The sequence below is a fragment of the Dermacentor silvarum genome, chromosome 9, assembly GCF_013339745.2.
Source record: "Dermacentor silvarum isolate Dsil-2018 chromosome 9, BIME_Dsil_1.4, whole genome shotgun sequence".
Taxonomy (NCBI): Eukaryota; Metazoa; Arthropoda; class Arachnida; order Ixodida; family Ixodidae; genus Dermacentor; species Dermacentor silvarum.
In genome coordinates this window covers 156,372,647-156,444,735 of record NC_051162.1, presented here as the reverse complement: position 1 = coordinate 156,444,735, position 72,089 = coordinate 156,372,647, and the positions used below count along the sequence as shown (strand labels likewise).

General features: G+C 46.2%; 2 long non-coding RNA genes and 1 pseudogene across 2 annotated transcripts; 2 read left to right on the top strand and 1 right to left on the bottom strand.

Moving 5' to 3' along the window:
* Positions 1–18,690: 18,690 nt before the first annotated feature.
* LOC125940151 (uncharacterized) lies at positions 18,691–63,341 on the top strand. The gene is made up of 3 exons (XR_007463387.1): positions 18,691–18,773; positions 52,894–53,064; positions 63,223–63,341. It is a non-coding gene; the product is annotated as an uncharacterized LOC125940151 (long non-coding RNA).
* On the top strand, positions 18,861–29,512 carry LOC119465063 (uncharacterized). Its single transcript, XR_005194713.2, has 3 exons — positions 18,861–18,944; positions 22,416–22,588; positions 29,435–29,512. It is a non-coding gene; the product is annotated as an uncharacterized LOC119465063 (long non-coding RNA).
* On the bottom strand, positions 43,156–43,330 carry LOC119465476 (U2 spliceosomal RNA; annotated as a pseudogene).
* Positions 63,342–72,089: the final 8,748 nt, after the last annotated feature.

Here is a 72,089-nt window from a genome sequence, read left to right as displayed (position 1 = left end):
AAAGATACGTCAGACGTACCTTCGTATAAAAATTAAAACAACAACAACAACACGGCCGGATCCCATCTAACATATAGTCCCACCCAGTCATAACAAGGCCGGTTATAAAAATATGTCAGGTGTAAGAGTAACAGTCGCGGCACCATCACCTTTCGTAGGTGTTCCATGTAAAACAACCCGCTTTCTAAAATGTTCCGAGGTCGCATTATTGGTTATAAGAGAGAGAGAAACTAGGATGGAAAGGCTGGGAATTGGTTATAAGAATGGACGTGGCTGCTATGAGCTGGTTTAGAGAGTAAAAAGCGGCTCGGGAAGCCAGCGAAAGCGCGAGCCTCAGCAATGGTAACTCTGAAGACGACACGCTATAGTGCCGCCTGCCCAGGTTTTGTCTTTGTAGGATGCCAAAGATTAAGTCTCTACGGAGCTTTGTCTTAGTGAAGGACCTGTCACTTAATTGTGTGGATCACTTGTATGCTTTAGAAAAAACCCTGTCAGCAGGCTTCGTGTGAAGCAAGCAGATTATGGCTGCAGTATTGAAAGTGACGCGCTTTCCTTTGGATTAAAATGTTTAGTCCTTCTCTTGCCTCTTTTTTTTTTTCGCGGAGCGCGCCTAGAAGTATCATTGGTTATAAGAGTCTATTCTGTTTGGCAGTGGAATATTCTTATAAGTAGGTCGCACTGTACCTGTAAAAAATTTGAAGTGATATGTCCTATGTACCTTCAGCCACAACCTATAACAAATCCTTCCCGCACAATATGGGCTAAACCTACGCGGAACGCCAATGCATTTCGTAAGGAGATTTGAGGGTGGGGTTGTAGAAGGAAATTCTACAAGATTAATATATCAAAACTGCGCGGTGTCGTCTCACGTTTGCTCACGTGTAAAAGAAATTGAAGAATGATGTCACACGGGGTAAAAATGGGGAACCTTTGATCGGCCATAAGTTTGGGAACAATTAGTGCGAAATAAAATTCAATAAAATCAGATGTACTTCTAAATGAACATTTTAATGTTTTGCCATACGCGTAATTATAATATACAAAAAATCGGCTCATGTTATCACACGGAGAGCCTGCAAGAAGCAGCTTCTCTCAGACCCTTCGATCATGTATACTTTATGCAGGTTGCGTAGGTCGATCGTAGAGAGGTAGTCGCTACACAATTTAGGAGTGCTCTTAAGAAGATGAAATCATCTGTAGTCTATTCTAGTCGTTGTAGCTTTTCTTAGCCTTCGTCACGCCGCAAACAGCTTGGTCACTGTATTCCAGCCGTGTAATTAGATATAAATTGGAAAGTTCCATGTCTTGCGTCGAGAAAGATTTAAGTAATGAGAAGCTGACTCATGCGTAGTGTCTTTAAAAACAAACAGGCAAGTTGGATGTCTTGGATGAAATAATGTAGGTGACATTTTGGCTTTCATTTCACGGAACTACTCTTGTGACATGAAAGTGAAACGTGTACTTGTTTATATTTCTCGGGTGACCGCGTTTCACCGTCTAACAAATGTTATCGCTCAGCGCAGAACGTGCCTGCATGTATCGGAACTTTCTCGAATGTTATCGACGGTTCTATCCGCTGTCTGTTGTCATCAAACCTTGTGTAATCTCATTGCATGTATGCGCGACGCCAATTGTCTAGTACTTTCTGCAAGACACGCGGGCACCAGGGATTACTCTGGAACCTTCGATGACTCATGTATAGCAGCGTGACCCGCTCATCAGATTTCGACGATCGCCGACTGTTTTCGCCGCTATCATTGTGCGTCGAGTGCAAATTGCTTTTGTGGGCACAGGTTCGCCGAATAAATAGTCCGTTTCGTCATTCACAGTTTTGCGACTGTTTTCTTCACTGTCACTACTACGTGACAACATTTAATTGCATGACATTTTTAAAAGGACTGTTATGCCGTCTGAACCAGGAATAATTTTAAACGTATGATCGATGTATAAATGAAGTTGACTCTTTACTTCGCAATAAAAATGCAATATGTTTCCAAAATACTTATATACACAAACAATTTCGCATTTATACATATATACACACATGCAGATACCTACCATATGCACAATCAATGCACACAGATCTATATACACGTATGTACAGGTGTGCTAACACGCACTCATGACTGTAATATGTGAACAAAACTTTTATGAGATACTAGTCTATTTCGCATAACTGACAGAATAGTCTTATTTCATTATTGCAGTTGCATACCGGATCAAAGTCTTCCTGTGCGAGTAGATTAAGTAGAATGGGTACTGTATGTGCTAATGATTGTTTATCGTAATTGGTCCGAGGTGTGCGGACGTGCCATTCCTCTTTATGTCTAGTATCACGAAAGCTACGGTTTGCTTTTGAATCGGCCAGAGAAAACACAATAGATTTATTAGACTTCAAATATGTCCTGTAGCTCAAAATTAAACGATAGTTGTATAAGGAGAATACAGGCAAGATTTTAAACTTTGAGAACAGATTTGTCGTAGAAAATAAACGAGGGTCATTGGCAATGTATCGCACTGCTCTTTTCTGGAGCAAATGAAATTTCGTAAGATTTACCTTGCTAGTTGTGCCCAAAACGAGGTTAAAGTATTGCAGAATTGACAATACTAAAGTATTATAAAGTAAAATTTTAATTTTAATAGGAACAAAGGATTTCAATCTACCTATTATCCCTACAGCAGATGATAGCTTTTCACTTACATGTTCCATGTGATCATTCCAACTTAAGTCTTTAGTGAATGTTACGCCTAAGACAGAGACTGTTTTAGCAATTTCTAATTGATCCCTATCTATTTTCATGTTTATTGAACGTCGTAATTTTTCGCCTCTTTGCATATAGACAACAACTTTTGTCTTGCTGGCATTTATTCGCAAACAGTTTGCATCAGGCAATCTTTAAATTCTCTTAACGCTCTGTTCCCCTGAAGCTGTAGTTCAGTTTCTGACGTAGCAGTAATACACATTGCTGTATCATCAGCATAAGAAATAAATTTTGCTCGGGCTGAAGTTGCTGGCATATCGTTTACAAACATTATGAACAGGAGTGGTCCAAGGATGCTTCCCTGCGGCACCCCAACTTTTACAGCCCGAAGACTGGACTTTCCCTTTCCAACTCTACATATTGTGCTCGATGCAATAAATAAGATTCAAAGAGCTCCAAGGCGATACCACGGATACCATAAGGTAGCAGCTCAGCGAGTAAAATTTTATGATTTACAAGATCGAATGCTTTGGAAAATCTATATATATTCCCATAAGTAATATTTTGTTGTTGAACGCTTGTAGAATGGTTTATTTATGAATTAAAAGAGCTGTTTTGGTGGAGCGATGCTTCCTAAAATCATGTTGAAAATCGCCTAATAAATTATTTTTGTCAAGATATGATACTATTCTAGCGTTAACTATTTATTCAATGCCTTTCGAAAATACTTGTAGGATCGAAATTGGACGATAATTGTCTAGCAAGTTTTTGTCACTTTTCTAAACACAGGCTGCACTCGAGCAATTTGCATGTCTTTCGAAAATTAGCCAGACGATAGAATCAAGTTGTAAATTTGAGTAAGGACAGGACAAATAATTTCAAGGACATGCTTTACAGGTCCAATTTGAATATACCATCTGTGTCCTGCGATTTACTACTTTTAACAGAGCTTATAAAAGAAAAAACCTCAGCACAATTAGTAGGAGTGAAAAAAAAATGACTTCGCATTCATGTTTCCAATGGACAAAGCATCATAATGACTACTCTGTAAATCACTACAGGGATTAACTTGTATACCCACTCCCACGGATAGACGACGCATTGGATCGGCTCTGGAACGCTAAATTCTTCTCGTAGGTGGATCTAAAGACTGGCTACTGGCAAATAGAAGTCGACGAGATAGATCCAGAAAAGACCGCCTTTATCACGCCAGACGGCCTCTACGAGTTCAAGGTCATGCCATTCGGACTGTACGGTGAAACTTAGCGAAAGCGCCAGTGCGACTCGGACGTTCGAGACGGACTTCGTAAACAATCCATTTGGATATGTGTGCGACGTGTGTGTAAGACTGCGGCACATGAAAGACTTGACGCCGGTAAGTAGTGCCATGCCTGAAACGTTGAGTTTAGCGGCGCCGCCTGAGTGGGGTGAAACCGTGGCGCGGGTTTGTACAACGTGCAACAACTTTCTCGTTAAGCAGAAAATTCCACTCTTTAGCGTTATCAATGGGTATCGTTACGTGCCCATGCCACCAGGTCTACCGGCTGTGAACGATGTGGCTGAGAGAGAGAGAGAGAGAGAGCAAGCGAGAGAGGAAAGGCAGGGAGGTTAACCAGAAGTCAGTTTCCGGTTTGCTACCCTACACTGGGGTGGGGGATAAAGGGGTTGGAGAGAGTGCAAAGAGAGGCAGAGATCGAGTGAGAGAGCGAAAAAAAAGAAGAAAAAACACAGGCATAGGTAACAAAGGAGGCGTTCCAATCACAGACGTTCACACAGGCCAGTGGACTTCAGGAACCGCAGGAGTAATTGCACGGCCTTCTGATGCGATGTTCAGTCGGGTCGATGTTGCAGAATTGTTTCTTCCGATAACGGCTGGTCATTCAACTGGTTCAGCACGACGGAGAGCGATTGTCTCTGCACACTGTATTGTGGGCACTGACAAAGAACATGGCGAATCGTTTCCGCGTCTCCACAATTGTCACATGCTGCACTGTCGGCCATCCCTATGCGGAACGCGTAGGCATTGGTGAACGCGACGCCCAACCATAGCCTACACAGAAGGGTCGCATCTCTTCGGGGAAGTCTTGTTGGAAGTCTAAGGCTTAAGGTTGGATCCAAGGTGTATAATCGGGCGTGCATAAAATGTGGTTTATTCCAGTCTAATGAAGTGCATTGGCGTGCAAGTAGGCGGAGCATCCTTGCAGCATCTGTCCTAGACAGCGGGATCGATAGGCGGTTGTCTTGTTCATGAGCTGAACGAGCAGCTTGATCGGCACGTTCATTGCCAATAACTTAGCTCACGCTACGTGTATCCTGGAATAGCCGAGCTAAGCCACAGCTAATTTTTATTGCAATTAGAATTATTAAGGTACTTCGCGAACTTTTCGCGTCTGTCTGTCTGTCGGTGTCTCTCACCATTGTCACGCTAACTTAAGTCACTGGGTAAGACAGTCCATTGTCTAATAGGGGTTCATGGGTGCTCTTTTTCTGTGCCACTAACACTCAGATAAACAAACTTGGCGATGGCAGCGCCACTGCGTCACCACAGTTAAACGCTTTCTTCGACGACCAATACGCAGAGGACTGCGTCCGTAAATTTCCGTCTTTTGTTTTCACATTTTAGTGCAAATATGCCATGATAAACAACTCTGTTGTCACATCTCGAACGCGTTCAAGGTAGCTGCTTTGTACGTGTTTTTACAGGTGGCGCCACTTGGTTGTACTCAACCAAAGCACGAAAGATCCATCGCTAAACCATAGAGTTTCATACAATAATCACTAGAGGGAACTCTGGCCCCAGTGTCTACGAGAGCTGCAAGCGGCGCGGATCAGCCATCATAAGAACGATGGGTAGTACATGGATTTGCATAAACTTCGTCATTCTGGTTTCAGACGGCTTCGTAATTGTATAAATTCGTCATTTTCGACAAAGTACTGTATAATAAATAATTGAACAAACACGATAAAAGTTGTCCGACGGCAGCATTCGAACGCAGGGCCTCGGTAGGACAAAAGCCCGATGTTGACGTCATTACGCCACGGACGCTCGCTTCGACAAGCGGCATAGAACGCCGTTATGAATTTTTCGCGGTCAAGCCGGCGCATTGATGCTTGGCGCTATTACACAATTGTCTACCTCGACAGGCGGAATTACCCCTTCAATTTGTAGCGATTGTGCGTTCGCAGAGTCTTGTGCACTTCAAAAAGTATAGATTGCTCTGAAATTTAGGACAACGAATGCAGATAAAGCGTGGTAAACAAATCCACAAGAACGTCTCAATCCACAAGCGCTCAGATCAAACAAATCCATATGCTACCCATCATACCCATGATGGCTGAACGATGCAGTTTCAGAGTTCCCTCTAGTAATCATTGTAGGAAACTCTATGAACTAGGCGATTTCTCAACACATGCAGCGGAATATTTCTATTCGTTCAGAAGAAATAGAACAGCTTCAGTAGCTCCTATGTGCAAACTTGTAATAGAGTGGTCCTCAATAGCCTCAGATAAAGCAGGTAGACTATAAAGTTTATGCAGGTAGAGCGCGCCAACTGCTTATGAAGCCCTGTTCCTCCTCTCCTGCCACGCACCGCGCTCTGATCGGGTGCTGGTAAATGCTGGACTAGCGCTGGAGTGAGGAGGAATCGAGCGCTTGTGGGCTGGTGGCGCCCTCTCTCGAGCTGTGCTGGTACCAGACTCCACGATCATTGATCACGACGGGCTTGGCTCCTACGAAAGTGACGTGTGGCTTTTTCTCAAAACCTTGGTTCGTTTTGCGCGCAAGATAGTGCACGTATGAGCAACTGCGCTACCGCAAGGAGCTCATAGCGTAACTGTACACCAACGTTCATGGGTACTTTCTTTAGTTTCACAACTGCGCTTCTCGATCCGCGCGCAACCGGTTCATAGGGGACTGTGAGGGCGCTGCAATCGAGCGTTGCGCCAAATGAGGGACTGCTGCTCTGCTGACACGTGCACGCTGGCTGCGGTTGTTTGCGATGCGTCTTGTGCTGATAACCGATTTTATTTTCTCACTGTGTGGGCCTCGTCCCTGTCCGCGCGCACGTAGCCGGCTGCCGAGGCCTTTTGCGTCCGGTCTATAAGTTCTGCGCTCACGGATACACGAGTACTTGCGACGTGCGGGTCACAGTGTTGAAATCGCGCGCTCGCTTTGGTCTCTAGGCCCACTTTTCTTCGCCTCCTGAGAGATAACACTTACTCCTAGTGCGATATTCTACGTCACGTTATAGTACTTCTCGACAGCGTGCCGGCTTTCCTCATGTCTGATTCCACCAGCACGCACAGGAAAGCTGCTGCAAACGACACATAATCCCCCCGCTGTCAGACCCGCGATGTTACTTTAGAACAGGCAAAAAAGTCATTTCCTTCGCGGAGAAAAGTTTGGAGGAAATCATGCAATGTTTTCGATGTGCAGTTCCAGGAAAGTGACCTAATCAAGTCACATGTCACAAGTCATAGCGGCGAGGTTGTCAAAAGTGAGCGCGGTGCACAGGCATGCACAGATAAGTTTGGCACAATTCCTTACTTGTTTCAAAACCTGCCAGTTTGCTATGGCGCCCACCGAAAAACTCGAAGGTTGTCAAGATAAAGGGAGCTTGCGCATGAGCAAGCAGTAGAACCAAGTTGCTGCCTGCCCGAAACATATCCGCAAGAGTCACCCCCTTCCATCGGACGCACGCCTTGAGCTTAAACAAAATAAAACAAAAAGCCGGCAGATCCCACGCCTCGTGGGAATCGATGTTATGCGAAGCGGTGTGCGGGGGACCCTACCAAGTTAACGAAGCGACCATGAGAGCGCCAAGACGTAGGCGGCTGTCTCATGACCTACATGACACGCATGTCATGACCTTCATGTCATGACCAATGATTCTTTTAAACTTTGACGCTATGTACCAACGTTCAAATTAAATGTCAACTCCAACAAGCTTCAACAGCTGCCTTTGCACACAGCTGTTGTGCAAGCTGATGTGTCTTTTCACAGTATAGCGAGACAGAAAATTTCAACCTTAAACGGAGGCTTTACCTCGACCCCTATACTCCAATTTCCCCATTCAAATACTTGTAAAACGCACAAATGTTCTCTTTAGTCAACAGCTCAACCAGTCGGAATGACATTTGTTGCATTTAAGAGAAAAAGCTGCATTCTAGCGACTGTACGAAGCAGATTATTATTGAAGGTCTCGTAGTGCTTTAAAAACGTGAACAAATATTGGCAAACTTCAAAAGGAAAATTCAAGCACGAAGTTTAGAATTTTGTAAACCTCCCCTATAAAGAAGTATCGCAGTTTTTTTCAATTTGCATCAGCTAGAGAATCTGAAGCGTACAAATCCTTTATGTAAGTTTACAGCTTACGTAGAGTTCTTGCAATGTTTGCATGGATATTGCAAGAGTCCAACTCACAAATTAGTGGTAGAATATTTTGTGTTGACATAGGTGTGGTTTTCAACAATTTAGGTAAAAAAAGTGATGGTCTCAATTGGATAAATGATCCCTAGACTGGATTCATTTCAACTTTTTTTTTTCTTTATAAATGCAACAAACCTTGTCTAATCGGGTGTAGTGAGTGCCGAGCATAACAATTTCACCGTTCTCGTATAGCATTCCAATTTTCCCATAGTACCTCTAAGGAAAAATTTCATCTTAATGTTCGTTTCAGTAGTGATGCCAAGTTCAAAAAAATGTTAGCAGGAAGGCAAGAACAAAGATTATTAGTCTATAATATAGAGCGCATTTTGGGACAAACCGAAGTGGTACATAACGTGCAACAAAATTGATATTTTTTGTGCCCTCCCAGCATTTGTAACTTGGATTTACCTCGCACTATCAAAATAATTTTGGGCAGCCACATAGGAGATACATTTATCTCTGCAATGAACAAAAGCTAACGAGATCTGAAGTAATTACTCAGAGTGTAATTATGAAATAACAAAAATATATACTCTTCGGATTGAGCCATATCAAAAGTGGCGCACAATTTTATTTTTGGATGCTCATTGCACAGCCAACTGTTTAAGAAATATGTGTGCAAAGTATCAGTATGAAATTATTATTATAAAAGTAGTTATGCTGCACGGGCGTATGAAAGAAGCTCGAACAAGTGGGTAGTGATAAAATTAACCAAAAAAATTGGAATGCCTGTAGCCCTCCCGAAAGAACATCCAGGAGAGCTAAAATTTGCCAAATTCGTAACTTCTCCTCTTGTGTAATTTTGCCGATGGGGCACCAAATGTTTATTTTTCTAGCTTATTTTCAAGCGTCAGCCCTGTTGCGCGAGGCCTTCACATTGAATGTCCGGTGACTTGTAAGACGAGCTCATACTGTGTAAAGCGTATGTTCTATTTTAACTTAGCTCAACACATGTCAAACGTCTCTTTTCTGACATTAATGAAGTGACAGTAAGCGCCAGATACAGCGAACTTGAGAATCAACAAGTTCAAAGAGATTGCTTTCGTGTTCCTTTGCCAACTCATAGAATTGAAGCCCTTGTTCAAGATAAGAAAACGTGTCACAAAGTGCCAAGATCTATAATTGTTCCCTTCCATTGCGTAGCTTTATTCCGGAATACTGCAGCCACTTTCCGCATTAATTACCATGTTTCCATGCACTTCCCGAAGCGCTTCTGACACCCAGTCCTTCACGCACTGCGACTTTCCTGTCCAGATTTCCGACAAAATTTCATTTCAGTAACCTTCGCACTCTGATCTTTGCCATATTGAAGCTCCTAGTATAAATGAGAAAACGACAGTGTATAAGCACAACAAAGAAAAGACAATCTGTTATTTACGCAAAAAGGCAAGATAGTGTAAAGAAATTGTTTTGGGCGTATAGTGCGTCTCCTCTCAGAGACCTTATGTTTATCACAAATGGAAACATGTTGTAGCTCCTTTTGAACCCCTATCACTGTTTTGAACATAATAACGTTAAAAAAGAAAGAAAATACTAAACATTTCGCGCGTTTTTTATGTTACACATCAGTTTAAGTTTCGCAGAAAGTTGGTGGGGCGAAGTTTCACTATACAGCAGACTCTCGTTAAACAGAACCTCAAGGAACCGGTTAAATATTGCCACAGACGAATTAGAAAGCAGACGAAGACGCTTGTGCATGTCCACGCGCCGACACCTGTTTTAACGGGCTCCATATAATGCACAGACGAAATCCCTTTAATCCACGCACCGGCGCTTGGGTTTTTAATCCGTAAGCATTCTTTGGCGAATACCCCAGCAAGATTTCTGTCACGCGAAAAGTGTAATGCCTTCTGTCGGTACAAAAATGCGTAATTTGCAAAGTTACGACATTTAATCATTATTACAGTGTAAATGTAGATGATTGGTAGCGTTATAAGTGATATGAGACAGTCGTAACAAAAAAATTGCTTCTTTTTGCTTAATGACTTTTTTTAAACAAAAAAAAGAACCATTCCCATCAGTCCGCTTCGAAAGCTAACTTTCCCGCATTACGGGTGCATGCACACATGCAGAAAAGCCTGCTGTGGGACTGCCGAGTCTAATAATAAGAATAACTGATTGGTACAAGCGATAATAGTAGAATAATAATACTAATAAATGATCATTCGTGGGTTTAAAAGAACTGGTGACGTCGCCGTCGACGCGTCAATGTAGCAAACAAAAAAGGAAAAAGGGAAAGTAAAATAAAAAAAATCAGTGGCCCCTCCCCTATCGAGGAAAGGGGGGTAAGCGAAGCTTGTCGTGTGTTTCTTCGGTGTTCTTCGGAACGAATTGCACTGACGAGTACCCCTTTGTGCTCGAACCACAACCGGTCACACGCACTGCAACTGGCTCCAAAGTTCCGGCTGCGAAACTCGCGTTGAAACCTACCCGTCGCACCGGGGAAGTTGGCGCTAGCGTTGCCGAGTTCCTGGAGGGAAAGACGGCGCTTACGTTTGGCCTCAACATCGCGCTCCCGCAACTCGGGGTCCGCCGCTCTTCGCTGATATTTCACTTGGGCTTCGGAAGCCCTTACCCTAGAATCGACACGTCGACGACGAGCCCTTTCCAGAGCACGTTTGCGGTGGTGCTGCCCAAACGCAGCCTGCTCCTTGGCGGAACGCACCGCGCGGGTCCTTCCCATCCGTTCGCTGAAACGGATGTGATGCGAGGGAAGTCCGGCGAAGCGCGCGCCAACCCCCTTTCCTTCCCTTTGCCTCCCCGCGACAAACAAAATGACCTTGATTGGTTGCGGGCGTCACATGATCCGGCGCCAGCGCAGCTTTTCCCGCACCTGCTTTTTATTCCTTCCTTTCTTTCTTTCTTTCCCTCCTTCTTTCTTTCCTCTTTGTCCCTGGTTTATACCCGCATATCCCTGGCTCATACGCGCATATGCAATGTGGGTATGTGCCACACGTGAGTTTTTGCATGGCTACAACGCCACCGAAACTTGTGAGCCAATACAAGCTTCACTTGAAAAAGGCAAAATACAGCTGTGCTGCAACCAGTTGTGACTGCGTTCCGTCTCAGTTGGTACGATCACTTTGAAGGGGCCATGTAGCTTCCTGGCAACCCATCTCCACAACGTTCAGTACACGGATTTCATTCCTTTGGCACCGGCAAAGCGATAGAAAGACATGGATAAGCTAGGAAAAGCAAGTAAGCAAAAGCGAAGTAACAGCCGAACCAATGAATGCTTGTGCCTTACTAGACAATTCTCAGAATTTCTGTAGAAACGTTTTTTCTTGTGTGCTCGGCTCGCGGTTGGAGACTCAGACTCAACGCTTCAACTAATCGTCGGCTGTTTACTAAAAATGTGGCCTTTCTCGGGGAGGTGCCGGGCATCCTCGACGGTCAACCTATGCAACAGACCCCTCCGAGCAGCAGGAACATCAGCCCCATACCGGAGCTTACACCGGTGCACAGCGCCAGCAGAATTCAGGGGCTAGCCCCTGAGACTTTACCATCACCTGAGAAGACAATGACCACTGCGGGAGGTATAAAGACTGCAGTACCGACTCACTACACGCTGCAGAAACCGCGAGTGCCAAGTTCCTTCCACGGCGACCTTTTATTGCGATAGCAATTATACGGACACTCAAAAGCAGATTTCTGCCGTCGCCGTCGCCGTCGCTGTGAGGTTCCGTATGACGTCAATGGAGATGAAATCGTCGCCGCGCGCCGCCGAACGCTGTATATGCGAGTGAAAGGGCGCGAGGGACGCGCGCTTTCACGGGGAGTGAACGCACGACGGAGAACAAGCGCGCGTTCTGCGCTGTGCTCCCTTAAGGGCTGCAGAAGTAGGCGTCTCTTTCCTCCTTTACAATCACCATATATGTAGAGTAAACGTACCTTCTTCCGACGCGCGAAAGGCCGTGGGGGAGGGGGGAGGGGGAGGGAAGGGAGGCGACGTTTAGCTGCGGCACCAAGTGCCTATTTATATTAGAGGCTCTGGCAACAGTCACCAACGCAGCACGCATTTTGAGCGAACGCGGGCAAAACGCCGACGGCGTCGACAACAGTTCTGCGTGTTGCCGGTGCTGCTGCATGTCCAAGTTTATACAGCTGATAAAGCTAATATCATTACTCCGTATAGCTCTCTACAAATTTGCTATCGCAATTGATGCTTCACCTTTCAGGTGAAACTGCGACAACTTTTTATTGCGATAGCAATTATATGGACACTCAGAAGCAGATTTCTGCCGTCGGCGTCGCCGTCGCCGTGAGGTTCCGTATGACGTCAATGGGGATGAAATCGTGGCCGCGCGCCGCCGAACGCTGTATATGCGAGTGAAAGGGCGCGAGGGACGCGCTCTTTCACGGGGAGTGAGCCGTGCTCCCTCAAGGGCTGCAGAAGATAGCGCCAACCTTTCCCTTTCCCTCAAGAACCACTTATCATCATCATCATATCATCAACGGGGAGTGAACGCACGGCGGAGAACAAACGCGCGTTCTGCGCCGTGCTTCCTTAAGGGCTGCAGAAGTAGCCGTCTCTTTCCTCCTTTACAATCACCATATATGTAGAGCAAACGCGCCTTCTTCCGATGCGCGAGAGGCCGTGGGGGAGGGGGGGAAGGGGGAGGGAAGGGAGGCGACGTTTAGCTGCGGCACCAAGTGCCTATTTATATCAGAGGCTCCGGCAACAGTCACCAACGCCGCACGCATTTTGAGCGAACGCGGGCAAAACGCCGACGGCGTTGACAACAGTTCTGCGCGTTGCCGGTGCTGCTGCATGTCCAAGTTTATACAGCTGATAAAGCTAATATCATTACTCCGTATAGCTCTCTACAAATTTGCTATCGCAATTGATGCTTCACCTTTCAGGTGAAACTGCGACAACTTTTTTGAATACGTGGAAGACTGGCTAGGTGACTTTAAGCGAGTAGCAGCTTTCAACGAGTGCGACGATAAAGCGAAACTAAGGAGCGTGTATTTCAGCATCGAGGACGGCGTTCGAACCTGATTCCAGAACCGCAAAGACGTCCTTACGTCATGGCGTGAGTTACGTCGGTGACTCTTGGAGACCAACTCGAGCCCCGATCGCTGAGAGCGAGCAGAACGTGCCCTCTAATCGCGCGTTCAGAAGCCTAATGAAAGTGGGACTATGTACGGGGAAGACATGGTACGTCCCTTCAAGCAAGTAGGTCCCAGCAAGTCGCAAGACAAGAAGCTCCGCCATTGGATGCGACGAGTCAAAGAGCAGTTTTCGGTGGGCTTGTTCGTAGTTCGACGAGGACGGTTACCGAATTCCTCACAGAAGCCGTCGTCATGGAGACGGCGCTGCAACAGCGATCGAACCAGTACGACCGGCAAGTAAGTGCTGCCTCTACCACCTTCGGTCTGGAAATCTTTCGCGACTGACATTAAAGTACTCCGCGAGATTACAAGTTTGGTAGTCCGCGACGAGATGCAACAGCTGCACCGGGCGCAGCAGCCGACGGTCAACTACATCGCCGGCATCGTGCATGACGAAGTGCAGCCTCGCCCCGAAAAAGCACCCTAAGCGAGTAAGCGCGCAACTTACGCTGACGCATTCGGGTACATGATACATCAGTAACACCACCTGCGGTAAGCGATTTCCAACGTGTGACTTATGCAGACACATTGAGGTGCTCTATCCCTGCATTAGCACAGCTAGCTCCCGTCACGCCCCATGTTGCGGTGCAGTCTGCACAGGCGGTTCCTTATTATTGCGATAGCAATTATATGGACACTCAAAAGCAGATTTCTGCCGTCGGCGTCGCCGTCGCCGTCGCCGTCGCTGTCGCCGTCGCCGTCGCCGTGAGGTTCCGTATGACGTCATTTGGAGAAGAAATCGTCGCCGCGCGCCAAACGCTGTATGTGCGAGTGAAAGGGCGCGAGGGGCGCGTCTTTCACGGGGAGTGAACGCACGGCAGAGAACAAACGCGCGTTCTGCGCCGTGCTCGCTTAAGGGCTGCAGAAGTAGGCGTGTCTGTTCTCCTTCACAATCACCATGTATGTAGAGCAAACGCGCCTTCTTCCAACGAGCGAGAGGCCGTGGGGGAGGGAAGGGAGGCGACGTTTAGCTGCGGCACGCAGTGCCTATTTATATCAGAGGCTCCGGCAACAGTCACCAACGCCGCACGCATTTTGAGCGAACGCGGGCAAAACGCCGATGGCGTCGACAACAGTTCTGCGTGTTGTTGCTACCAAAGCCGCTCACCTTACTTCCTATGACATTGCTGTGTTGCTATCGCATTCATTGCTTCGCCCTTATTGCGAAACTGTGACATTTTTTTTTCAAGACACTCGCCCTGTTACACGTAAATTGGACGTTTGGCGCATGCCCGACCGACGACCGCTTTGTTATCAATGTGGTGAGGCGGCTCACGTATACCGACAGTCCGAGAGTGCCACTACCGCCTACTCGGACTGGAGGGTTTTGCTGCCAATTCATCTCGACCCCGATTCGGACAGAGGCCGCCCGAAATTGAAAAGTTTAGCTTCGCGCGCCACCGTCACCAAGACGCCAGTCACGATAGCCATCACCGCGGCTATCCTATCCAAGTAATGCAGGTACATCGAGGATGACGCAGGGACGGTCTCCGAGCCCTCGCCAGGAAAGGTGGCGTCAGTAACCTTAAGAGGTGAGGGCGCTGATACTCGCCGTGCTGAAGACCTCCATCGACGAGACCTGCATCCGACGGAGACTCGACGACGCCTGTACTCAGAGATTTGACGACGCCTTTACCTCGGCCTGGAGACAAGTTCTCAATGAACATACCTGGGCTCGTCGATGGTAGAAATGTCAGTGCGCTAGTAGATACTGGTGCTGGTTACTCGATTATTAGCAGAACGTTGACGAGCCTTCTCAAGAAAGTTATTATGCCTTGGACTGGAACGCAAGTTCGTACAGCTGGCGTACACGTCGCGCCGCTTGGCGTGAGCACTGCTAGGATGCGAATCCGAAACTACACGTTTCTCGCTAGCTGTACATTTCTGCGTGAGTGTTCCCGTGATTTAATATTTGCAATGAATTTTCTCCGGGAACATGGTGCCATTATGCACCTCAGGAAGCGTTGCCTCACTTTCTCTACGAGGAAAGCTACGACACAAGATGATGCCTGTCGCCATAGAGCCGGACTTCGCGTTTCTGACGACAGCCTCACGATACCACCCCCATTCCAGGGTTATGGTTCAGGTGATATCTGAAGGGACGCGCAACGATGAAGGTTCTAGCAGAAGGTAACATTTCCCTTTTGCTGACCCAAGGAATTGTGCGGCACGAAACATCGTCGCCCTTCGTGATGGCCAGGCTGCACTATTGCTTATAGATTTTACAAATGAGCATCGACACCTTTTTCGCGGCACTGCCACGGCCTACGCTGAAGCCTGGAGGACATCACTGAGTGTTTTGTCTCTGAAGAAACCGACATCCATGAAGCCTCGCTCGCAGGCATTGACATCAATAACGACCTACTGGAGGAGAAAAAGAACGCACTGCAGAAACTACGCGTATTATTGGAATTCAAGGCGTGATTTGCTTGTTCGTCTCAAGTTAGTCAGACGCCCATCACGCCATGCAGGATAATCATCTACCATGAAGCACGTCCCATTCAGCAGCAGCCGTATCGTGTCTCGCAGAAATAACGCGAGGCAATTAAAACACAAGTAAAGGAAACGATTGACGGCGGCGTTATTCAGCCTTCAAGCAGGCTGTGGTCGTACTCCTCGGTCGTACTCCTCAAGAAAAAGGATGGCACGCTTCGCTTCTGAGTTGATTATCGAAAGCTAAGCAACGTCACAAAAAAAGACGTTTACCTACTAACGCGCATTGATGACTCTCTCGACCGGATACGGTGAGCTAAGTATTTTTCATCCTTTGACTTAAAAAGTGGTCTGCACCCCTGTCCGCCGCAAAGGATCCGTTACAGGCATAAGTAGCGGTACAACGTAGATAAACTTGTACAGCTGTATGGTGGGCGGGACTTTGCGAACGGTCGACGACTGTGAATGGTCGAGAAGAACCACAGTGAAATCCCTCGACGAGTGAAAGGGGGAAATGAACTAATACAAAGATGGGCTTAAGATTTGTGTGGAGGCTCGGAGATGTAAACGCTAGGACATGCAAAGACGTTAGCATGTAGACGGCTCCAAGAATCATGGAGCATTTCGGGTAAAATGCCATGTAGAGCTGTATATAAAGCCCTTTTCTTATCTCTCTGGACCTCTCCTTCTCTGGAGAGGAGACGTACATGGCACGTCACCAGACATGAACCCTTCGTGGCCGCACGGACCCTCGGACCTCGCAACAGTGATCAGGAAAGAGGTTGAGACGACCGGATCCGTTACAGGCATAAGTAGCGGTACAACGTAGACAAGCTTTTTGGAAGAAAAAAAAGATTAAGGAGAAGTATACAAAAAAATTTACAGCATCTTCCCGTAGGGGAACCCTGAGTAGTATGCGAAGCAGCCGTGGGGTCGACTCAAGGTAGTTTTATCAGCTGTATAAACTTGGACATGCAGCAGCACCAGCAACGCGCAGAACTGTTGTCGACGCCGTCGGCGTTATGCCTGCGTTCGCACCGAACGCGCGCGGCGTTGGTGACTGTTGCCGGTGCCTCTGGGGCGCCTACCGTCGCGCCTCTAACCTATAAGCTGCTTTGCATTATCGCGCACGGAGCCGCAGGTGTTGCCATTCGTTGCGCAATCCGGAGAGGAGGAATGCCGAGAGGAGAGGAGATGAGACAAGGAGAGGAGAGGGGGAGGAGGATGCGCATGCGCAGTAGGGACGTGACCGCGCGGCGGATGGATGGGTGGAGGGACGGAAGGAGCTAGGGAGTGACATAGCCCCGACCATAAGCTGCTTCGCATCTAAAATGCTGCAATGAAAAGCATCTACAGCATGCGTGACCAACTTAAGCAGGCGAGGTGACAATTTGTCACCACCCCGTTTCAAAGGGGATGCCAATAAATTATCGTCATTGTCATCATCATCAAAGTACGAGCGAAGAGTTCGGTTGCCTTATGACGAGTTTCCCGGCGTTCGCACGCATCAGAGCGCCATGCATTTTGGAAGCCACGCTTCGCGGCGGCGCCAATAGATGGCGCTGAGTGTTCTTAGGGAAGCGTGAAAGAAGGAAGGAATGAAAGAGTGGCGGAGGAAAGGCAGGGAGGTTAACCAGTTTGGCACAACCGGTTTGCTACCCTACACATGGGAGCGGGATGGGCGTGAATAAAAGATGGGGAGGTGAGAGAGAGATAGCACGAATCACAGCACACACATCGTCAGTCACAGTCCGTCACTCTTGCGTGGCACGTGACATCACTGTCACAGCCGCTTGTCCAAGCCCGTTTCCTTCAAAAACCCGAGAAGTCCCTTCGTCCCGCTACAGTATACATCTCATAGATAACCCCTTTCGACGGTGGCAATAAGTTGGGCAGCTATATTGATTCAATGCTAAACGCATGGCAGGCATCGTGAGATGGGTTCGTTGTAATTTTAAAGCCGCAGCGCCAAGGGCCCCCTGTCGCAGAAAATCCGGTGTCGGCGTCGGCGCAATTGTCTGTCAGAAAAGATCATCCCGAACAAAAACCACGCATGCAGGCCCTCCGCATGGCGTAGAGGCCTTCGTGAACTTATTGAATTTCTCAAAGTAAAATGCGTCACGAAATTCGTAACGTACGACTTACACACAACCTAAAGAAATGATAGCGGTGGATTGTAATTTGAATATACGCGAAAGAATAATTATGTTAGGTGGAAACTCACACACAACCCCTTTTTTTGCTTGCGATGCTTGTAGCCTCTGCCGTATACGGGGGAATGAGCCATTACTCTGCCCTGCATTGCCGCCGGGATCGGTATACCCCTGTTTTCTGTCGACGTCACTCAGCGAAGAAATCCCGGGATACTAGCCAAAGACAGCTGCGCTGTAAAAAGAAATGATGCTGGGCAGGCCATGCAGTGTGTAGGGCAGATAACCGGTGGACCGTTAGAGTTGCAGAATGGATACCAAAGGAACGGAAGCACAGTCGAGGACGGCTGAAAGTTAGGTGGGGTGATGACATGAACTAATTTGCAAGATCAAGCTGGAATCAGCTAGCGCAAGACTATCGCGTTCCACTCTTAAAGGCGAAGCTTATACGTCCTCCAAGTTTTTTTATTATTAATAAGGACGTCCGGCACCCTCTATTGCGCCCTTCATGTCATATAAGAATTCAGAAAGAGTTGAGGTACTTTCGTGTAGCTACAAATAGTTTTCCAAAAACCATTCCAGAGCGCTTCAGGGAAGTTGTATCCACTGTTCGCTTGCACCGAGAAATAAAAGAATATTTGAGCGTCGCAAAGAAATCATTTGAGCACTGGTAAAAAGAAAAGGATGTGTGGAAATTATGACCTTAACCCGAGCTACGAATGTTACATGCAGTCAATCACTTTTTCTTTTCTCGTCACGAAAAGTGCAGCAGCTTAGCAAAGAGTACTCGTCATCAGACTCATATCATCAAAGACTGCCGGCGCAGCCCTGGCGGTTGTCTTCGAGACGTAGAATCCAGAACAAAAAGATATATTTAAGAAAGAGCCAGCTTACGGGCTATATCTGTTAGCGGTTTAATGGTTTGGAGATAGGGAGGACGCTAAGGTCTCCATTCGTTCTCCTACTTCTATCGGCGTGTTCACGATGCCTACTGCGATGAACTTCTTGGTTTCATTGGCCATCTTAGAAGCCTCTGTTTTTCTTCAAGTACTGGCACTGACGATACCTCACTGGGTGGATGAAGCGGCCTATGGCAAGTACCAGGACGCTTGGAAGGTATTGTTACGATACATTGATTTAGAAACGCACTATATTGCTTGACCACACGTATCCTGAAATTTAACACCCAGAAAACTGATTTGGCATACTACACGTTACGAGTTCTAGTGCTTTGGGGAATTGGGTAAGATATTTGTACAAACTTTCGTGCAGCTTTGACAAAGGCAAGAAAAGAGAAAAACAGAGAGGGTAACCAGGCAAACAAAAAAAAACTATAGTTTGCCACCATATAGGGGGGGGGGGGGGGGGGGGTGAAGAGGGGCGGGGGGGTGGCAAACCGTAAAACAAAGCTAAACAAAGTATCGCAAATTATCAGATGTCAAACGACGGCAAAAGTTTCCGAAGAAATGCGAAGACAAAGTGGGTAATGCAAGCCTTGATTTCGGATTCGTGGCGGGAGCTTGCATGACAACCTGTGTTTTCTTGCTTGCAGTCTCTCATTTGGTGCTTTTGGCAGTCTAGTCAATTAGCAGTTTTATCTTTTTCGCTACAACCAGTGAGGTTTTCTTCGTAATAGGCCCTTTAACATGTGTCTACGGCACTAATTTCCTTCAGCACCTTTCTTTCTTTATTTTTCGGCAACTTCCCATGTCTTTTCGGCAGCCAGTTAGATAGCGATTTATAATGCGACTAGTATTCTTTGGGAACTTCGCCCGTTCCGAGATATGTTTGTCTGTAGGTCGGTCTGTCCGCGTGTAACCTTTTTCAAGCCAATTTGAGTCTCTAGGCAGTCCATGTCTAATGGGTAGAGCACCAGGCTGCTGGGCTCAGGGAACCGAGTTCAAAACCAACAGTCGAACCAACTTGGCCATTGGGTATGCGCCGCTCTTTTAATTAAGACATATCACCAATTACACCCATCATAACATAGATTGCTAATCGCATTAGCTTCTCCAATCACCTCCAAAGGAAGGATGCGCTGACAATTTCTTAAGGCTCGTCGTACAACAGCCATTGATTCTTGGAAAACTTGCTTGTAATCGGGCTTTAAAGATGTTGAGAGGCTAGTTATGCAGTTTTTAAAGACAATTGTTGATCTTGTGTTTAAAACTGATCATTTGTCCTTGAAGTTATCTGTCTTTCTTGCACGCGTCAGTGCAGGCGTGGTGTCTAATTGTACCGAAATAAGTATTCTTGCTGTAAATATATGCGCCTGCGTTTGGCTATTCTATATTCGATTCGATGTTCGCTGCTTACTATTCGTATCAGAAAACGTTGATATTCACGCACCTCTAGTGGATAGGCTTAACTTCATTTGCACGATCGTTATACTAAACTCCATCCGCATTAACTGCAGTACGAAACGAAAGCAACTGATCCGAACGCATGTTCTATGTAATTACATGAAAGTGCTAAGTGTCATCGTTCTGCAGCCTGTTCGCGCGCATGGTATAGCGTCAAGTGAACGTTTTGGAGCCCTAATTAGGTAGGTCTCTGCTACAAAGGCAGTCGAAATGGGGAAAACGTAACAACGCATATGCGTCGTATTCGACTTGAATCGCGTTTGAATTTCTGGCGATATTAGCTGTAGAGCAAAGTATGAGAAGCGGAGTAGAACGATATGACACATTTCATGAGCATACCAGTTTTCGTAAGTGAACAAGGATATAGCCGTCTTCATTGTAACGTCAAGATTGATCTGTCGGACGATGACGCACTTGAGGACGACGTCCCCCACAGTTATCTGTAGGGTGAGAACTGACGCAGTAAAGGAAGCAGTTAGACACTATTTGCCACATGCAGATACACTAATCAGATACCAACTGCGATAAATGGCCTCAAAAGATTATCTCGTCTTGTCGGTTTATAACTTCGAGACCATATGAATGTTGGACATGTACGTTGAAAGCGCTGGATTATTTTTTGCGATAGCAATTAAATGGACACTCCAGGCGCATTTCTGCCGTTGGCATCGCCGTCGTTGTCGCCGTCCCCGTGAGGTTCTGTATAAAGTCCACAGGCGATAAAATCGTCGCCGCGCGCTGTATGCTGTATGTGCGAGTGAAATCGTGCGAGGCTGAGCTGGCGATCCCGGCTCAATCTCGCCAGCGCAAAAGGGAGGAAAGCGGGAAGGAAGCGCGTCGTTTCCCGTTGTTTTCCGTTGCGTGCGAGGCACCCAACCTTGCGAGGCATCGGGGGAGAGGAGGGAGGGGCGACGGCGTTTTAGTCCGGCTGCAACTGTGTATGTGGCGGCTGCGCGCGGTTGCGCAGCCGTATCTGAAGAGCGATCTGAGTTGGAGGCACAGTCTAGGTGCGTCAGCGGCTCCTAGCTTTGTGCGTGCTGTGTGTTCATGGCGCTCAGTTTGCGTTAGCTGCCGCGTTTCCTAGCGCCAGCGTTTTGACAGCAAGTGTCCGTCGTCATCGACTGTGATGTGTTCATGTTTGCTGTGCGCGCTGACACTATGGTTGTTAATTTTGTTAGCAAGCGAACGTTTACAAGTTGATACGGCCGATAAAGGAGCTCTGCTTCATTCGTATGGATCTCTGGTCATTTGCTATCACAATAGATGTTTATCCTTTCGGGCGAAACTGCGACTTTTTTTATGATTAAGCTGCATAGGGGAGTTCTATATTCGTTTTCGGGCTGCGACGGCAGTGTGTGCCGGAGTGGTCGATATTAAAATGTCATCCAGAGAAGCGCCAGCAACGCAGCCCGAATCCTAGCCCCGAAGCGGCCGTCTGACCATGCCGTCAGAACGCGCAGCTGGGCGGCGCCAACGGTGGAGCGCCCTTGAAACTTACATGAACACGCATCGGACATAGCATAGAACACCCAGCTGCAATATGGCGAAGCATTTTAAAAGACAATGATATCGTGAAGCGTTGGAAACAACCTGATTAGATTTCGGGCCGTAGTAAATCAGACCCTTAGGACTTCCTACAGGCATGTCAAAACACCCTTAGACACCCTCACTCAGTTTGTTGTATGATTTTCTCTGATTTGCACGCATCTTCAAATGATTTTTTCTTTCTTTTTTGTATTTTGATATTTGGCGGTTCCCCATCAATGCGTATACTTTTTGACATTTTCTTTCAAATCCAACAAATATTATTGAATCTTATTGAGCGGTTGTCGATGAATTACTGATCTTCTGTTAGCCATTTCTAAAGATTCCGGATAGGTATGGGCAATTGAGCAAGGATAGCAAGAAATCTAAATGAAAAATATCCCCCAAAACAGCTATCTGCAGGAAGAACTGATAGGATAAATGCGAGATTACCAAAATAGATTAACAACAATAATAAGAAAGGAATATTACAGTCGCGTCATTTTACAAAGCATTTAACATTTTTGGAAAATGTTTTTTTTGTTTTCTTTTTGTGTTTTTGCGGCCCATTCTTTGAACGATTCGTCCGCTGCCTAAAGGGATTGCAAGTGAGTTGTGAGGGTTGGGTATACTACAGGCGGTAGTCATTTGTATTAGTGTAGTCTATCTTCTATGTGATGGCTCACGTGTCCTGTTCCAGCTCCTAAACCAAAAAGAAGGTACAAGGTACTTTCTGCTACAATCAACGTTTCGCGATAAACCACACTTTTGGGGACGTAACTTCAAGTGTGTCACCGCTCGACATACTCCTCGGAACCCGAAGGAGAGAACAGCTCTGTCTATCTTCCAGTATGTGGGCGTTCACAACTTTACGTGAGTACGGAGAGCTTTCTATTCCTCCTTTCGAATCTGACCCGTAATCTGCAAATATACGGGATACGTGGCACCGTTTTCAGCCCACCCTGCCATCAACAACGTTGACGCCTCGGTGAATGGCGGATGCCACGCACGTCCCACCCTGTAGCGTCAATAGTCCTGGAAAGAATACTCAAATACGTGCTATATCCATGCAATCCGAGGATAGCCGAAAAACATTTATTTGCGAAAGCTTCTGCATGGCCACAAAGGGAAAGAAGATGAACTCATTGCTGAGGCAAGGGCTACATACCTTCCCCCCAACCCAATCGTTGAGCATGGGCGGTATGAGGGTAAGCCTAATGCGACCTTGGATGAGGACTTCACTACAGAAGAGATTAAAGCAGTGCTGCAAAAACTCGGTACGAAATATGCCCGGGGCCAGACAGGATTAATAACAAGATGCTAAGAAACCTGTATGATCAGGCAATAAATAATATCTCGAAATACATAAGCGAATGCTGGGCCAAGGGCTCTATACTACAGCAGTGGAAGGAAGCCCAGGTCATACTTACTCTCAAACCTGGCAAACCAGTTTATATCTCAAATCTACGGCCCATATCTCTCACCTCTTGTGCAGGAAAGCTTATGGAGCACGCATTTATTATCAGAAAGAACAATTACCTGGAAGCAAACGAAATATATTCAAATACTATGTTGGGCTTTCGGGCTGGACTCTCTACTCAGGACATTATGCTGCAAATCAAGCAGCAAGTACTAGACAGTAAAACGAGGTCCACCAGAGCTATATTATGGTTGGACCTCAAGAACGCATTCGACGAAGCAGCACATTCGGTAATTCTCAGTCGGGTCAGCAACCTAAGCCAACGAAAAGGGCGTACAATTACATCCGAGACTTCCTAACTAATGGGAAGGCTACCCTCACCAGGGGGGAACTAAAGTCTGAGGTAAGGGACATGGACGGTTCGGGTGCGCCTCAGGGCTCCGTAATATCGCCCATGCTCTTTAACCTCATTATGATAGGAGTGCCGGAAAAGCTTGAGGACATCGAAGGAATCAATCACTCCTTGGACGCGGATGGCATTGGATCTCGCAAGGCAGTGATGGAGAGGTGGAACAGAAATTAAAGGAAGTTGTAAGTGAAGTGGAGAAGTACCTTACAGGCACGGGGCTTCAATGGTCCCCAGAGAAATCAGAGCTTTTCCTTTACAGACCCACCCTCAAGGGCAGGCCGTCCTAGGGGTACATCAAGGAGAAAGAGTACGGGGAGATGTACGAAGAATAGCTGGGCCATCCCCATCGTTGAACAAATTAGGTTCCTGGGACTCAACATTGAGTCGAAGGGAACTAACGGTGAAAGTCTTAGAAAGCTCGTGACCAAGTTCACTAACGCCATTAGGATGATCAGGAGAGTCACGAAAGAGTATCAGGGAATGAAGGAGGCTAGCATTGTTAGGCTCACTCACTCTTTTGCTATAAGCCACATCATTTACGTAGCTGCGCATCTTATTTGGTACAAGGCAGAAAAGGACAAAATCAATACGCTCATAAGGAAATCTTTTAGGCCGGCCCTACACTTGCGCGACAGCACCAGTGCAGATAAATTAATGCAGCTGGGCATGCATAACACCTTAGAAAAATTGATTGAAGCTCAGCAGATAGCTCAGTTGGAAAGACTCGCCAGCACCCGGACTGACAGAAGTATACACAATAAATTATGAATTAATTACCATAACCAGCAAGTACCCAAGGTTACGTTGGCCATAGAGATCAGGAGCAAGATTCAAATTCCCAATTTACCCAAAAATATGCACCCGGAATTCAATCAGGGCAGGAGAACGAGCAGAGCTAAAACTCTACTCAAAGCCTATGGCAATGACGAGGAAGCGCTATTCGTGGACGCCGCGGATATTCAAATCACCAAGCGTTTAGAGCAGTAGCAATTAATAAAAAGCAAGAAAGCGTACGCACGCGCTCAATGAAAAACATTGTGTCTGAGGTTGCGGAGGAGGTTCCCATTGCTCTGGCTATCGCTTCTCCCAAATATAGATACATTATTAGCGACTCTAATCGGCTATACGAAATTACACCAGAGGGCGGATATCAGTTGAAGCTGTAAGAATCCTAAACAGTAAAACCGAACTCGTATCATCTGAGAAATTTTACGAAGAAATCATCTGGTTCCCTACCCATACAGAGTGCGAATCCAGCGCCACCACCAACCTTAACGAGTCTACCCAACTTTGGGAGACTAACAGATCTCCAGGACCAACTTTGGGCCATCCAGCAAGCCTGAGAAGCTACCGAGAGACTCTCTGCTGCCCTCGGTTGTCCTAGACACAGGCCATCAATTTTCAGGATATTCAATAAAGTAATAACGCAAGTAACGGCTTAATAAGCTGCCCTTATCAAAAATAGTTCAGGTGATTCAGAATGGAAGCAAGAGGGCTGTTCTCATAAGGTCAAGTGCTATTTTTTCACGTGCTCTCTTTTCATCCCTCTATCAATCTCGTTCTCCAAATGCAAGCTAAAAAAATTATGGGGTTTTACGTTCCAAAACCATGATCTGATTATGAGGGACACCATAGTGGGGGACACCAGATTAATTTTGATCTCCTGCGATTACCCATTTCGCGGACCAGTCGAAGAAGCTGCTCCGCGAAAATTGACGGAGTGGACCAGAACTCTGAGTGGGGTATTTCTTTTACGCGTGCATATCTGCAAGGTTGCCTGAAACCGGGAAATGGCGACACGGGATGCAGCGCTTATGAAAGAAAGACAGAAGGAGGCGTCTGCATGTTAGGAGCCTGTCGAACAGATGGAGGAAAAGCCAAATTCGTTGGTTAGCCAAGTTTTTTTTTAAGAGTGATGTGAAAGATGCGGCAGGGGGCATTCTTCAAGTCAATGTTGGTACAAAAACTTTGTCATAACAGTTCATAACTTGGACATCTGAAAAAAGTACCCACAGCAGCGCAGTCAAAGAGAAGAAATGGATTAGAATCTTCTTATCAGGACTCCAAGTCGGAAGAGGAAGTGTATCATTTAACAAGTGTGACACATTCCTCTTTTTATGCCAACGTTCAGATGTACGGCAAACCGCTGAACGTGCTAACTGATACTGGAGTGGCTGTGACTGTGATACCAGAGTAGCGCGTGTGTGATTTACATTTTGCTCCTGTGGCATGTCAGCCGGCCAACGTGACGCTTCGCACATGCTTGTGCGAAGAAATGCTGCTTAAAGGGCAACGGCAAGTATGGGTCGTGTGCAAAGATCAGAGCATGCTGCTGCAAGTATTAGTTGTCACAGATAACGGAAGGAAATCGCCAGCATTGCTTGAGCGGTACTGGCTGGAGCGTCTCAAGTTAGATTAGAGAGACATTGTTGGATTGGTCAGATAGTTAGCACAGGACAGAGGATAGCACAGGACATAGTTGTTTCTTAACAGAAAAAATTACCCTTCAGCGTTTTCGCAGACGCTGCCATGTTCGTCACGTCTGTGTGTATGTTTTACTCAAAAAAAAGTGTAAACGTGTTTTTTGTACTTGTTGACGCATTCTGTAAGTGCATTGAGCTATGGCCAATGTTCTGCACTTCGACTCTTAAGACAACTGAAAAGCTTCAAAATAATTTTTCCAGTTTACAGCTTCCTCGATACATCGGCAAGCGATAGTTGCAATTTACTACATCCGAGTTCGCAGATTTCATTACCACCAACGCAGTGAAACGCATTTGCCTTCCCCGTTGTCATGCTTATTCTAACGGCACAGTCAAACGAATCGTGCAGACTGTACATGCTGCGATAAAGCACATGCTAGAAAGAGTATCATCGCTTCAGGAATTCACTTTCTCGTTATTCACTTTAGGAATGTCTTCACAGCTTCCTAGTGACATACCGCAACACAGTAGCATGACAGGAAAGACGCCATCTGAGCTTTTTCTCAAGAGCCAATCACGCACATAACGTGCATTGGTTGGTAACCATAATTTCCCAGTGACATGCACACCAAGCATTTCAAACTGAAACAGCCGCGAGATATGTGCAGCTGGAGCGGTCACTTGTTTTATGTTGGCAATCGTGTGTTTGTTTAAAGAAAAGTGCGTGGTGAAGGTGTTCTGCACCAGGTAGTGAGTGCTGTGATATGTTGTCAAAGTGCGCGATCTACTCCTCGGCTTGCGATCAACACACAAGGCGGCCATACGCGGCCAGGTTATGCGGAGCCGACAAGTCATGGACTTCTGTTGAGACCCGAAAATCGTCTAAACGCCGCGCAGCGAAATTGCAGCAATGACCACTTCGTCAGCTACAGCAAATGCAGCCAAAATACAATATCCGGCTGAACTGTGAGATGCGGATCCAACGCCCCAAGTTCAACGACCTCAACAGCCCATCCCACCGGTTAGCATAGACTGCCCGACACCATCAGTGGCGCCTGCACCACTAACATCGCATCACCGCCAGGGGAAAAGCGACCACTATGCCGCAGTGCATGCATCCACAAGCTAGCAGACCATTTGAGACCATTATTTGCAGAATGAAACAGTTCAAGCCACCAGGATATGATGGCATTCGTCTCAGAGATTCGCACAGGAACTTTGGCGTTTTAAATGATGTTTTTCTGAACATAGTGAACGGTATACTTGAAACCGGTGATATACCTGACCAACTTAAAATATCTGTTGTCAGGCCTGTGTACCAACACGGCATGGAATGCGACTCAATGAATTATAGGCCCATTGCAATACTGTCATCGATAGCACATATTATGGAAAGGCATGTTGCATACGTCATGCAATCATTCTGTGAAAAATACTCTTTGAACAATGCTGCGCAATTTGGCTTTACAAAGAATAAAAATACGACAACACTTCTTGAAGAATTTTCTGATTATGTTTACAATGCAATAGAAAATAACCACGTTCTGTTAGCCTTATTCCTGGATTTAACGAAGGCATTTGACACGACAGACCATGCGTTACCACTCAAAAAATTAAGCTCACTTGGTTTCCATGGTCATTTCAAAGCGTTCTCTGTCAGTTATTTTACAAACAGGTTACACTGTGTTATGCTTGATAATAGGTACGGAGATTTGAAGAATGTTACTTTTGATGTACCTCAAGGAAGTACACTTGGCCCACTGCTTTTTAAGGTTTATGTGTCTGATTTGGATTTATTGCAGATTAAGTCAAAAATATTTCAATACGCTGACGATACAGCGCTCGCACTTGAAGTCACTGAATATTGTGCAGGCGTTGAAACGTTTCAGGCAGATATAACTGAAATAACTGACTGGTTCTCGCAAAATTTTATTTTTTCAAACCTTCACAAAACAAAACTGGCATGTTTTATAAAACCCAATAAAATAGTTTCTTTACTCCCAACCACCGTATCATCCCGTTACCCATGTGATTGCGAAGCCATGCGAATAGAGCCAACAGTTCAATATCTGGGTATCCACTTCGGCCAACACCTCACTTGGAACGGGCACATCGTTTACCTCTCTAGAAAGATTAGATCCATTGCAGCCATGATGTATCACCTTCGGGGGAAATCTCCGCTTCACCTTAGACGAGTAATCTACACAGCATTAGTGAAACCTGTTTTAAAATACGGTATTACATTACATGGTAACTTCTCAGAATATAAGAAGCAATCATTAAATGTCATACTCGAAAATATCGTGAACAGTATATCTTACGGTACCAAATTACACCGGTTGACATGAAAGAGAAATGCGATGAGTTAGGCATCCTACAGATTCGTGAGCTGGTTTAGTGTGTTGACGTGGTATTATTATTCAAATGAATATAAAACTCCTTTAAAAGATGTTACATTGAGGAAAACAGAACGTTTTTTTAAACCACGAGTATATAGTGATTACGATAACAATATGCGCAATTACTACGTACCAGCTATGTTTAATGGAATTGCTGATGATCTACGTCTTGCAAGTAACAAGAGAAAGATGACTCGTTTAAAAGATTGGTGCATAAATTTATTGCCTTGTGTATAGCTTTCCTTGTTGTGTACGTGTTAGTTTGTGCTGTCAGACTTATTGGCAATGTCGTGTATATTGAGACATGAAGTGCATGTATATGAAGTTATTCTTTTGAAAAGAATCTCCACCTGCTGCCTGACCAGCCAACAAGCACAACATTCTTAGGCAGGTCAGAATTTTATATGTATGTGCTGTATTGACAAATAAACTCTGAAACATTGAAAGCACGAGAACTTCGCAAATAAAAGTTTTATATGTTAGAAATAAGTAAGTGTAATTACGTGAAGGCGCATGGCTACTGTGCAAGTATGAGCGACTGTATGACGTCACAGCCGGGTGTAAAATGCATGCACCTTGCGAATAAAACATTTCATTGATTGTGGCCACTGAGTCATACCATGCTCCTAAAGCCTCAAAGTAGCACTAAGAACATGACAATAATTGTGATAGTAAATAAAAACATTACTGTTCATCAGTCTTTACGAATTCTAAACGTGCAGCATTAATTTAGTATATTATTTCTGTCAGACACTGGTGAAAGCCTATGAAAAATGTTTTGAAGTATTTTTGTGTCATAGGAGCCATTGTTAAAAGCGCAACACCACGCAACACAAGATAAGACCAGACGAGCACAGGTGCGCAGCCTGTTGGTATATATAGCTGGAGATCGGCCTTCAAGAAATCAGTTGTCAGTTTGCGCCTGTGCTCGTCTGGTCTTATCTTGTGTTGTGTGGTGTTGCGCTTTTAACAATGGTTCCTATGTCTAAACACCAACTAGCCCAACAGTCAACTCTTTTAGAGTATTTTTGCGTCATATCTCTACATTATAAAACCGCTGCATTCCAGGTTCACAGTTTCAATGGGAGTGAAGGCTGTTACCCAATACGGTTACAAAACTCCGAATGCACTTGAATACGACTTGATGGGTACGTACAAGAAACCATCTATATCAACGTCAATTCTTGCTATGACGTCACTTACACCAAACTTCATCTAGTCCATTTTTCTCATTCCTTTTCATTTCTTCTACACGGTCGTCTCAGAAGAGAAAACCTATGTCGAAAAACTTCATGAAGGGACACTAAGTTGTTATGTGGCTACTGATTACCCTTGAATTATCGCATAAAGACAAGTGGACTCATCTTAATGCCTAAAGCGACCTATCAGGTCTTTTGCTCTCTCTCTCTCTCTCAATATCATCATCATCATCATCAGCCTATATTTATGTCCACTGCAGGACGAAGGCCTCTCCCTGCGATCTCCAATTACCCCTGTCTTGCGCTAGCGTATTCCAACTTGCGCCTGCGAATTTCCTGACCTCATCATCCCACCTGACTTTCTGCCGTCCTCGACTGCGCTTCCCTTCTCTTGGTATCCATTCTGTAACCCTAATGGTCCACCGGTTATCCAGCCTACGCATTACATGGCCTGCCCAGCTCCATTTCTTCCGCTTAATGTCAACTAGAATATCGTCTACCCCCGTTTGTTCTCTGATCCACACCGCTCTCTTCCTGTCTCTTAACGTTACTCCTAAGATTTTTCGTTCCATTGCGCTTTGTGCGGTCCTTAACTTGTTCTCGAGCTTCTTTGTTAACCTCCAAGTTTCTGCCCCGTATGTTAGCACCGGTAGAATGCAATGATTGTACACTTTTCTTTTCAACGACAGTGGTAAGCTCCCAGTCAGGATTTGGCAATGCCTGCCGTATGCACTCCAACCTAATTTTATTCTTCTGTAAATTTCTTTCTCATGATCAGGGTCCCCTGTGAGTAATTGACCTAGATAAACATATTCATTTACAGATTCTAGAGGCTGACTGGCGATCCTGAATTCTTGTTCCCTTGCCAGGCTATTGAACATTATATAAAGTTAATTAAATAAATTATGGGGTTGTACGTGTCAAAAGTACGATCTCATTATGAGACACGCCGTAGCGGGGGACTCCGGAATAATTTTGACCACCTGTGGTTCTTTAACGTGCGCCTAAATGTTAGTACACGGGTGCTTTCTGCATTTCGCCCGCATACAATTGCGGCCGCCGTGGCCGGGGTTTAGTCCCGCGACTTCGTGCTTAGCAGCCCAACACCACAGCCACTAAGCAACCACGGCGGGTTCTCTCAATAGCGTGGAAATGTTTCAGCTATACTGGCTTTATTACCAGCTGTACGCATTCTCTTTATAGTACACCTAATTATTTTAGGATTTTAAGCATCGTAAATACGAGTCTTTTAGTAAACCTAATGCAATTGCTTGATGTATTCTGTACACGTCCTATAGTGGCATGCCCCTCGTATGCGCGGTGAATAATCAAATTGTGAATAAAGAACAGAACCTTTCCAGTTCGAACCAAAGCGGTCTATTCGAGAAAAAAAAACATAGTTGATTCTTGTTTTCTTCGAATATTCTTTTTCGTGTAATATGCGTGATCAATACATTTCAGCTTATCTGGGTGGGGCAATAGCAATTTTCCAGTGCTGGCTGCCTGCTGGCTGCTTCAAAAGGGTACGGTTACCACTAAGCAGCCGGCAAAGCTCCGACATAGCCGCAACCTAATTGCTAGATTATCACTTTCTTACAAGTGTGGGCCTGAGTGAATATGTGTAGCTTTTTACAGCGTGAGCTGTTATGGGCTCATTCCAATATCCGTTTCGGTTCGCGATGAGGCCGCCGGCGTTGGGTCGTAACCGCTATCGCCGTAAATGCGGAAAAGGTACGCGTTTCCCGCCGGGACCGACCCACGCCCGCTCCGTGGGAGCCGGACACTCTACCACTGAGCCACGCAAGCGCTTGCTCTCGGGCGGCGGAAAATACCCTATAATGCAAGCGCCCAGGGGCAGACGAACCGAGCCTCCGCCAGTATGGCGGCGCCATCTAGGTAAGGTGCCTGCAAACGCAGCGTGTGCAGGCGCAGACGACGAGATGCGATTCAGACGAGGCGCGCAATCAACGCGCTCCCGAGCTGCCGAGCCTCCGCCAGTATGGTGGCGCCATCTAGTTAAGGTGCCTGCAAACGCGGCGCGCCCGACATGTGAGTTGCAGTTGTAAGGCTTGATCGGGCTCAGCAGACTGCTGTGCAGAGAGCATTACAAGGCGAAGCTCGCCGTCGACGCCGGGCGGACAGTTCAGATCATTCTCGTCAAAACGAGGCGAACAGACTGCCGCGAAGACCCTGTTGTGCGTGGTGCCCAAATTGGAGCTACTCTTGGGCCGCTCCACCAGCTTACGCTGTGACTGTGCTGCGTGTGCCGCGCAGGCATGCTTTTCGTCGTGTGCGCGCAATACAAGAAAAGCGCATTCGCGTATATTACGTTTTAGTCATTTTAACCCTTTGAGGACGGCAAAAAAAGAAAGAAAAAGAACTTGCCATAAAGGCGGGTCTTCTTTTTGCATGCATATTATTCCGAGGATTACCTAAAGTGATACCATGCGAAAAATTACTGTTACAAACGGGAATTTTACTGGGAAGAACTGTAGCAAAGGTGGGCTTCACTGCACACAAAAGACTATGTTCCCAGCGTAACATGCAAACAATTTTGATGATCGTAAAAAGAAAGATCATGCAAAAAATGTATGTTTGGAAGGTACTAGAAAACAAATTTTGACACTGTAACAAAGATGGGCTTCACTGCGCACAAGTGTGTCTATGCTCCCAACTTCACCCTTCAACAGCTACGTTTGCCATTTTATGTTCCTTACGACAAGCTCGATATACATGAGCGTCATCTGGAAAAAGAGCGGAGCAACGCAAGAACCCAAATTGTCTTTAGGCCTGCGCGAAAAGCATAACAAGAACAGCGGGACCAATTGGTCTTTTTCTTTCTTTTTTTTAAGTTTGCGCTTGACGAGCTGAGCTACTGTCTCGTAGTTACAGGGTTAATACGTCCTTTTACAAACACGGTTCTCCTTTCTTGAGATATTATCTCGACGGCAATCACACAAATTGCGATAAGGTTTCAATTACAAGCAGCCGTATATTCGCCCACTAACCACTTGCTCTTGCAAACTGCACTGAACGTGGTACAGACGTAAAACAGATTTCGGCTTTCTGTATCACGACTGAATTGCGCATTCTTTTTTTTTCACTTGTATAAATTAATATGCAGCTATTCACTAAAATATCTGAATTGACCTTTTGTGCAGTACTTTATTTACCTCGTTTAAAAATTTTCCTTGTAGGCACACCCGTAATCACAAGTTACCTTCGAAGCATTTTAGACTCAGAAGAGTAGTAGTTGGACATGGTAAATTCCCATATTGTTGATGTCGATTGCAAAGGGGAAGATTTATTTATTTATTTATTTATTTAGTGATTGATTGAATGATTGATTTTCGCATTATTATTGCAGTAATATGCCTATTTATTCTAACATGCACTTCTAATAGTAAATTATTTCCCTCCTAATAGTGGCTATTTTTACTAATCACAGGTAACAGGATACTTGTTGAACTTGTCATGTTCTCCAATGGTGCTACCTGCAATCTCCTGAGCGTTCCGTACCAGGGTACAAGATTGGGTGCGTAAGCTTACTCACTCCGCCATGGGAAACTCTAACAGGAGCTAGTGAGTTTCCTCAGTGGGAAATACAGAAACCTTCTTTCAACTTGGCTCTATGTCCAAAGGCCAGCTTCGTTTCCAAGGTGCTAGAATTTCTAAAAGACATAGACTTCACGTGCTATGGAAGCGCGCAAATGCTGCCTCTTCACCTCTCATGGGCCGGCGCACCAACTTGAGGAAGTATTCCGGGAAAAACCCTTTCGGCAATACTATCGCCTCGGCCATCAAGCGCACGCTGATTGGCTGGTTGAGCAAAATTGGATGAGCCGATTGGCTTGTTGAGCACTGCGTCACGCGAAGGCGATGGTATAGCCGAAAGTGATCGTCCGATAATTACGTCCCCTGTTTTCTGCATACAGATTCCACTTCGTGCACTCCATATACCTGCAGCACTTTCTTGACACGTGACTTTCTTGACACATGTTTCGTAGAAAACTCGTGCATTGACACAATTAAGCTTCTTCTGAGGCGGGTCTTAGAGTGCTATATTGAAAATACAGTTTACTATCATCAACAGCAGTACACCCCTTCCAACCCTCCCCTCTCATTCGCTATTTGTTTTGGTGAAGACCCCACCCTTCATGCTGCCCTTGGTCCACCCCTGACATCACGACTGAGGTTATAGCTTTCTAATGGAAAACAGGGATTAGCCCACTGCTGCTAAAATCGGTCTGGCATTGTGTTGTTTCGAGAATTTCGAAGCAATACCTGACAGTATATGCAGTCAACATTTGAATGACGATGTATGCAACGGCAATTTGAAATAAGAGGTAGCAGAATCTAAGAGAAAGCAAAGCACAAGGGCTCTCTATCAGAAAAATCTGGGTTCCAATTCCAGAACTATTTAGAAGCACCAACATGGCCACGTTCATCATTGACTCGGTTGCCAGTGCTGGATGCCGCGGGTTATTATAGCAAGGGGTAGTTACAACATTTGTTACCCTAACCAGGAAAACATTGTTAAATAATCAATGGGCATTGAAAAGTGATAACATATATTACACGAGATTATCGTATACTAATTTCTTAAGAACACGAATATCTGTAGCGAACTATGGGATCAATAATCAAGTCGCTTGAGAACGGCATAAGCGGACCGAGGTCAATAAAACATAGTGGACTTGAACAGAAGAGACTTCTATTATACAGCATTTTGTGTACTTCTCTACTACAGCCATACTACTTAATGGTACATGGAACACATATTTTCAGTCATAAGATAACAGTGCTTGGAACACTGACGTTAGGAATATGAACATATATATACATATATAGCCGGTGCTTGCTATCGGCTATAGTGAGGCGCATCCTGTGGGATGCACCTCACTCTACGGTAGCCTGCAGATATACCGAGCAGCAATCTGCACTTAATATCGCCGCATCCGCGGTTCGTAAGCTTTTGTCCAAGATAATACACTCTCAAGCAAAATAACTTACATATACATTTTCCCTGGAGTACTTTTTGTGAACAGTATTTGTTCTTCAAATTCTATTTTTCACTGCCACCAGAAAAAAGAAGGCAAAATCAGAGATTGTCAGGAGGCAATTCTCCATTCAGACATTTAGGTACCGCTGACTAGTGTCGATGAATATTAAACTCTATTATAGAAACGTTTAAATCTCACAATATTGCTCACGGAGCCCCAAGTGTAATGCACCCGCTTTCATCCCACCGTTTTCAGGATGTGAGCTTTGGGTCATCGAGGGCAGCATTGACAAAGTCCCTGCATGCTGCCTCTTCATGTTTCGTCTGCTGTGCCCAAAGAATGTCCTGTACAACGTTTACGACAACACGTGCAAGAGTGTCCTGAAACGCCGAAAAGCACCGAGGAAGTGAAGCCAAGGCTACAAGAGGCAGACGGAAACGGCCATTCGCACAAACGGGTACACCTTATAGATATGTTCCCACACATGCATAGTTTTCTACATTTCACATACATTTTACGCTGACAAGTGCGGAAATTTGACGTGGTTGGCAGAATTGCATGGTGATAAATGAACGGCGCAAGGAATAACGCAGGCTAACACAATAAAGGGACAAAACAAACGTTGTCTTCAAACCAAGTTTCATTTCGAAACGCAGCTTATGCGGCTTATCCCATTTATCTCACACGTGCAAGTCAAAACGAAATCGCAACAAAGGGAAACTACAAAGACAAGTGAGTACCCCAATATTTTGTATAAGAGTAGGCCAAAAAGAGATGTCATGGTTACAAGCATAACAGCAGAAGCACACAGCCGCCCACGAAGAGATCCGATGCGTTTAATTAAATGCTATAACGCACTTAATGTTCCCTGTGGACTACTCTGTCTCCTGGATTGAAACAGTTTTAAGCGCACCATCCGCGGGAGCCACCCAGTTTTACTATTACCCAATCTTCTGGATCGGCTCACTCGGCGAGAAATCGAGCGAGCAGACCCCAGTAAAGAATTTGGAGAAAGCTTCGCTTTATTAGAGAGAATTAGGTCGTTGAAGGCGTATAATTATTGTAGAGAATGCATATAGGTACTGTTTCTGTTATATTGCAGAGGCGGCCACCAACACCTATGTAAGGGTAGTACAGATTGCTTTGTATAATCATATTTGTTATATGAATGATACGACGTGTGCCAACTACTCGTCAGGAAAGCAGCTGCAGCTACGGTCACCATGCGCGGTCAACTAATTCCGCGTGTGTTCGCAAAGAAACGTTAAAACTAGCATTGTAGAAAGGGGACCGCATTATACAGCACACGTGCAAATAAGGCGGTGGACTAGGGCAGGCTTTAGTCAGCTAGTGAGCTTGACTAGCTTGGACTAGAAGTGCACTAGTCAGCTTTGAGGCTGACTAGTTCACCGCCACGGTAGCTGAGAAGCGATGGCGTTGTCCTGCTTAGCACTTGGTCACTGGTTCAATCCCAGCCGCTGCGACCGCATTCTGATGGAGGCGGAACGCAACAACATTCGTGTCCCGTTCATTGGGTGCACGCTAAAATGCCCCAGGCAGTCAAAATTAACCCGGAATCCTCCACTACGGCGTCCCTCATAACCCGCTGAGTACTCTCAGGACGTTAAACACCACAATTTAATTTTTCACTACCGTTAGGCTAGTGGTACAAGAGAAGTATAAAATGAACTCCTGAAGATCAAGAAGCGGTTTTCATCGGACAATAGTAGCCAATAGTAGTAACAACAGCCGCCATGATGGACTGGTGAATTGCCGACTGGATTGGCTGCAATGGTACCGCGTAACTCCAAGAAACAGTGCGACAGTTTAGGTATGCGCATGGCTCACCCGAACAGAATCACTCTTCACTGTAGATGTACAGTTCGACACTCACCGCTTTAAAGATCTTCACAATCCTCACGGGCTGCCGTAATGTCCGCGCACATTAATTGTCCTTCGAAAATCGGAGAGGCTCAAGTGAGCAGCCCAAGATTTTGTATAAGACTAGGCCAAAAAGCAATGTCATGGTTACAGGCATAACAAAAGAAACACAGAACCGCCCGCGAAGAGATCCAATAATTGCAAAATTTTGCAAAAGTGCGTGTTTCCGAATGAAAATATGTACGTTGCTCGGACGTGGGGTGCAAGACAGTAAACAACTAAATGTTAGTACGAACAGAAGGCAACTAAAAGGATACACAGATAAATGGGACAGCTAGGCGCTGCTTTATCCATTTTTGAATCGACGCTTTTTTACGCGTTGTTAATCCGTCGCTAAGCTTTTTACAGCTGAAAACTAGATTTGCTTTGTACGCCCTCACATTCAGCTTCAACCTCACCATATGGTGAATAAAAAAATTGAAGCTTCGCCACCATCGCCACTATGTTTCGAACTCATGAACCACCAAAGCCTTGTGTTACATGGCATGGTATGTACATTGCGAAGTAATGGTATATTGGAGAAAAGCTGCGCAGTGCGAGAAATTGGCTGGAAAAACGCGACATTTTGGAGCCACCAGGTATTAAAAGCCAATTTAAATTGTAATTTTGTTTATGTTTGAAGCATCAAGAAGCTAGTTAAATTGTACGTTTTTTTATCTCTCTCTGTCTCTATCATTGCCTATGTCGGCATCTGAAAAAGAGGAATCAGATGGTAGGTCACGTAAAATGTGCTCATTGGTTTCATAAAATTATTAGCATTACAGCTTGTAACTCCAAGTTGAAGTCGATGCCTGTTCTATTCTGCTACATGTGCGTTGCTGTGAAGTCATTGAGGTGGATAGCACAACTGCGTCATTCCTCTTATACTCTACAGCAAAAATAATAGTAATAATACATTCATACGAAATAAAATTATAAACATAAGTAAATGAAACAATAACTATATTTATTTACTTATTTATTCAAAATAAACAAATAAATATAGTCATTGCTTCAAACCGACGTTCAATTACAATAAAAAGTAACAATGCCGCAACGAAAAGTTCACTGAACATCTAACGTCGGTCCGCTCCGCTAACCCAAATGCTTCATACGCTTTGTAGACTTTGGCTGTTAGTGCAGAAGTTGATACCCCGTGATTTGCTAGTATGGGCCCTTTTTCATGATGTGATCCAAATTAAATTTTTAATTCCTTGCTTAATAATTGCATTGTACACGTTACGTCGTACGTATAGGTTGTCCTATCATTTACGGGCTTCTGTTATGAGCTCTCTCCATGTATCGTCGATGGCATACGTTTATCGGAGGAGAACTGTGACTCCACGTGTGAGCGAATGACAGCTGTGTGAGGTGCGTGTCATGTAGATGATTTGGATGTGACATAAGCAAGCAACTTACTTTTACCCATGCATCCGCCTGATGTAGCGTACGGCCACACGGGTCGATAGTATCCATTCCTGTTCCCCTGATAAAGTGCACACACAAAAAAAAGAAAGCTGTACTCTCGCAGCTTTCTTTCGAAGGTGGCCTTCAACACTACTCTGTAGATCTTGTAAATAAACCTGACATGACCTGACTTGTAGCGTGCAGCTATCGTTCGTAAAAGATGTCATCTTACCGTTTTTCTTCCTTTTCCCAGTAAAACCTAAATATACATGGTATTACACGGACCAGCATGCGGGCGAGCTGTATTCAAGCAATTATGTTCAATTATATTACCTTTGTTACTGACTAGGAAAAATATAATGATCAGCTGTCGCTGCATCCAGTGAAGAGGTAGCAAACCTCGTCAAGCGGTTTCGCTTTTTAATGCGTTAGCATTAAAGGGATACGGACACAAAAGTTGGCGGGTGGTCTTTTGCGTCCGAACAAAAGTTAAACTGTTGAAAATGACGAATGCAACAAGCTGCTTTGAAACAAGAACAAGAAACAACTTTTTTTTGCGATTTTCTGTTGCACCTTGCCTCCAAGCGGCCGCCGGCAGAAGCTGAAATTTGACGTCATAACACCCACCCGCGACCAGGGTCGGCCACAGCTGTCGCAGTGTTTCCAGGGGTGTCGGTCCCTTGCAGCGTGTAACCCCTTTCGGCGATCTTCGCGCGTGGTCCGTCTGAAACACGATCACCGTCGGCGCTCCACGTAGGTGGTGCGTCTTACATGAGGCTTCCCGCGATCGTCGCTCGGTGTTGACGCGTATTAAGGAAATGCCCAGACTGTTATAACAGCATCGTCGGTCGTGACACGCCGTCGCACACGTTTCCCAGAGACGAGAAGGTGCGTAAACTTTGGATACCTGCCTATTATAGAGCTTTAGCTTGTCCGGTAATCGGGCAAACCGCGGGCGTTGGGCGCTCGGGCAGAACCGTAAACGTGAGCGCCCTGTATGGTGCTGCCGCCTGGTGGCGCAGAGCTCAAACAGACAAAAACAGCTAATATTGCAGTAGCCAAGTGTATTGTACTTCGCTGCTGGTGTAGATCTTCGGCAACAACACGATTACGTCCGCTGCCGAAAATTTACACCAGGAAATGACCAATAATTCTTGCATAATACCCAAACCGCATGAGATCGATTTTGTGCGCGACGGCGACGAGCAACGGCTTCGAGCGACGAAACGGGCCGTCGCGCGAACAGATCGCTCGTTCTTGTCCCTCGATAGCTCGGTTCTGTAAATCTAGAATTCGTCGCTCGTCACCCGGAAGTGCTGTGAGCGACCAGCCAATAGCGCGAAGCCGGAACTGGATATACATCAGTCAAGTACTACCGATTGTCGCACGGAACGAGAAAACGACTAGATTTTGATACGTGCAAGGATAATAACGTAGTGCAAGACCTTTAGAAATATTTATGCTGCTCTTTACACTAAAACAGCATCAACTTAAATTAATAAAGCACGCGTCACGCCAGTTTCCGCGAGTATTTGCTGCCGTCATACCGGCAACACCGGGAGACGTCGCTCGCCTCGTCGCTCGCATGCGGTACGACTTGTAGGCGACGAGCGAACACGACAGCCATCTCCATCGCGTCGCTTGTCGCTGTCGCGCGCAAGATCGCGTGCATGCGGTTTATACTTAAGTGTCTGGTGCAGAGCGAAATCTTCGCGCTACGGTTCGCGAAAACCTGACCGGCATTTCCACGGCCGCCTACTCTTCTTCGTTGCTTGACGGGGAAGGCTCGTAACCGAAAGCGGTACTTTTTTCTTGCCAAGTGAGAATGGTCCTCGTCTTCAGACGTGTACTCATCGCGGGTAGACGCACCATAACTCGAATCCATGCTCGCAAAGGCGGCGTCGGCGCGCTTCGAATGACCGCGGCCGGCTGGCTGGCTATACGACGAGGTTGTCGTGACGTCACGCCTTCCGACTCCCGCGGGTCGGGACCTGGGGCCGATGTGTCGTTCAGGTTTTGAAGGACGGTCCTGATTTCTTCCAGGGTGAAGGGTTCGTCGAGGTCGGGGTTGTCCACTCCAGTGTACGGGGAACCGGGTGCCTCGGCCTCGTTTTCCTGGCTGCTCGAGAGTGGCATGCAAAAGGGCCGAAGACCATATTCAACAGACTTCGATTACAATCAGGAAATTGCCGTACGAACCAATTCGGGACACGCCATCCCGTGCGTCGACAAAATCAGAGTCTTGGGTGTGATAGTTGAGACTAAAGACGTCAATGCCTCTACGGTTCAGAAGCTCGTCACCAAGACCAACAACGCTATCGGACTCATCAGAAGAATTGCCAATAGACTCAGGGGCCTCAAGGAACATAATCTCGTCCAACTCATACACGCGTTCGTCACCTGTCACTTCGCATACGTCGTGGCAATGCTTAATTGGTCAAGATCCGAAAGGGACAGAGTCAATGCGCAAATCAGAAAGGTCAACAAGCAAGCCCTCGGCATTCCGACCAGCACCTGGGCCCCTGGGCATGCACAACTGAGGCACCTGGGCATGCACAACACCCTGGAAGAAATTGCCGAGGCTAAGCAGCGCGCCCAGCTTGCTAGGCTTTCGACGACGCCTCCGGGGCGCACGATCCTAGCGAAGCTAGGCTTTGCTCAAGGAAACACAGAAAAAGACTTTGCGGACCTCCCACGGGACATCCGCGCTAAGATCACGGTCCGACCTTTACCCAGAAATGTACACCCCGAAAACAACAGGGGCAGACGACAAGCGAGAGGACAATTCCTCCTTAACTAAGCCTTGGCAAACCGCGAACGCTCAGCTTTTGTGGACGCGGCCGGCATACGCGGGAAACAAAGCTTTCGCAGTGGCGGTGGTGGACGGCCGCGGATCAACAAGACATGCAGCCACGGTAATCCAAGGAAGCCTGAACAGGCTGAACAGGTTGCGATCGCCGTTGCGCTGACCAATGACAATATTTCTCACATCTACAGCGACTCCATAGCCGCTATTTAAGCTTTTCAAAAGAGCACGGTCTGCGCACAGGCTCTAAGAATTGTCAGAAAGAAAGAGATTAAGCACCACGTCATATACTGGTTCCCGGCACACTTAGGACCAAAGATCGGCGACGTCCCCAACCTTAACGAGGTGGCACACGAGGCTGCGCGCGCGCTTACAGACCGCGCGGCTTCACCCGACCACTCGGAGAACAAGGACGCCCCCACTACATACAATGATATCACTAAACACTACTACCTACAACGTAGAGAGTTTAGCACGCCACACCGCATGCTCACTCGAGCTCAAGCGGTTACTCTCAGAATGCTACAAACAGACGCATACCCCACGCAATACAGACTACACCACTACATGTCTGAGCTCTACGACAAGTCTTATTGCACCAATTGCAATACATCCCTTAACGTCTATCATTTACTCTGGCCGTTCTTGCAAAACTATCTAATGTTACACGCGCTCATGTTACACGCGTTCTGGTGCTGTCGAGAAGCCCTTTCCTTTCAGAACAGAAGCGCGTGAAAGATCAGATGAAGTGCTCTACATTCCCCAATTCATTGGATCATGTGCACGGTCGACCTAAAACTCCCACGCTGAAGTGAAGGCCGATCCTGTTCTTATAGAAGGGTGGCTCCCGCGTGGCTTTAAAACAGCGGGCTGATCGGCCCTGTAGGCCAGTAGGACAGATGTTTCTAGGAGCGTATTGGCCAGGACACTTCCGTAAAAGGAAGGAAAATAATCAATTATTGAGAATAAACTCATATCGGTATATCAAAGAATTCAGCTGTGTGATGTACGTACATGAATCTATAAAGAACGTGCCATGTGAATGCCCTCAGTACATGACAAACTGGCAGTGCTTGACTGACGCTTTTGCCCACCTCGACAGCCCAACCTTTGTGTAGAACTGTTCACAAATGTTCACTTTTGCAATACGCGCCGTGACATTCAACCACTGCGAGGGGAAAAATTCACAGCTTGTGTTACTCATCAGGGCCTCCCTTGCTTCTATGTGGCAGAGCAGATCCCTTAGCGACAGCAAGAACACGCACAGACGTCATCGCTCACGGCGCCGTATCACGTAGCACCCTGCTGTGACACACGTGTTTGCGGGAGGGAAATTACTCTCCTTCGTAAGCAGATCGGTTGTTAAGAAAGCTCGCTGAAATTCCTGATGGATTCCACGTCCCTCAACGTTCACTGATTCGGTGCTCATTAATAAAAAAAAAGCCCCTCGACCAAATTGTCGGAAATTTGGTTATCCATACAGTTCAGCGATTTCTGTTTAAAGTACTGAAAGAAAAAAATTGACCAAAAGCGAAAAATGGGCGAGTTGGTATAAGGAAGCATGGGAGCGCCAACTACTGGGGCACAAGCGTCATGCCCAGTAGCGCTGCGTAGACAGGATCGCTGTTTCCTGTCTTTCTCGAGCCTTAGCTTGTGTCCCAGTAGTTTGCGCTCCGAATCAGCAAAAAAAACATTGGTGGCGGATACACCCTTTGAAGAGGATTGGCGACTTTAACGTGATTACCAATCTTTCCTTTGATGGATTTGTAATTGGTGATGGCTGATTTATATTTTAAGATTAATATATTATGATAATGATTGTGATTATGATGATGACGATGAAAGTAAAGAGTACGAGACAGTTGTGATATATGAAATTGCAGAGTGTTAATGAGATGTTCGCATACTATCTCTAATGGTTCTATATACGGACTTAGCTTGTGGTATGTACGTACGTGCGTATACCCAGTGGTCCCGATTAGCCAGACAGTAGTCAACAGCAAGTTGTCTATTTGGGCACAAATCAAATCGTCCATGTTGTCTATTTGGCAAGACAGCAGTCAGCACATACATAGTGGCCCCAAGCTAATAGGCAACTTGAGTCACTGCGAATGTGCGTGGCCCAATTAGTCAACTTGGGTCACTGCAACTCACGCCTGATCCAAACGTGATTGTACGACGTTCTTGTGCAGGTTCTATAAGAATAATAATCGCATTAAAAGTACGTTTAATTATTTTTAATGAATCTGGTGTTGACCGAAAAGGTGTCGGTGACAGTAAATTTTCCAAGAGAGGCAAGAGGGCGATGGGCGCGCGGCTGCAAGCCTACATGCACTCCCATGCAAGAAGCCTCGCTCAAGTAAACGTCACTCAGCAACCTGTCGCCGAAGCAAAATATTTCAATATTTTTACAGCAAAGCTGTATATGGCTAGTCTCCAGTGGATCGATGTCCGTACAACAAGATTCCCGAAGATTGTGCAATACCGGGCCGACCCGTGGTGGAGGTGAAGCAGGCTTCAAGCACTCCGCCAACTTGGAAAAATAAGTTTAATATCTCGAGTCCAAATACAACCCGTAACAGGTATTAAGCTGATAAGAATACTACACTTTGACCCTCGTCGGTCATGTCTACGTTAGCACCATACACGTGTACGCCATCAAGCGTATTCAAACAAGTGCCTACCAATCTGAGTGTCTTCTGTCTCCTGACGTCATGCTCTACGTAGGCTCCTCAGTTCTTATCTGACTGTATGGATTGCATGGGTTAAAGAGTTCCTCTCCAACAGACAATTCACCTGTGCTAATGGCTGTAACTCTTCTTCTGTTCCCTTAACATCTGGAGACCCCCAGGGCAGCGTACTTGGTCCCCTACTTTTCTTAATTTGTTATTATGATCTTCCCAAATGTGTCTCACCTCGAATTACATTATTCGGAGATAATTGTGTTATATATCACAACGTTACTAGTGATACTGACCGCCTTTCATTACAAACGGATCTTGATGCGGTGACTCCCTACATGGTGTACCTCGTGGTTAGTGTCTCTAAATGCGTCTAAAACAAAGCTAATGTCATTTAGCAACCATTCCACTCGACTTCCTACAGCCTACTTTCTCAATAATGCTAGCGTATAAATTATGCCAACTTACAAGTACATTGACCTTCATCTTCAGTCGAATTTACCTTGCCATTACCATATTAACACCGTCTTAGCATCAGCTAAGCGAGAATTCTGTCCTCTTAAACGTAACTTCAAGCACGTACCTTCACATTTAAAGGAACTTGCTTATATCACGCTGATCGGGCCAAAAATTGGCTATGCTTCCGCCATATGGAATTCCGATCAGGCATACGTCATCAACATTGAATCCCTGCAAAACCGCGCTGTTCGCTTCATCTATTCAGACTATTCACGCTTCACCAGCGCCGCAGCATTAAAACAACGTGCCGAGTTGGAACCACCATCACGTCGACGCCACTTCGCTCGCCTAACCTTAATTCATAAACTGTACCATCATTCCACGCTTCACGATGACTTCTTTTCGCCATTCCCTGCCGTCTTCCCGCGCCGGGACCACGAGAACAATATAAAGCGCATAACATGACAGTCATCTCTCTACGCAAGATCATCTATTCCTCGCAGGTTAATACAACTTTGTAGAATGGAAAAACCTACCATCAATAACTTATAGAATAAATAACCTACCATAAACTACCATTGTAGGTGAACTTCAGTAGCATAGCTACTGAAGTTCACCTACAAGCTTTCTAAGCTTTGTTGCAGAATGAAACAATGGTTAGAGCTAGCCGAATAGTTATTACTTATTCTGATGTTATGTGCATATCAGCATACTGTGTATCAACTGCCTTGTGATTGTAATAATTCATGCATAAACCCCATTGTTGACACAGCTATTTCGTGTTTTTTTAATGTGTTATGTTTATATTTCATGTTTGAGTTTTAGTTCATATTTCTGCTGTAAACAATGTATTATTAGTTGTATTTGGAGCGCTAGTGCTGTATTTCTTATACAAGAGTTTGGGTCTCTCCGCCCCGCCCGCCTATGTAATACCCTCGCATGAAGGCCCTTATGTGTATATTGAATAAATAAATAAGTAAATAAATAAATAAACTCTCATGTAAATTAAATGAATCAAAAGGTGATTTAGGCGAACTAATGCAGTTAATTCCATGATAAGTGATTAAAGGTGATGCGTTTAAATGTGAATTAAGTGCTGTAAGTGGTAAATGTCACTCTAAGGTATATTACGGGAATCAAAAGGTGAATGAAGTGAAGTAAGGTGAATGAAATGGGAAATCACGCAAATCTAAGGTGAAAAAATGGCGCAGTTTCGCCCGAAAGGCGAAGCATCAATTGCGATAGCAAATTAGTAGAGAGCTATACGGAGTAGGGATGGTAGTTTTATCGGCTGCATAAACTTGGACACATTAGCTTGCTAACTGAATTAACAAGCGTGATGTAAGCGCGCACAATTAAACATCGATAGATCACACTCGATGACCGCAGACAAACACTGTCAAAGCGCTGACGTGCGCAAGCGCGGCCACTGCAGCGAGCGAAGGTTCGTGCGGACTACCGCTTCAACGGAAACTGAGCGGCGAAAGCACAGCGTACAAAAAGGTCAGAGCCGTCTGGAGATCGCTTTCAAAATACGGTGCGCGCGACAGCCCGCACCGACGCAATGTACAAGTGCGCAGTTGTTGGCAGAGTAGGAGCTGCCCCTCCCCCCTCCCTCCCGCGCTGCCTTCCCGCTTTCCTCTTTTCGCGAGGGAGATTGAGTCGCCAGTTCCCCTTGCGCCCGGCTGCTAGACACGCATTTGGTGCCGCACCACAGCATCGCCCCCCCCCCCCTCCCATACCCCCATGGCTTTCGCGCGACGGAAGTGGCGTTTGCTCTCCGCCGTGCGTTCGCTCTCCGTGAAAACATGCGTCCCCCGCGCGCTTTCACTCGCACATACGGCGCGCGGCAACGATTTTATCGCCCTTGGACTTTACACAGAACCTCACGGTGGCGACGACGGCGACGGCAGAAATCCGCTTGAAGTGTCCATATAATGGCTATCGCAGTAAAAAAGTGAATCAAATGTGAATTATGCGTCTACCATGTCTACCGCGACCAATCATACGGTGTCTACGTGTACATCCGGTTAGGCGCGTCATGAAAAAAAAACCGTGCGATGACGTGGTGCCTCGTATAAAACACGGCGCGCTTCAATCCATCTCATCCTACTGAACGCGCTGTGTCGCGTGATGGAAAGTAAGTCTTGGGAGGATGAACTAACTACAACAAAAAAAACAAGTAAACAGAAAGCAAGTAATAGGAAGTATCAACGCAATCGAATGAGAATGTCACATTAATTTATTTTGATGTATCGCGAGTGCACATGCTTTCGCCTTCGTCCTCTTTAGCATATGCTAAATTGCCTGTCAACATTTTCCTTCCTTCCGGTGTCCTTCTCCTACGTAACTACTTCTCGTGTTTGGACGTCACTATACATACACGTTTTGAGAAACTGTTCGTTGAAGCGCTATTATACTAAATGAATTAGGCGGCTCTGAGGTTTGCCAATATATTCTCTGCGTCTTCGAGAAAGGGAACAGTCAGCGCAACAAAATCAAGTCAGCCGTATCTAACCTTTCATTTTAACTTACGCTCAAACAAAATGTCATCTAGAGCCATGTTCAACTGCGCTTTGCACACATGCACTTGCACTAAACTATTGCAAGAAAATGTTTAAAATGAAATTAAATTATGAGATTTTATGTGACAAAACCACCACATCCAAATTAATCCGGAGTCGCGCCACTACGACGTGTCTCATAATCATGTGAGACAGGTCGTCCGTCCGTCCGCCCGTCCGTCCGTCTGTCTGTCTGTCAGTCAGTCATCGAAAGCGGCCTGTTCCGCCGCCTACCGAACAACGCGAAGCCTTCCCATCCGTTTGCCGAGCGTTCACTGAAAAGGAGACCCGACGCAACGCGCGCGAGGCCCTTTCCTTCCCTTGGCTTTCTCCCGGCGCACGCTCGCTCCTGATTGGGTGCTCCCGTCACGTGTTACGGGCGCGCGCCTCACGTCTTTCAGTTTCAGTTTCACTTTATTCAGTCAACTTAATACAAATCATGGTTACAAAAGTATTTGGACCATTAGCCTGTGTGGCTAGTTAGCGCCACCCCGTCACCAGCGCGAGACGGGTTTTTTGCGGTCAACCTACAACGACACTGACACTTGTGAGGCGATACAAGCTTCTCGTGAAAAGTAGGCACTGCGGTAACTATTATTAAATGCGAAGCATTTTTTGGAGAACATTTACCACTGTGACAGTATCTATGTAGCCGCCTACGTCTTGGTGCTCTTATGGCTGTTTCGTTAACTTTGTATGTGCCAAAATTGACATAGTATGAAATAGTGTATGACGAATACAAATGATAGGTCATCACATAAATGTCATGACATGCGTGTCATGTAGGTCATGAAACAGCCGCCTACGTCTTGGTGCTCTTATGGCTATTTCGTTAACTTTGTATGTGCCAAAATTGGCATAGTATATGAGTGTATACCGAACATAAATGATAGGTCAATACATAAATGTAATGACATACGTGTCATGTAGGTCATGAAACAGCCGCTTAAAATGACAATGACGCAGCGAAAAAAGTTGTCGCAGTTTCACCTGAAAGGTGAAGCATCAATTGCGATAGCAAATTTGTAGAGAGATATACGGAGTAATGATATTAGCTTTATCAGCTGTATAAACTTGGACATGCAGCAGCACCGGCAACGCGCCGAACTGTTGTCGACGCCGTCGGCATTTTGCCCGCGTTCGCTCAAAATGCGTGCGGCGTTGGTGACTGTTGCCGGAGCCTCTGATATAAATAGGCACTTGGTGCCGCAGCTAAACGTCGCCTCCCTTCCCTCCCCCTTCCCCCCCCTCCCCCACGGCCTCTCGCGCATCGGAAGAAGGCGCGTTTGCTCTACATATATGGTGATTGTAAAGGAGGAAAGAGACGCCTACTTCTGCAGCCCTTAAGGAAGCACGGCGCAGAACGCGCGTTTGTTCTCCGCCGTGCGTTCACTCCCCGTGAAAGAGCGCGTCCCTCGCGCCCTTTCACTCGCACATACAGCGTTCGGCGGCGCGCGGCCACGATTTCATCTCCATTGACGTCATACGGAACCTCACGGCGACGGCGACGGCGACGGCGACGCCGACGGCAGAAATCTGCTTTTGAGTGTCCATATAATTGCTATCGCAATAAAAAAATATTACCGCTCAAAACCACTGAAATGGGTTCGGACGTGGCTACTAAGTGAAGTAACACTAATGGATGATGGTAGAAGTCATGGTCATGAGCATGACTCAGCAAAAATGACCATGACTCAGCGAAAAAAGATGAACACTCGAAAACCACAGGAATGGGTTCGGACCTGGGCACTAAGCGAAGGAAACACTAAAGGAGGATGGTAGAAATCATAGTGATAAGCATGACTCCCCAAAAAGCCGGCATATCCCACGCCCTGTGGGAATCGATTTTATGTGAAGCAGTGTGCGAGGAGCCTACCAAGTTAACGAAATGATCATCCAGTTAACGAAACGATCATGAGAGCACCAAGACGTAGGTGGCTGTTTCATGACCTACATGACACCCATGCCATGACATTCATGTCACGGGTCCTCAGGAGTCCCTTAAGCTATGCCTAAGAGACCTTAAGGCGAAAGTCTTAGTCATGCTCATGACCATGACTTTGACCACCAACCTTGAGCTTTTTCCTTCACTTAGTGCCACATCCAAGCCCATTCCATAGGTTTATGAGTGTTCATCTTTTTTCGCTGAGTAATTGGCATTTTTTGTTGAGTCATGCTTATGACTATGACTTCTATCATCATCCTTTAGTGTTTCCTTCGCTTAAGGCCCACGTCCAAATCCATTCCAGTGGTTTTTGAGTGTTAATCTTTTTTCGCCGAGTCATTGTCATTTTTGCTGAGCCATGCTCATGACCATGACTTCTACGATCATCCATTAGTGTTTACTTCCCTTAGTAGCTACGTCCGAACCCATTTCAGTGGTTTTTGAGTGTTCATCTTTTTTCGCTGTGTCATTGTCATTTTAAGCAGCTGTTTCATGACCTACATGACACGCACGTCATTATATTCATGTATTGACCAATCATTTATGTTTGTTATACACTCTTATCATACTATGCCAATTTGTTGCCTACAAAGTTAACGAAACCACCATGAGAGCATAAAGACGTATGCGGCTGTTTCATGACCTATATGACACGCATGTCATGATATTTATGTCACGACCTATCATTTGTATTCGTCATACATTATTTCATACTATGCAAATTTTGGCCCATAGAAATTTAACGAAACGGCCATAAGAGAACCAAGACGTAGGCGGCTAGATAGATACTGTCAAAGTGGTAAATGTTCGCCAAGAAATGCTTCGCATTTAAAAATGCCAATGGCTCAGCAAAAAAAAAAAAGATGAACACTCATAAACCTATGGAATGGGTTCCGATGTGGTACTAAGTGAAGGAAACACTAAGCGATGATGGTAGAAGTCATAGTCATGAGCATGACTCGGCGAAAATGAGAATGACTCAGCGAAAAAAAAACCAATGGAATGGGTTTGGATGTGGTACTAATTGAAGGAAACACTAAAAGATGGGGGTAGAAGTCATAGTCATCAGAATGATTAAGGCTTTCACTTTAAGGTCTCTTAGGTGTAGCTAAAGGAACTCATTAGGACTCATGACACAAATGGCATGACATGCGTGTCGTGTAGGCCATGAAAGAGCCGCCTACGTCGTGGTGCTCTCATGTTCGTTTCGTTAACTTGGTATACGCTCCCCGTGCACTGCTTCGCATAACATCGATTCCCAGAGGAGGGCGTGGGATCTGCCGGCTTTTTTTATGTACCTTAAACAGAAAACGCTGAACTGTATGGATAACCAAGTTTCCGACAATGTAGTCGAGGGGCTTTTTATATTATTGAGCACCGAATCAGTGAACGTTGAGGGACGTGAATATTATCAGGAATTTCAGCGAGCTTTCTTAACCGATCTGCGTACGACGGAGAGTAATTTCCCAGTGCGGATTCGGCGCCCTCACGGAAGCACGTGCGTCACAGCAGGGTGCTACGTCATACCGCGCCGTGGGCAATGACGCCAGTGCGTGTTTTTCCTCTCGCTAAGGGATCTGCTTTGCCATTATAGAAACAAGGAAGGTCCTGATGAGTAACACAAGCTTTGAATTTTTTGCTCTCATGATCGTTTCCTTAACTTGGTAGGCTCCTCGCACACTGCTTCGCATAACATCGATGTCCACAGGGCGTGGGATCTGCCGGCTTTTATTAACCTGCTGCCGATTAGCAATCCAGACAGAGAAATACTTCGAAATTCCATTCCGAAAATTATGCAATGCTATACACACTGAAAACATTCTATCCTTTGGGGCATCTACATTGGCTTTTAGCGACAGGAACGTATGCAGGGCCGTATTCTAGTTCCTTGGCGACATAAGGAGAATACCTAGGTAATTTACTGATTTATTATTTATTATTTTACAAAATTCGAATTTACGTTAATTAACTGATTTATTATTTATTAATTAACAAAACTGCTATTAAACTGGTTTTAAAAAATCAAAGTTAATTTCTTAAAGAAGGATGGTTGAACCCTAAACTTTCTCCCATGCAAACTGAATCCAAAGCCAACGACCACGCAAAGAACCCAAGTAACGCTGAGCGACCCGATGCGATTCATATGTGATTTGATTGCTTGTTTAGGATTGTATTTTTGAACGTCGAAGTTGAATGAAGGCTCATTTCGTTAAGTGGCATAGCCTTTATTTTATATCATGTAGCCGTTGATTCCCCGCGCAGACTAACACTTTCACGGACGACTCTACACTTGCACAGTATTGCCTTTGTGATCGCTGAGGTAAGACGCTCACAGGCTCTGCCGTTGCCGATACACGGGATCGGCATTACGGGCACGATCGTTCGCGTAATGCAGCCTCTTCTTCCGCCGTGCGCTGCACCCGCGGCCTATTCATGGTGACGCCGGGAATGCATAGCGTGACGCGCGGAATGCAATGCAGATATATACAGTTCGTCTGGGTTCCCATTGTTCTTATCGCTACAACCGCGAATGTAAACTGTAGTGTTCTATGATACGTATGTCGTGAGCCCTTGTTCTATTGTGTGTGCAGATGCGCAGCCGTTGTTCTACTGTGTGCGCAGATGCGTAGATAGTTCCATTGTGCATGTTGGCTTTCCTGCAGTGCGCTTTCGGTGCTTACGGACGAATCGGTGAGACATAGAAAGCTCCGCTATAAAAAATGTATCTAACATCAGTTTGTTTCATCGGATAATTTCAACTGTTCCCTCACAATAGTTATTTTCCCAGAAGTTTTATCCTCCCGCCCCACCCGTTTAACCGCCGGCTTTTTGGCCAATCTCCCGTAGTGGGTATGCAGCAAGAAAGCCGTATATGTCTCATCGTTCAGTCAACCTTCGACGTCCTTGACCGAAAACCGTGTCGTCAACGCGAAATCGTGCGTTTAGAAAACGTTTATTTCAGCAAAAGACGATATGAACACTGAATCACAATGCCGGCACAATTCTACTGGGGCGATAACATATACAAAGTACGGAGCATTCCATACACTGCACGTCTTCAAAGAAATGTCCGAGATGACGAGTCGGTGTAGTAACTCACTTACTACACCAACCCGACATCGTGCCTTGTCTGTATGCAAACGCTCACGCTACAATGCTGATGGTGTGCGGGTCATCGTCGTTTTTGCGTAAATTTAGATAGAGTTCGGGCACTCGAACCCACGACCTTTGCTGTTATTAGGTGGCGTTTAATTAAGGCACAGTTAATTAAGGTAGAGTCAATTAGGCCACTCGAACTCGCGACCTTTGGTCGGAAAAAGCAAGTAATAAGAAGTAACAACGCATTCGAACGACAATGTCAAGTAATTTGATGAATGTCTCTGGAGCGCACAGGCTTTCACCCTCTTTAGTGTATGCTACAGTGACTGTCAATTATTTTCTTGTGTGCTCGGTTGACGGCTCGAGACTGAGACTCAATGTTTCAAATAAAGGTCGGCTGTTTTACCGCGACAGCCTCAAGGGCCCCGCGTCAGCATGCCCTCCGCGTGGCGCAGAGACCTTACTGAACTAATTTAATTTCTCGAAGTAAAATGCGTCAGAAGATTCGTAACGTACGACTTACGCACAACCTCCAGACATGAGAGCCTCGGATCGTAATTTGAATATACGAGAAAGCATAATTCTGTTACGTGGAAACTCACGCAGAAACACCTTTTTTACTTGCGATGAGTCACTACTTGTAGCCTCTGCCTTACGGGGGAACGAGTCATTGCTCTGCCCTGCACTGCCGCCGGGATCGGCCCACCCCTGTTTTTTGTCGACGTCACTCGGCGAAAAAATCCCGGGATACTAGCCATAGACAGCTGCGCTGTAAAAAGATATCGAGCTGGGCAGGCCATGAACTGCTTAGGGCAGGTAACCGGTGGACCATTAGAGTTACAGAATGGATGCCAATGGAAGGGAAGCACAGTCCAGGATGGCAGAAAGTCAGGTGGGGTGATGACATGAGGTAATTTTCAAGCTCCAGTTGGAATCAGCTAGCGCAAGACTATCGCGTTAGTCAACCGTCCTCCAATATCAATAACGTCAGGAAGCCATTATTGCGCACTGCATGTCATACGAGAATGGGCAAAGAGTTGAAGAACTTTCGTGTACCTCCAAATATTTTTTTCCAAAAACCATTCCAGAGCGTTTCAGAGAAGTTGTACCAGTGTGCACTTGCACCGCGAAAGAAAACAACGTTTGAGCGTCGCAAAAGAATCATTTGAGCGCTGGTGAAAAGAAAATGTTGAATGGAAATTATGACCTTATCCCCAACTATGAAGGTTGCATGCAATCAATCACTTTTTTTATTTTCTTGTCACAATAACTGCAGCAGACACACAAAGAGTACTCGTCATAAAACTCACGTCATCCAAGACTGTCCGTGGTTGTCGTCGAGACGTAGAATCCTGAGCAAAAAAAATGTATATTTAAGAAAGAGCCAGCTTACGGGCTATATCTGTTAGCGGTTTAATGATTAGGAGACAGGGAAGAAGCAAAGGTCTCCATTCACTCTCCTACTTCTAACGGCGTGTTCCCGATGCCAACTGCGATGAACTTCTTCATTTCACTGGCCATCTTAGAAGCTTGTGTTTTCATTCAAGTACTGGCACTGACGATACCTCACTGGGCGGATGAAGCGGCATATGGCAAGTACCAGGACGCCTGGAAGGTATGCTTACGATACATTTATTTCGAAACCCACTATAATGCTTGACAGTTTGCTATACCCTATAGTGAGTTTAGCAAGCCTTCGAACAAAGCTAAACAATGTATCGCAAATTATCAGATGTGATACAACGACAAAAGTTTCCGAAGCAACGCAAAAAAAATGGGTAATGCAAGCCTTGTTTTCGGATTCGCGGCGGAAGCCTACATGACAAACTGTGTTTTCTTGCTTGCAGTCTCTCCTTTTGGTGTTTTTGGCCGTATAGTCATGCAGCTAGCAGTTTTATCTTTTTCGTTACAACCAGTGAGGTTTTCGTTTTAATAGGCCCTCTTGCACGTGTCTACGGCACTAAGGTCCTTCGGCAGCTTCATTTATTTCCTTTTCTGCAACTTCCGATAGCTTTTCGGCAACAAGTTAGCGTTTTGTAATGCGACTAGCATTCTTTGGGAACTTCACCCATGTCGGTCTGTCCACGTGTAATGTTTTTTCATGCCAACTTGGGTCACAATGTAGTCCATGTCCCAATGGGTACCAGGCTGTTGGGCTCAGGGAACCGAGTTCAAAACCAACCCACGCCAACCGGGGTCACTGGCAACGTGCCGCTCATCACAACATATGAGGCATATCATCACCAACGACACACCCGTCTTAAGATAGATTGTGTTGCGACTCGGTGTAGTATTCAGGCCGGGGATCTTTCAGGTACAGGGATGAGTACGTCCGGGAGTAGGAACGAGATAAAAAAAATACGGGCAAGTTTGCACTCGGTCGTGCGAAGCTTAGGCACAGCGAAAGTGTCAATCCTCAAGTCTTACTGGCTGCTATGCTGCTAGGTATTAACTTGGTTTCTGCTAGGTCTTAACTTGGTTTAACTTAGCTACGCATGCAGGGAAGGTATTCTCGAGCGATCATTTTCGCAGGTACCTTTCCTTTCGCGACATTTCGCCTGGGCGCGTCGGCGCCTGCGAGCGACAGCGTTCCTGGCATGCCACAAGCGCAGGCAGGCTGGCAGGAGCCGTGTCTGTGTTGGGCGAAGCGAGCGCGTACATGCGCTGGCCGTTACTAGGCAACGCGAAGTGACGTCATCACTACTGCTTCGGCGCATGCGCGGCTAATCAACGCGGGCGGCGTCTGCAGCAGCTCTGCGCGTCGCCTCGTTGGCGCTGCAACAATTTCTTTCTCTCTCTATCTCGCTCTCATTTTCTCTGTCCCTCTCTCAAGCGTGCTCTCCTTCCCTCTCCTTAACGTCCCATGTCAAGGCAACATGTTCACGGCACGGAGAGCAGGCGAGGCACACGCCGCTCCGCGAGGTGGTTGCTAGGCAACGTAGTGGCGTCATAGCTCGGCGAGGTTTTGCGACAGCAGACAGACATGAACTTTATTTGGTCCTGAGGAACTACGTGGGGACCCCCTGTGGGAAGTCCGTAGTAGTCGCTGGCCGAGTCCACGTAGGGGCAAGAAGACCGTGGTCCTCCGCCCATTTCGCAGGCCCTCTGGACAGCCTGGAGTTGAACCGAGAGTACGCTGCTTTTAAGGGCATTGCTCCAGTCCACTTCTTTGTTTAACGGTGCGTTGCGTAACGCAGGGCATTGCCAGAGCATGTGAGCCAATGTACAGAAATCCACACCACAATTTTGACAGTGTGGTTCTATATTTGGGGCGGTGCGACTTAGAAAGCCCCTCGAAGGAAAGGACCCCGTTTGGAGCATTCTAAAAGTCGACGATTGAGACCTGTTAAGCTTAGGACGATTAATATGCAGAAGACAAACAATAATGTTCAACAGCCTGGCAAGGAAACAACAACTCAAGCTCTCCAGTCCGCCCCTAGAGTCTGTAAAGGAGTACGTTTATCTATGTCAATTACTCACAGGGGACCCTGATCATGAGAAAGAAATTTACAGAATAAATTTGGGTTGGAGTGCATACGGCAGGCATTGCCAAATCCTGACCGGGAGCTTACCACAGTCGTTGAAAAGAAAAGTGTACAATCATTGCATTCTACCGGTGCTAACATATGGGGCAGAAACTTGGAGGTTAACAAAGAAGCTCAAGAACATGTTAAGGACCGCACAAGGAGCGATGGAACGAAAAATGTTAGGCCTAACGTTAAGAGACAGGAAGAGAGCGGTGTGGATCAGTGAACAAACGGGGATAACCGATATTCTAGTTCACATTAAGCCGAAGAAATGGAGCTGGGTAGGCCATGTAATGCGTAGAATGGATAACCGATGGACCATTAGAGTTTCAGAATGTATACCAAGAGAAGGGGAGCGCAGTCAAGGACGGCAGGAAACTAGGTGGGGTGATGAAGTTAGGAAATTTGCAGGCGCAAGTTGGAATCAGCTAGCGCAAGACAGGGGAAATTGGAGATCACAGGGAGAGGCCTTCATCCTGCAGTGGACATAAATAGGCTGATGGTGATGATGATGAAGCTTAGGATGCGGTAGTGGAAAACTCCTCCGCTCTAACTGGTAGTGAGAAACTATTTCGTGGGAAGTAGGTGATGGGTCGCTGTGCTTATATTCGTCCGGCCCCCCAAAAGCTTCCATACCGCCGCGGTGGGTAAGATCTCGAGCACGGTTATGAGCAAGTTCATTGGGGTCAGGTATAGTGGTCTCCGCTGTAGCTGTCGCCCTGACGTGAGCTCTTTTCTTTACGCGTCACAGTCTGTCAGACTCCGTCGTCGTCTGACAGACTGTGTCCGCACGCTGATGAACGGACTGCTTCGTGGAAAACCTCCAAAGAATGGCCTTTTCCTGGATGAGACGTAAGAACTGCTAATCGCATTAACGTCACCAACCACCTCCAAAGGATGGACTCGCTGCCAATTTTTTAAGCTATTCGTAGAACAGCCATTAATTCTTGGACGGCTCATTTGCAATCGGGCTTTAAAGGTGTTGAGAGGCTAGTTGTGCAGTTTTTAAAAACAATTATTCACCTCGTGTTTAAATCTGGTCCTTTGTCCCTGAAGTTAGCTGACTTTTTTTGCACTCGTCAGTCCAGGCATGGTGTCTAATTATAACCGAAGTAAGTATCTCTTTATTTATTCTTTATTCAATGATTACCCCGCTTAGTTCGAAGGCGCTGCAACAGCGGGGTTGCAATGTCGAAAAAAAACACATCTTCATTGACACAGCACACTTGCTGACTGATAGTCGATTCCATTCACTAATGGAACGATCAAAAAATGAATTACCCTACATAATAGTTCTGGTGCGATATACTAAAATCTTAGGACAATTATCAGTACGTGCAGAGACATAATGAGGCCTGCGTAAATATTTTCCTTTCGAACGCAGCTTTTACCATGAAATAATTGATAGAGCAGTTTCAGTCACAATTTTCTTCGTCGAGAGGAAAGAATTTCCCATCCTATTTCATTTTTCATAATGGTACAGCTATCAGTCCTCGAGTACCGACTTAGGACAAACCTTGCTGCTCTGTTCTGGATTTTTTTTTCAAGTTTACTACTCAGTGTTTTTTGCCAAGGGTCCCACACGGCACAAGCACATTCGAGCATCGGTCGAATATGTAGAACAGATTTCAAGCAAGGCGCGCGTGTCTCAGATTTCTCTGTATAAAGTTTAAGGTCTTGGCTCTTAGCAACCACTGTATCAACGTGGTTTCATGACACTCGGCTGAGAATGTCACACCTAAGTACTTGTACTGTGATTTTGCTTCACCATGTTATTGCTGATGACTATTCAGGTTGACCCTTCTTTTTTACGGTAAAGGTAACATGAACGCACTTTTTTAGTATTTAAGTTCTTCTCCATCTTGTGCACCATTCAAGAACCATCATAAGTCTTTTGTAACAGGCAATGTCACCTTCATTTCTAGTTTTCGTATATAAACATAGTCATAACAAACACCGTATACTAGAACCTATTTCTGAACAATGTCATTTACATACATTAAAAATAAGATTGGCCCCAAAACTGAGCCCTGTGGGACACCCTATGATATCTACGAAACTGGTCTTCTTTGCCATTTAATCTGCGCACTGTCGGCGGAACGATCGATAGCTTTCAGTCCAAGCTAGAACTGTATGCTATATATTTAGAGCTGCTGGTTTACCTAAAAGCAAGAGGGTGAAACAGTATCAAACGCCTTTTGAAAATCCGAGAAAAGGCAATCGATTTGTCCGCCGGTGTCCATATCAGATGCATCATGATAAAATTCAATCAGTTGTGTTGTGCAAGATAAACCCTTAGGAATCCATGTTGTTGTGAGGCCTAGTTGTTTGTTAGTAATTGTGTCATTACTCTTTATATAAAATGTGTTCTAATAATTTACATAGTATGGACGTAAGTGAAATGGGCCTACAGTTATATACATCTTAGACCCACCTTTATGAATGGGGACATGTGAATTTCCCGTCATCCGGGAGGCCACTGAAGATAAAGACTGAGTATATATTACGTTAGATAAGTGGAATCCGATCAGCACATTACTTGAAATTCGAGGAGAATGTCGTCTGGTCCATTTGCCTTGTTATCGTTAATTTTGTTTAATAATGCTCTGACTCCTTCACATTTAATTCTACTGACTTCATAGTCGGAACGGAACTTGTGCATGGTGAAGGACTACATCTGTGTTTTTGCAAATTACTGAACGAAAGTAATTATTCAGACAAGTAGTTTCCTAAGTGTCATCTAATAGCTTCTGATTATTAAAGACATTTCGGTAATTACCGGTGGATCTGCTCCATAGCATTTCATGTATTGCCGGAATGCCTAGGCATTCGTTTTTATTTCGCTGCCGAGTTTTTCAGTTTAGGGCTCCTTAGCATCCCTTGTATTTTGGTTGTATTCACGGGTTACATCACGCAACCTTTACGATTGCTATTAGTTCTTTGATATTTTAAGTATATCCGCCTTCTATTCCTAACTATTTTAAGATACTGCAGTCATCCATGTTTTGTTACGCTTTTTTCAGTCTACCATATTTAATGCTGGGAAGTAGGTAGCGTAAGCTCCTCGAGTTTTTTCTTTAAACTTGTCCCACATTCTTGAATGTCACAGTCATCTGAGGGGCATTCAAAAAGCGGCAAATGATAAAAAAGCTTCCTTGATATGCTGGCATAATCACGTCTTTCATACAGGTACATTGTTCTGGTCTCTTTTTTTCTTTGTCTGCTACTTTTGGTTTTAACACTTGTGACGACAGCCAGGTGGTCACTTATTCCCGGAACATTTACAGAATGCACCATAATTGTTGAGTTGCCGAAAACAAGGTCCAATGTATTAGTACCACGAGTTGGATCGATACATACTGCGCTAATCCGAACGAATCTATGATATTTTTCATCTCCAAGTTTAAGGTTCCACCTGCTGTGTACTCGCAAGTTCCATCACGTCAGCACGAATGTGTGACAAGAAGCCTCAGAAGCACTTTCGAATAAAGTCTGTAGCGTGGTGACAGACTAGTTAGGAGGCCGGTAGAAAGCCCTGACTGCGAATCAAGAACTGCCTGGCAAGTAATCTTGCACCAGACTGACTCCACATCGTCATAACCTATATTTAGTTCAGAGGAGTCTAAAGAGCGGCGAACTAAAAGAAAGACGCCACCACCCACGCGTGATCTATCTCTTCGATAAGCAACAAAGTCTTCCGGAAACACTTCGCTGCCTATATCAGAAGGATCCAGCCACGATTCAGTCCCAGGCTACATCGGCTTTCACTGAGTAGATCAGAGCAGCAAGGTCATCAACTCATTAACAACACTTCTACAAGTCACTGTCACTGTAATCAGATCAAGTACCTGAGCCCCCTTTTTCTAGTTTGGGTCATTTATTTTTCACGACATGAACGACTTGTTTTTTTTTCTTTATCCCACTTAAACGTCTTATCATTCACAACTAACTTATCAAAGCTTAGCCTGATGCGATTTTTTTTCATCGACTTTATTGGCCGTAGCATCTTCCCAGAACCTTTTCCGAATATCTCTTGTTTCAGGTGCAAAATCTTGGTCGACACTGCATGCATTTTCTTTGAAGTTTCTAGCATAAGAAAGAACGTTGGATTTTTCTTTGCGGGAGGTAAATTGGCGATGATCGGCCTTTTCTTCATTTCGTAATAGCGACCTATACAGTGTGCTTTTTTTACCGACTGCATTCTAAGCCTAAGTTTTCTTTACAATGTTCTTGAGCAATTGTTCACTGTTCGCACGTTTCTGATTCGGTATCATCGCCCCATAAAAGGCTAGGTTATTTCTGCTGTTTCTATTTCTGAGTCAGCGCTTTTGTCTTGCAGTTGTCTGACATGACATGACAAGAACTTTATTTCAGTCCTGAGGAACTAAGATCTAGGCGAGCCGAAGGCTCCCCCAGATTAAGTCGGTGGCTCCGCCCACGATGGGACCGGGAGACCAAGTCCCGTCGCGATGTCGTGGGCCCTCTGGACAGCCTGGTGTTGGATTGAAGATTGCTGCTCTTGAGGGATTCCTCCCATTGCTCTTTCGTGATGGGTGGAGAGGCGTTAAGGCTGGGCACAACCAGAGCATGTGATCAAAGAGCATGAGTCATGACCACATTTGGAGCACGACTGTGATGGTCAGGTCTATCCTGTTAAGGGACCGGGGAGTGGATACCAACGGGTTTGCAGAAGTCTGAGTGGTGCAGTTGTCTAACTGCTTTATTTATCATCCTAATGGTACTCTCTTGCACATTTACTGTATCTTTGAGCGTTGTGATCTGGCCTTCTGTCGCGCGCAGTTTTCTGTTAATTCTGCCATCATTACTTCATTATTCGCTAGTCTAGTGTCAATGCTCTAATTCACTCAATATTGTGGTTTAACCATCTTGTAAGCTTTTGAACAATTCTGGCTCCTGGGTACTCAGTGGACCGGGGTTTAACTCAACATCGCCGAAAGCAATAATAACACTACTAGGTACAGAGCCCTGTGCGCGAAAAAAACGAAAACGTTAGCTACACACGTTCGGCAATTGTTTTCGGGCAAACAGGCACAGTACTTGTTGGACATGGAGCCGGCAGGGCACACAATAATCTACAACCACCATTGGATAATTATGACTAAGCTGCAGCAACAGAAGAGGCGTATAAGCTGCATGTCGGCAAGCGAGCCGGCTCCAAATCCCACACAGCCAACGTGTCGCTCGATTAATAAGTTTGTTCGGTGTCACATGATTTTCGTCATCCGATGGTGATTTGATGACGGTCCCTGTAGATATCTCGTTCTTTAACGGCTTGGCGTTGATAGCGATCGGAGGCATGAATGGCCCATCGGTCGCTGGTGCCATCAATAACGATGCCGTCAATGAAGGTAAGTCCTGAGCGCGCGTGACTGCTGGTCCTCCTCGGCCGACACCGAACTTCGGCGACGCTGCAATGGCGCCAAAAAAATTAAAATTAAATTATGGGTTTTACGTGCCAAAACCACGATCTGATTATGAGGCACGCCGTAGTGGGGGACTCCGGAATAACTTAGATTGTCTGGGGTTTTTACGTGCACCTAAATCTAAGCACATGGGTGTTTCTGCCTTTCGCCCCCATCGAGATGCGGCCGCCGTGGCAGGGATTCGATCCTGCGACCTCGTGCTTAGAAGCCCAACACCATAGCCACTAACAAACATGGCGGTTCTGCTGTAAATATTGCGCCGCCTTTGGCTCTCCGATACTCGATTCGACGTTTCATGCTTACAATTCGTATTCGAAAACGTTGATATTTACGCACCTCTAGTGGATATGCATCCCTTCATTTGCACAAGCCTTAAAGTAGATTCCATTCGCATTAATTGCAACACGAAACGAAAACAACTGATCTGAATGCCTGAACCACGTAATTACATGAAAGCGTTAAGTGAAATTGTTCTGCAGCATGTTCGTGCGCACGGAATAGCGTCAAGTGAAGTTTTGGAGCACTAATTAGGTCGCTGCTACAAACGCAGGTGAAATGGCAAAACGTAACAACGCATACGAGTCGTAACAAGGCATAGGAGGCGTTTGAATTTCTGACCATATTAGCTAGAAAGCAAAGTATGAGAAGTGGAGTAAAGTGATCTCACACATTTCATGAGCATACCGGTTTTCGTAAGTCAACAAGGATATAGCCGTATTCATCGATCTTCAAAGATTGATCTCTCGGACAATGACGCACTTGATCTCGGCGCCCCGACCGTTTATGTGTAGGGGTAGGACTGACACGGCAAAAGAAGCAGCGAGGCGCTATTTTCCACGCATGCGGACACACTAATCCCAGACGAAATGCGATAGCCGGCCTGAAAGATTATCCCCTCTTGTGTTTACAACTTCCAGACCATATGAATGTTGTAAATACACGCTGAAAGCTGGACGTCTCTCTTTTTTTATGTCTTAGCTGCATAGGGGTGTTCCACGTTTGTTTTCGAGCGGTGACGGCAATGTGTGGCGGTATGGTCGGCATCAATATCAGCCAGAGGAGAGCCAACAACGTAGTCTGAATCACAGCCCTGAAGCGGCCGTCTGACCGAGCTGTCGGAACCCGCAGCCTGGCACCAGCGGCGGTTCCGCCCCTTGCAAGATACATGAACATGCCTCTGATGTAACATAGGATGCCCAGCTGCAATATGGCGGAGCGCTTGAAAGACAAGGATATAGTGAAGCATTTAGAAAGTCCGGGGTAGATTTCGGGCCATGGCAATCAGACCCTTGGACTTCCTAGGGGATGTCAGAAACCTCACCGAGTTGACGTACGATCTGTTCGATTTGCATGCATCTACAAATGTCTTTTTCTTTTGTAGTATCTTTGCATGCGGTGATGCCCCGTCAATGGGCATGCTTGTTGGCGTTTCCTTTCGAATCCGACGAATGTCATTGAATTTTATTGAGGGGTTGTCTATGAATTGCTGATGATTCTACTAGCCATTTATTAAAATCCTGGATATTTATGGGAAATTGATCAAAGACAGCAAGAAATCCGAATACAAAGATCCCACAACGCAGTTACTTGCAGGAAGAACTGATCGGTTAAATGCGACATTACTAAAAAGCATTAACAACATAACAAAGGATTATTACAGTCGCGTCTACAACCCCTTTCGCATTTTTGTAAATGTCTTGCTTTTATTGCGATAGCAATTATATGGACACTTCAACCGGATTTCTGCCGTCGGCGTCGCCGTCGCCGTCGCCGTCGCCGTCGTCGTCGCCGTCGCCGTCGTCGTCGCCGTCGCCGTGAGGTTCCGTATAGATAAAATCTTCACCGCCCCCGTATGCCCGAGCGCAAGCGTGCTGAGACGCACGCTATCACGGAGAGCGAACGCACTCAATCCCCCGCGCAAGCAACGAAGCGGGAAGCCAGCGCTGGAGGAGCGGGGGGGGGGGGGGGGGGGCACTTCTACTGTGCCAACAACCGCGCTCGTCGCTCGGCCGCACGGTCCCTTATCTCTCCCGCGCGCAAGCAAGGAAGCGGGAAGCCAGCGCCGGGAAGCGGGGGGGGGGGGGGGGGGGCCACTTTTCTTCTCCAACAACCGCGCTCGTCGCTCGCCGCACCGTCTCTTATCTCCACACGGCTCTGACCTTTATGAGCCGTGCATTCGCGGCTCAGTTCCTGTTGAAGCGATAGACCGCACGTACCTTCGCCCGCAGCGGCGTATGCTTGCTGCCAGCGTTTTGACAGTCGTTGTCTGCAGTCATTCAGTGTGATCTCTTCATGTTTGTTTGTGCGCGCTCACACCACGCTTGTTCATTCAGTTAGTAATAGTCGGGTCACATTTTCCAACGCACGCTACACATGTAATGCTGCCCGGATCGGCAGTGCAGCGCTACAGGTGTGTCCCTTCGCAAGCGCGCTGCCCACGGGAGCGCTTCTCATCAACACCACCGTTTCACACGCACCTTCTCGTGGTCATCGAGTCTCTCTTCATGTCGGTAAACTTACGCCGCAGCACACCTGCTTACTTAATCAGCTCATGTTTACTACAATTCATATTGTTACCAAAGCCGCTCACCTTACTCGCATGACATTGCTGTGTTGCTATCGCATTCATTGCTTCGCCCTAGGGCGAAACTGTGACATTTTTTTCGGACCATTATTTGGACAATTTGTCCTCTGTCGGAAGGGATTGAAAGTGAGATGTCAGGGTGGGTAAACTAAAGGTGGCAGTCATTGTAATAATGTAGTCTACTCTCTATGCAATGGCTCACGTGTCCTCTGTTCCAGCTCCTAAACCAAAAAGACGATACAAGGTACTTTCTCCTGCAGTCAACGTTTCGCGATAAACCACATTTCTGGGGACGTAACTTCAAGTGTGTCACCGTTCGACAGACTCAGCAGAAACCCGCAAGTGAAAGCAGCCGTTTCTATCTTCCAGTATGTGGGCGTTCGCAACGTAACGTGAGTACAGAGAGCTTTCTACTCCTCCTTTCTAATGTGACCCGTAATCTGCAGATGTATGGGACACGTGGCACCGTTTTCAGCCAACCCTGCCATCAGCAACGTTGACGCCGCGGCGAATGGCGGATGCCACGCACGTGCCACCCTGCAGCGTCGATATTTTGACGACCCCTGGTAAAAATACACCGTTTGGCAGGGAACCGAGTGACATTGTGGCGGTCCACAAGTGAAGAATACGCAAGTGACTGCATTATTAGCTGCCCTTGTGAAAAAGATTTCCGGTGATTCTGAATGGAAGCGAGAGGGATGTTCTCGTATGGTCAAGTGTTGTCGAACAGCAGGAGCTTGGTGTGGGTGACGTCGAACTTGAAGAATAATAGCGCAAAATAGATGAGACAAAGTAGCAGGGTACTGATAATAATAATAATACCAGAGTAGCGCGTGGATGACTGACATTTTGCTCATGTGGCATGTCAGCCCGCCAACGTGTCGTTTCGCACATACATGCATGGGCGAAGAAATGCTGCTTAAACGATTATTGAAGTATGGGTCGTGTACAAAGACCAGAGCGGGCTGCTGCGAGAATTAGTTTTTAAAGAGCGCGGAAGGAAACCGTCAGCATTGCTTGAACGGCACTGGCTTGAGTGTTACAAGCTATTTTTGAGCGAGATTGGTGGATTGTTCAGATAACTGCGCGGGACATAAATGTTTCGTTGCAGAAAATTACCTCTCGGGGTTCTCGCAGACACTGGGCTCCTTTAAGAATTTTGAGGGAAAAAATGTCCCTGAAATCAAATGCTGTGCCTGTATTTCATCGTGTCAAAGGGTCAGGTGTGTCCTTTTGTATGTAAAAGGAAGGAGTGACCAACACGACAAATATATAGAAACAGGCATGTGCTACGGCTAAGTACCGCGTACATAGATTGGGAAACCGCGCTGTGGTGTGGCCAAAGAATGATGGAATCCCCAGGCTTTGTGGGGACTACAAGGTTAAAATAAATTTGGTCTTAAAAACAAATCATTAATCACCGACTGTCCACGCCAGATGACATGTATCAAGCCAATTACAGGCGACAAAGTGTTCCGGTTCTTGACCTGTCTGCTGCGTATCAGCCGGTACCGCTGAATCCCGAGTCTCCACCATTCTTTTACTGTAAGCACCAGCACGGGTTTTGTCCGTTTCAGTGCCTTCCTTATGTGTGGCATGTGCACCCGAAAATTTAATTCTATGATTGACGAGACCACTGCTTTGAAACACCCGGGACTTACTTTAGTCACACAATGAATGCCGAAGAGATTTATTCCATGAAAGCGAAGGTAAAGGCAATTTTTGAGGCTGCTGAACCCAGCGTCCCAAATTGAAAGCATACTTCGGTATGCTAAATTTTGGCTGTAAGTGCCTGAGGAAAGACGTAAGTGTCGCCGAGCCGCCATATTGGCTTTTGAAGAAGGATAAGACATTGTCGTACGAAGGGATGCCGCGATGCTGAATTATTGGGTTTTACGTGCCAAAACCACGATCTGATTATGAGGCACGCAGTAGTGGGGTACTCCAGAAAATTTCGACCACCTGGGGTTCTTTAACTTGCACCTAAATCTAAGTACACGGGTGTTTTCGCATTTCGCAATGCCGCGATACTTTCGCAGATGCAAAAAAGCTAATGGCTAACAGCAAGGCCGTCACGTGCTATGACGTTGACTAGCCGATAGGAATGCTTTGTGAGAGGTCGTCCGATGGCGTATAGGAGCCATCATATCTCATGAAACTTCTGAGGAGAGAAAGGCCTATTTCATTTGCTTCGCGAACCCTCACAGCAACGAAAAAGAAATACGCGCAGTGCGAACGTGAAGCATTAGCCTTGATATTTTGACTTCAAATTTTACAGCCAAGCTGTATACCTCTACCAGCCAAGGAAATTTTCGTGTCGTTGGCGTAAGCAAAAAACGCCCGGCAAACAAATCAATTGAAAGAGAAAATGAGAGCGAGAGAGAGTGCGCGCATCGCGCGCGATGCTTGGGAAGAGAAAGAAAAATGTGAACGAGAGAGAGAAACAAATAGTAGCATACCAACGAGGCACGCGCAGAGGTGCTGCCGATGCCAACCGCGCTTCTCCGTTTCCCCGCATTAGCGCCGAAGCTCGCGGTGTCCCCAACTGCAGCAGGCGCCTCAGGCGGAGGCTCGGCCAAGCTCCCACCTGCTGCGCGCTACCGCGCATGCGCCGTGACGTCATTGCGGCGTTTCGTCTGCTGCGCGCCGCCCGTACGCTGTGCACAGCTTTCGCCCATATTCCCCTACGTATGCTCGGACTGCAAGTGCTTCGTGAGGCGTTCCGCGATGCCAGGGACCACGAGGCAATGCTTACACTTCGTATAGCCATGACCAGCTAGCAACCGATCAGGCCCGCTGTGTCTTTAGCCTTGCGCCACTAGTGCAAGCATATCTCCTTTGAAATCAGGCATACAGCATACATCTCAGCACTCGTTTTCAAAAGAAAAACCACAAAACAACCATCAAAACCACATGTTGGATGATAAGGCCCTGTGAACAATGGGAACCCTCCGACGCGTTTCGGTAAAGATTAGGGCCGGTATTTTGTAGCGATGACTTTAAAGTGATAATGCCTTTTCGCGCTTATCGCGCTTTGTCAGTGGTCAGAGCGACGGTCCGCTCGCGTTATCAACGGGATCAGCCGGCCGTGAGCGGTGGATGATAAGACTTTCTAACATAAGTCATAAGGCATCGCTACAAAATCGCGGCCCAGGTTTGCAGCTGCTTCGAAAGGGGTTGACGTCATTCAAACCCTTGTGTGAAGTGCAAACCGTATAATCTTTGCTAATGACATCTGCGAATAATGCGAAGCACGTTCCTCCTCCCGCGTGTGTTTCAGGTATAGATTACGGTTGCGTAAGCTACTCCAAGTGGAAAGTACCCAACCGCATAGAAATCACGCAGTGACGTCACCACGGTCTAACAACTGATTCAGTTCATTCCAGGCTACCATGGGTAGACCACGGAAAGTAAAGACGCCAGACGAACAGCGTGTATATAATGTCGTTGTGAACTGATAAAGGGTGTGGTTAAGTACATTTGACTTGTCTCTGGTTTCACTCTTTGTAGAGCCACGTGTGTGAATTCAAGTGACGTCACAATCGGTAACCGTTAATTGCGGGTGTCGTTCACAGCTTCGCTGTCCAACCACCTTCACAGCGTGGATTGGAGCCACGTTTTTTTTTTTCACTATTATTTTTATGGTCGTGATTTCACAACACACGCTAATCGCCAGCTACTGCTCGGCATTCTGTGTGAAGAACCACGCACGCCAGCGCGAGCCGCAGTTGCATTCAACGCTGAGAAATCACTTTGGTAGCATGCAGGTATCGCGGTAAGAGAAAGAAACGTAGCTCACGCGTTGTCCAGATTGCCTCAAGTAGCGCCGGCACAAGAACCGGTGGAATGCCGGTTAGTATTTCAATGTCTTCTACTTAGAGCCGACAAAGTGGCCAAAGCGTCCAGACGAATTCTGACATTAGGTCGTGAAGCAGATTGTGCTCTCAGCGGTTGGCCTACTTACTTTTCAAAAGCTCGAGGCATGTTACGTGCGCCGAGATAAATTGTCATTGGAACAGGGCTGCGTGACGTCAGGAGTTCGGAATGATATTCCTGAAATGTTGAGGCATCGCGTGCTTGATCTGTTTACACAGTGGGACTAGTCGCATGAAAATGCTTGGCCGCAGTTTTGCACGGTGGCTTGGAATCAACTTAGCAATATAATAGTGCGCGAAAAGGTACCAAATATGCCAAGCAGGGCAACACCCACCCAGCCTGTTCCACTTCGTCCATAGATTTATCCTGCTACATGTTCGTCACGCCTGCATGTAGATCTTGTTCAAAAAACTTGAGCAGCTTGCACTAGTGGTTCAAGGCTGGAGTAAACAGCGGAGCTGGTGATCTACCTAGCTTTTCTTCCAGGTTTTACTAGGCTTGGCTAAGCTTTGCTAGGAAATGCTAAGTGCTGCTAGGCATGGTATTCCGAAAAGGCTCGCCGCCGACGCCAAGATTCTCGCTTGGCCGCGCGACGCGCTTCAAGATGAGCGACTTCTTCTTCGGGTGTCCGGATCTTCCTTGGTCGCCCCATGTCAGGGCTACAATACTCGCCACAGAGTCAACGAGTGCTCTGCCGCCGTCGCGGCGGCTCCGAGCTTTATCTCCCGGTGACGTCACGGACAAGCTGCGCCTCCACACTTGCCGGGGCGTGGCTGGTCGAAACCTGCCGAGCCGACGCCAGAGCGCCTGCTACAGTCACGGACACCACGCGCGTTCGGCGCGAACGTGGGGACACGGGGAAACACGGCGGCGTCGGCAGCAGCTCTGCGCGTTGCCTCCTTGGTGCTGCTACAATTTATTTCTCTCCCTCCCTCGCTCTCATTTTCTTTTTCCCTCTCCCGACCATTGCGCGCGCCGAGCGCATACTCTACTTCCCTCTCCTTAACGTCTCATGTCAAGGCAACATGTGCACGGCACGGAGATGAGGCGATGCACACGCTGCTCCGCGAGGTAGCTGCTAGGCAACCCAGCTGACTCATCACTCAGCGATGTTCTGCGGCTCGCGGCACAACTTACGGCCGGCTTAAACAGCTCCGCTGTTAAAAGTGCAAACGTGTGTCTTGTACTTGTTGACGCATTTTTCTAAGTGGATTGAGGTATGGACAATGTTTTCCACTTCAACTCCTAAGACAATTCAAAAGCTTGGAAATAATTTTGCCGCTTACGGCTTCCTGAAAACATTGGCCGCAATTTCCTACCGAGTTAGCAGATTTCATGACCACCAACGCAGTGAAACGCATCTGCCGTCCTCGTTATCATGCTGCTTCGAAATTAAATTAAATTATGGGGTTTTACGTGCCAAAACCACTATCTGATTATGAGGCACGCCGTATTGGGGGACTCCGGAAATTTGGACCACCTGGGTTCTTTAACGTGTACCTAAATCTAAGTACACGGGTGTTTTCGCATTTCGCCCCCATATACTGCTTCGAACGGCGGGGTCAAACGAACCGTGCAGACTGTAACACGTGCTGAGATAAAGCACTGCTAGAAAGGGAATCATCAGATACGCGCTATTGACTTCACGAATGTCTCCATAGCTTTCTAACGACATACTGCAACACAGTTGCATAACTGGAAAGACACCATCTGAGTTTTTTCTCAAGATCTAATCGCGCACATAACGTGCATAGGTAAAACCATACTTTCGGAGTGCAATGCACACCAAGCACTTTGAACTGAAAGAACAGCGAGATATGCGCCGCTGGAGCAATCGCTTGTTTGATGTTGGCGGTCATGTGTTTGTGAAAAAAATTCAGAGCCCTGCCACTACTGTGTAGATAGAAGCCAGCGAAGCTGTGACTATGGTGGGTCTGCTATAGTGAATATTGCTATAGTGAATATATATTATCATCATTGACTGATAATGTATAAATTCACTATATCATTGAGCGTATTCGGCACGTTCGTCAAAGAGCAAGGACACCAGCGTCTTGTTTTCGCCTGGTGCGATGGCCAAGTAGTGCGTTTGCTGCACCAAGTCCGCCTCATCATCATGGACTAGCGTGTGAGCCACAGCGTTCATAGCCGCGGCACACTGCACGGCATCGTCAGGATTCTGGAAGGCTAAACGAGCGTCTGTCCCATAGCGAGTCCAAAGAGCAACTGCTGATAACAGCGCTAGCACGATCCCTACGTCACGGACAAAGGGCACAACGATTCGCGACAATTCGCGACGATTCGGGCACAACAAAGCATTGCGACACTTGGGAAAGAGGCATCGGGGCTGGTGAGAGGTATAACAATGGGCCATCCATCATCCGTTTTGACACCTGTGCTAAAGCACAGCAGGCCGGAAACTGCCACTCACATAGACCAAACCACCGCGTATATGGATCCCAAATTGTTGATTTACTTCCGGTCTAGCTATCTACTTCCATTGCAGGACGCGATCTCCTGGAACCTAGCCTATAACAGCTTCGCTGTAAAAAAATGTCGCAGTTTCGCCCGATAGGCGAAGCATCAATTGCGATCGCAAATTAGTAGAGATAGCAATTAGTAGAGAGGTACGCACGACAGCCCGCGCCCACGCAATGTACAAGTGCGCAGTTGGCAGAGTAAAAGCTGCCCCCCTCTCTCCCGCGCTGCCTTCCCGCTTTCCTCCTTTTGCGTGGGAGATTGAGTCGCCAGTTCCCGGTTGCAAGATACGCATTTGGTGCCGCAGCACAGCGTCGCCCCCCCCTCCCTTTCCTCCCTCCCATACCCCCACGGCTTTCGCGCGACGTAAGAAGTGGCTTTGCTCTCCGCCGTGCGTTCGCTCTCCGTGAAAGCACGCGTCCCCCGCGCGCTTTCACTCGCACATACGGCGCGCGGCGACGCCCTTGGACTTTACACGGAACCTCAAGGCGGCGACGACGGCGACGACGGCGACGCCGACGGCAGAAATCCGCTTGAAGTCTCCATATAAATAGCTATCGCAATAAAATGCGTGTTGAAGGTGTTCTGCGCGAAGTAGTGAGTGCTGTGACGTAGGTTATAAAGTCCGCGATGAACTCTTGTTCACGCAAGCCGACCATATGCGCCCATGTCATGCTGAGCCGACAACAAATCGTGGACACTTGTTGAGTCCCGGAAAGCTTTTAACGCAGCGCTGCAACATCGCAGAAGAGATCACGTCGTCGGCTGCAGCAAACAGAATAAGGAATCTATCTGTTACGATAAAATTAATTATCTGCTGGCAAATAAGGAATCCATCTGTTAGAGGGTAGTAAATGTAGTAACATAAAGTGCATGTAACTATTCAGGTATTCCCGACTGTATGACTATGACGCCACACCCGGCTATAAAATATATACGCCTTGCGAATAAAACTGTGTATTGATTTTGGCCGCTCAGTCATACCACCTTCCAAAAGAGCGCTAAGAACAGGGCATAATTATAATGAAGAAAAACATTACTGTTCATCAGTCTTTACGAATACTAAATGTGCAGCATTAATTGAGCACAATATTTCTGTCAGACACTGGTGAAAGGAAAGGTATTTTGGAGTATGTTGTGTCATTTTTTCACACCGCTGCATTCCAGATTCACAGTTTCAAATGAAGTGAAAGCTGTTACCAATACGGTTACACAAAGCCGATGCACTTGAATACCACTTGACGGGTACGTAGAAGAAACGATCTATATCAACGTCACTTCTTGTTATGATGGCACTTATGCCAGACTTCGTCTAGTCCGTTTTTCTCATTCCCATATGTTTGTACCACATAGGCGTCTCATAAGAGAAAAGCTATGTCGGAAAACTTGATGAAATTGGCTTCTCTTTACAGTATATGGCTCTTACTTAAAGAGAGACTTTTATCGCTACTGATTACTTTTGAATTATTGCATAAAGACACGTGGACTCATTTTAATGCCTAAATCGACCTATCAGGTCTTTTGTTCTCTCTCGATAGAGTAGAAAAGATTCAGTACACTGGCCTTATTACCACCTATAGGTATTCCCTTTAGAGTGGACAGTCCAAAACATAATTTAAGATTCTAAGAATCGTAAATATTCCCAGTGAATATTCGAATTCTGAATAAAAAAAAGTGAACCCTTCCAGTTCGAACCAAAGCGGTCTATTCAAAATGAAAGAAGAATAGTCGATTCTTGTTGTCATCGAATATTTTTTTGTTAAAAATGTGCGATTAATAAATTGTAGCTTATCTGGGTGGGGCAATAGCAATTTTTCAGCTCCGGCTGTATACTGGCTGCTTCAAAACGTTATAGTTACCACAAAGCAGTCGCACAAGCTCCGACACAGCAGCACCCTATCTTATATATTATCATCTCTTTAAGTGTGGGTTTGAGTGAACATGTATAGCTTTTTTTTTCGTGTGCGCACAAGACAGGGGAAGCATGTTCGCATATATTACATTTTAGTCATTTTAACCCCTGGATGGTAGAAATAAAAAAAAGAACTTTCAATAAAGACGGGTCTTTTTTCTGCTTGTAAATTGTTCTGATTACATAAAGCGAGACCATGCGAACAATTACTGTTACAAAAGTAAATTTTACTGGGAAAAAAGTTTGCACCGTAACAAAGGTGGGCTTCACTGCACGCAAGTGACTGTGTGCTCCCAGCATAACATGCAAACAATTTTACTGGTCATAAAGCAAGGTCACGCAAACAACTTCTGTCAGGAAGGTAGTAGGGAACAAAATTTTAACTCTGTTACAAAGGTGGGCTTCACTGCACACAAGTGTGCGTATGCTCCCAACTGCACTCTTCAACAGCTACTTGCGCCAATTTTTGTTAGCGTCACTTTCGCGCAGGAGCTCATATTGTCTTCAGGCCTGCACGAAAAGCATAACAAAAATCGCTGGACGAACTGATGGCGTCCTTTGTCTTGTCTTTATTAGTATTGCGATAGCAATTATATGGACACTTCAAGCGAATTTCTGCCGTCGCCGTCGCCCTGAGGTTCCGTATAAAGCCCAAGGGCGATAAGATCGTCGCTGCGCGCCAAATGCTGTATGTGCGAGTGATAGCGCGCGAGGGACGCGCGATTTCACGGAGAGCGAAGGCACGGCAGAGAGCAAACGCGACGTCTTCCGTCGTGCGAAAGGATGTGGAGGGATGTGAGGGAAGGTGACGTTTAGCTG